The sequence below is a fragment of the Clupea harengus genome, chromosome 7 (assembly GCF_900700415.2).
Source record: "Clupea harengus chromosome 7, Ch_v2.0.2, whole genome shotgun sequence".
NCBI classification, from domain to species: Eukaryota; Metazoa; Chordata; class Actinopteri; order Clupeiformes; family Clupeidae; genus Clupea; species Clupea harengus.
This window is the reverse complement of record NC_045158.1, coordinates 7,022,051-7,093,328: the sequence shown is the minus strand read 5'-3', so window position 1 is coordinate 7,093,328 and position 71,278 is coordinate 7,022,051. Positions and strand designations below refer to the sequence as shown.

The 71,278-nt window shown below is 44.0% G+C and overlaps 4 protein-coding genes across 4 annotated transcripts; 1 reads left to right on the top strand and 3 right to left on the bottom strand.

The window, feature by feature from the left end:
- Window positions 1–23,939: 23,939 nt before the first annotated feature.
- zgc:112294 (transmembrane protein 17A) lies at window positions 23,940–26,982 on the bottom strand. The gene is made up of 4 exons (XM_031569951.1): window positions 26,743–26,982; window positions 26,332–26,435; window positions 26,113–26,226; window positions 23,940–25,421 (listed from the first exon to the last, which is right to left on the bottom strand). Exons 1-4 carry the CDS (start codon window positions 26,867–26,869, stop codon window positions 25,095–25,097), a joined length of 672 nt encoding a protein of 223 aa, XP_031425811.1. The 5' UTR covers window positions 26,870–26,982; the 3' UTR covers window positions 23,940–25,094.
- Window positions 26,983–27,394: 412 nt separating this feature from the next.
- selenoe (selenoprotein e) lies at window positions 27,395–29,910 on the bottom strand. The gene is made up of 4 exons (XM_012815868.3): window positions 29,733–29,910; window positions 29,488–29,564; window positions 28,218–28,296; window positions 27,395–27,705 (listed from the first exon to the last, which is right to left on the bottom strand). The coding sequence occupies exons 1-4, from the start codon at window positions 29,844–29,846 to the stop codon at window positions 27,562–27,564; spliced, it is 414 nt and encodes a 137-aa protein (XP_012671322.1). The 5' UTR covers window positions 29,847–29,910; the 3' UTR covers window positions 27,395–27,561.
- Window positions 29,911–37,105: 7,195 nt separating this feature from the next.
- scarf2 (scavenger receptor class F, member 2) lies at window positions 37,106–55,931 on the bottom strand. Its single transcript, XM_031570314.2, has 11 exons — window positions 54,821–55,931; window positions 51,955–52,013; window positions 51,751–51,852; window positions 50,998–51,517; window positions 50,440–50,658; window positions 50,134–50,262; window positions 48,805–48,908; window positions 46,820–46,934; window positions 46,273–46,397; window positions 42,745–42,897; window positions 37,106–40,917 (listed from the first exon to the last, which is right to left on the bottom strand). The coding sequence occupies exons 1-11, from the start codon at window positions 54,973–54,975 to the stop codon at window positions 39,752–39,754; spliced, it is 2,847 nt and encodes a 948-aa protein (XP_031426174.1). The 5' UTR covers window positions 54,976–55,931; the 3' UTR covers window positions 37,106–39,751.
- A 507-nt stretch (window positions 55,932–56,438) lies between these two features.
- prodhb (proline dehydrogenase (oxidase) 1b) lies at window positions 56,439–67,060 on the top strand. The gene is made up of 14 exons (XM_031571188.2): window positions 56,439–56,941; window positions 57,461–57,669; window positions 59,596–59,630; window positions 59,728–59,877; window positions 60,007–60,071; window positions 60,184–60,300; window positions 60,536–60,610; window positions 60,741–60,746; window positions 61,004–61,096; window positions 61,286–61,432; window positions 63,669–63,844; window positions 64,232–64,330; window positions 64,894–64,982; window positions 65,743–67,060. The coding sequence occupies exons 1-14, from the start codon at window positions 56,594–56,596 to the stop codon at window positions 65,928–65,930; spliced, it is 1,797 nt and encodes a 598-aa protein (XP_031427048.1). The 5' UTR covers window positions 56,439–56,593; the 3' UTR covers window positions 65,931–67,060.
- The last annotated feature ends 4,218 nt before the right edge of the window (window positions 67,061–71,278 follow it).

The window sequence follows — 71,278 nt, the reverse complement described above, 5'->3', positions numbered from 1 at the left end:
GTCCACACACAACTGGCTCCCTTTTCAATAGCGTCTTATTAAAAAGCTATTCCAAATTTAACATGCAATTTGGAAAAAAGTATGCCAAGTGGTTCTGCAACCACTGTTTTAACATTTTGTTCTCCTTCTGTGGGGAACAGCCCTCTCCCTGATCAGCACAGAGCATCACTTGGCTTCCCATACTAATCTGTATTTTAGTTATCAAATGAAGATTGACAACATGCCTTAGAGGTGCTATATAAGGGTTAAATGCTTCCATATTTAAACTCAATAAATATTACCATTCAGCTATGGGTTAGCTCACCACAGAACAAATAGTGACCTACCAATACACTCAAAGGTATCATTACACAGAAGGTTTGTCACTGCGCACATTATAACGACAATATAAAGTCAATACATTGTGTTGTGGCTAGGTGATACACTGACATGATGTAAAGTGATAATGACATGATGTTACAGTTCGCATGTAGCAACTTACCTCTATTGCAGTTGACAAGCTCAACAATAAAAGCAGTGAGGAACACGATATGGATAGGATTGATGTTAAGCATTCTCTTGGTTCTGGATAGATTCGTGTGGCTGATAATATAGGCAGTTTTATTTTTCACTTTGTATTCACTGCAGGTTTTAACGACAGGACATGTGGACAGAGGCAAACCCTTCACCCATGGACATGGAACCAAGAGAACCGTTTTCAGTAACACAGAAATCATCATTGACTTTCAAGCCTATCACTAAACAATACTAGGCTATATCGCTAATGCCTGAATTGTGTCATACTAGGCAAGTTTATATACCATATTTCATTTACATAGGCAATTCAATGTGATTTACATAAATACAATCCCCTCCACAATTATTGTATATTATAAAGATTAGTAAAAAAAAAAAAGGGTTATAAGAAATTATCCTTTTGGTGAGTTAGCCTTATCTCATACAGAAAACCCTCCCTTTAATTTAAGTAAACGTATTCTAAGAAAAAAGTCCCTCATCCAAGAAATAAGGATTTTTTAACAAAATCACATGTGACACAATTATTGGCACCTCTAAAAAGTATTATAAATGTAATGTAACTGAAGCATTGAGGAAGATGGTAAGAGAGGCAAAAAAAAACTAAACAAAAAACAAGGATCATTGTTACAGGGGCACCAAGTCTCCAAACTGACCATCAGATGCCTCCTCCAAGCCAACAGATTCTTTGGAGAGCATGCCAGAAAAAAAGCCTTTCCTGTCATGTCACCACAAATGTAAGCGCTTGGAGTTTTTTAAACACTACTAGGACTGGGACTGGTCAGATTTAAATAAAATTAAGCTTTTTGGCGACAGACCCTCAAGGTGGGTATGGCGTAAAAAGAAGGATGACTATAGTGAAAATAACCTGATCCCCACAGATAATTATGGTATTTGACTCTTACATGCTTAAGAGTCTACTAATTAGTCATAAGAGTACTAATTATCTTCTCTTTGTTGCAAGACACAATAATCTCTGTCTTGTCCTGTTTTTTTTTTATTTTGGCTCATCCAATTATTTATTTGCTCTAAAAATGGATACAGAGAGTCTATTGGGGTGTAGTCACCTGTTGAGAGAGACACATATCTGTCTATCATAACTATATCAATCACTGTTGTTTTATGCATTTTGACCTTAGAATTCTACTTTGAACTGAGAATTCTACTTTAAACTAGACTTCTTTATCAATTGTACCTGTCTGTGAGAGAGAACGCATTGAAAAGAGCTTGCTGCTACTTAAACCATTTTACATTACATTTCAAGGAGTTGTTAACAGTCCTTCAAAGAAATTATGTTACTGAGAAGCACCAATGGCCTGTCCAAGCCTCAGAAGCCCAAGCTGGAACTGATCATCGAGGAGAGCAAAGATGGAGGCCAAACATCACTCTTAAGATCATCAAAACAGAGAAGGAGAGAATGAAAGCAAGAAGCAAGAAGATCTCTGAAGCATCTCTGGAGGCTGCAAGCAGTTCTTTCTCTGGCCTCTCCGGCAGTGGCGATGAACAGGAGAGAAAGAGGAAGGATATGAGCTGGGCGCAGGTGGACCTTGCATACCCCCTGGAGGAGTGTGAGTTCAGAACGCAGATTGAGGAAGGACTGGATGTGGTGGATGGGATGTTCTAGTATTAAGACAGAGAGCTAAACTATAGCTACATTTCAGATTTACCAGTGAGGTATTTATAGAATATGTAAATGTGGAGACACCCACGTATTTCAGTTATGTGCCAGTAAAGTTTTGCTTTGTCATAACAGCTGGTACTATACGTCATCTACAGTTGAACGTTGTTGGGAACCAATTGCTATATTGTGACTAATTCCTGTGAGCTATCTTATGTTTCACAGATTGGTGTGACTCATGCTTAAGACACCCTCATGATTATACGGATGGCCACCAAATTCCTGAGAAGAAATCAGCTAAAGGGGAGGAGGAGGAAAAGAACATGACAAGAAACATGGAGACCTGGGCCAGTGATGCCAGTGATGATGAAGAGCAGAGAAAGAGGAAGGAGATGAGCGGGGCGGAGCAGGTGGACCTTGCATACCCCCTGGAGGAGTGTGAGTTCAGAACGCAGATTGAGGAAGGACTGGATCTAATATGAGTATAGCTAAGTTTCAGATGTACTGGTGATGTGTAAAGTTGTTTATAGAATATGTAAATGAGTAGGAAAGATGCCCATTTGTTTCAGGAATGTGCCAGCAAAATTTTTACATACAGTATACTGTCTACAGTTAAACGTACCAAGTGCTATATTGTGACTAATTCCTGTGAGCTATCTTGTATTTCACAGATTGGTGTGACTCATGCTTAAGACATCCACATGATTATACAGATGGCCACCAAACTCCTGAGAAAAAATCACTTAAAGGGGAGGAAGAGGAGAAGGTGTCCATGGATGACGCCCAGGTCCACTGAAACACATTTTACTTCAGTGAGCGAACAATGAGATCTTCTGCTTCATAGGATCATGTTTTGAAAATGATTGGGTAATCTAAATTGTTTACCAGAATTTGTGATTAGGAGGCTAAATGCAACCTTTACTCATCATAGACACAGTGTACTGATTATATCTGGCTACAGCTGATGTCTTAATTTCCTACATCATGTGAATGTTACAGAGTGGCTGGACTCCAGGCCACCAGGGTGGCTCCACAAGGCCCAGGAGGACATGTGCCTCAGAACAGATTCATATCATATCAAGTCTGATGCATATCGGTGAGTGCAAAATATTCTTTTTTTCTGGTGTTTTGTGAAGACCTAAATAAATAATTGACTTTGAAATGAAACTGAAGAATGTCATGAGATGAATTCATTTGTGATATATCTTTGAGTTTTTGTCTCACAGGATGTAATGCCAGCCCCTCTCTGTTCACAAGATTCATAGACAACAGAGACACTCTGGGAAGTTACCAGTATGCCTATGCGACGGTTTTACCGGCCTTTTGAAAACAGGAAGGGCAGGAGGAGGGCATGGATAGTTAGTGTTAAGATCCCTGCGATCTAAGAGACATTTTTTCCTTGTGCCTCCTGCTTGTGTTGTGTTATGCCACGTGTATGCCCCGTTTGTTTATTTCGTCATGTGCTTGTTGTGTTTGTGTTGTCAGGCCATGTGCGTTCTGTCATTGTCCGGAGACTCTGCCCTCTGCCGCTTCCCGGTTCTTTTTCTCCCTCGCCTGTTCCCAATCATTACCCTGGTTGTTTGCCTGATATGTTTCTCCTGTGTCTTGTTAATTCCCCTTGTTTGTTTCACTTGTGTCTTGTCTCTGTTCCCCCTTCTATTTAAGTTCAGTCTTTCTGTAGTCCCCTGTTGGATTGTTATTGTTTGTCTGTGAGAAGCTATGCCAGTATTCTGCATTTTTCGAGTTCCGTGTACCTGGTATCGTATTAGATTTTCAGATTTTTGATCTTCTGTGTTTTTCCCTTTGGAATTCTGTTTTGCCTTTTTAGATCTTTTGCATGTTCTATTTTTGAAGGAAATAAATCCTCAAGTGTTTGTTGCACATTGGTCTGCGATTGGGTCCTTACTTAGAGAAAGCCTAACAGGACAATCCGACCAGAATGGACCCAGCAGACCCCGGCCAAGTGAGGGCCGCCTTCGAACATCATGGCAGAGTCCTAGGACGACACCAGACTCAGCTGGAAGCCGGCCTCGCGAGCGTCGGAGACCTGACGGCCCAGATACAGGCTTTGCAGCTCAGCCGAGCCTCCGCGGCTACTCCGCCCTCGCCCCAGCCTCCAGCACCAGCCCATGAACCTAAGCTGCTTCCTCCTCAGAAATACGCTGGTGAGCCCGGCACATGCCGCTATTTTCTCTCCCAGTCCCAATCCCAGTATTGTTACTGCTGCTCAACCTAATGAGGTAAAACCCAATCAGTGCCCTACTAACCTTCATTTTGTTCCCAGTTCTGTCCATCCACAAGTCTTACGGTGGGGTCATTCAACCCAGCTGTCCGGCTGTCCGGTCACCCTAGAGCCTTCATTGGCCGACGATTCTGGAGGCTGTCCATGAGGGAGCAGGTCCACAAGTTCGTCCAGGCTTGTCCAGTCTGCGCTCGGAACATCTACCTGACCATCAGCCTGCCTGCTGCAACCCCTGCAGGTCCCAAGAAGACCATAGTCTCACGTATCACTTGATTTTATCACTGGTCTACCCCTATCCAATGGCAACACCACGATCCTCACGGTGATGGATCGGTTTTCTAAGGCTGTCCATTTTATTCCCCTCCCCAAGCTTCCCTCTGCCAAAGATACTGCTAGGCTGATGGTTCAGCACGTTTTTAAATTACATGGTTTACCTGTAGAGGTTGTTTCTGACAGGGGCCCTCAGTTTACATCCAGTTTCTGGAAGGCTTTTTGTAATCTTATTGGTGCATCTGTCTGTTTATCGTCTGGTTTTCACCCACAGTCCAACGGCCAAACCGAGAGGGCGAACCAGCAGGTGGAGACGGTGCCCCGATGCGTGGCGTACCAGAACCCCACCTCCTGGAGCCAACAACTGCCCTGGGTGGAATACGCCATAAATTCCCATATTACATCCTCCACGGGCCGGTCCCCCTTTCGAGTGATCCCTTGGTTATCAACCACCTCTGTTCCCAGACCAGGAGAGGGAGGTGGGCGTTCCTTCTGCTGAGGCATTCATCCGTCGCTGCCGCCGGACTTGGAAACGCACACGCTCGGCACTCCTTCGCTCCTCTGCCAGGATCAAGGTCCAAGCAGATAAACACCGCTCCCCCCCCCCCCCCCCCTTATCGCCAGGGGCAACGGGTGTGGCTCTCCACCCAAGATCTCCCCCTCAAGACTGAGTCCCGTAAGCTCTCTCCCCGCTTCATCGGACCGTTTCCCTTTGCCAGAGTCATCAGTCCCACCGCTATTCGTCTCAACCTCCCTGGCCCCCTTCGCCGCATCCACCCCACCTTCCACGTTTCCCGAATCTAGCCATTTATTTGTAGCCCCTTGCACCCTGCCTCCAACCCCCCTCACCCCCCACCCCCCACCCCCACGTCTCATCGATGGTTCAGAGGCACACATGGTGCGTCGATTGCTGGATGTCCGCCGCCGTGGCAGAGGGCTCCAGTACCTCGCAGACTGGGAGGGCTATGGCATTGAGGAGAGATCCTGGGTCCCGTCTCGCTTCATCCCCTAGGTTAAAGGAGGTAATCCAGAGTAGGTTTGATTCCTTGATTGTCTTATATTAAGTTCTTAATCCATTGGTTGAAGGAGGTAATCCGAGAAAAGAGAAAGTCCTTGCCCTCCGCACAAGGACTTTCACCGCCCAAGAAGACGCCTGGAGGCGTCCGTTAGATCGCAGGGAACAGTACCTCCCCCCTAAGAGATTTTTCCTTGTGCTTGCCTGATATGTTTCTCCTGTGTCTTGTTAATTCCCCTTGTTTGTTTCACCTGTCTTGTCTCTGTTCCCCCTTCTATTTAAGTTCAGTCTTTCTGTAGTCCCCTGTCGGATTGTTATCGTTTGTCTGTGAGAAGCTATGCCAGTATCCTGCATTTTTCGAGTTCCGTGTACCTGATATCGTATTAGATTTTCTGATTTTTGCTCTTCTGTGTTTTTTCCCTTTGGAATTCTGTTTTGCCTTTTTGGATCTTTTGCGTGTTCTATTTTTGAAGGAAATTCTGTAAATCCACAAGTGTTTGTTGCACCTTGGTCTGCGATTGGGTCCTTACTGTGAGAAAGCCTAACAGTTAGCATGTTGTGTATTCACTTAGGTCAATCATTCTTTAGTTAAATCTTACCAACCCCACCTTTCTTGGGGGACAGACTGTCAGCCAGATCTCTCCAGGCATCCCTGTCATTGTAGTGGGTTCCATGTGTAGCCCATTCTCTTATGGTCAGTGCCAAGGTCACGGCGCCAGCTGTTTCATGGCTTTCCTCTCCTTCTATTTCTGTGAGAGTTCCAGGGCAGGGCTTGTTGGTTGGTGTTATCTACAGACTTGTGCAGGGTGTGACCGATCCGCTACCAGCGTCTCCTCATGATACCTTTCATTGGCTAGTGTCTCATCTGTCTTCTACCAGAGGGATGTTGTTGCTCATGGTGTTTGGCAAGTGTTGAGAAATGTGTGTACTTTCTTGGCACTGGTTACTGTGGTCCTCCACATCTCCATGGTGGGGAAGGCAGCCCCGCGCTAAACCCTCCACCTTTAGCAACCGGTCTTGGGACCGGCGATTGCAGTGTTATGTCATCAAATCAATATTTAATTTAATTAATCTGTAATAAATAGCAGTTTTCCAATCCTCACCATGTGTCTGTTTGTCTATGTGTTTGGAGGTTAAGAGTTATGAAGTAGAGTGAGTGGCCAGAGTGCTGTCTGTAGTGCTGAACATACCTGCAGAATGCCAGTTTAATGAATGCACACCCAGGCAGGTACTCCCCTCTGGCAGTCACATTCTCAGACTGATTCTTAGATGGCCAGCAATGCCTACAAAACACTCTCATCTCATCATTAATCACACAAACCACATCAATACTGTGTAAACTAACTAACTAAAGAACTAAACTAAATACATAAACATAAACTAAATGACTACAAACAACCAGGGGATACTTTTAATGAAAACCTCTAACGCAAATTAAGTTGTTGCTACTATGGTATCCTTTGTTCAATTGCCTACCACTATCTACCACACAGAATACGTCACACACACACACACACACACACACACACACACACACACACACACAGCTATGTCTGAAATACCATATTGCTTGCCTTTTTTTTTTTTACTTTATGAACTTAGACCATATTCATGTTAATAAAATGGACACAACAAAGAAAAGCAGGGAGGAAACAGACCAGCAAATGTCCAAGACATGAACCAACTGGAATAAAACAGTTGACATGGGACTTTTCAGTTTATTTGACAGCTGTGATGTGTCCATTGTCCAAAAAATGAGAGCCTATAGCCATAATTGCTTTAAATACATGGGATGATTATCCCAAATCTTTGCAATGTTTCAGCTACTGTTGTTTGAGACCTGGCCCTCTCTGACCTCTCGGAACTTCTTAGTCCACAAACTTTAAATGTAATGTTCACAGTATAGTGTATATCTGTAGCCTATACATGTGTGTTCACATTGACAATAGCATATTGTATTTTGGAAACACATCACAGAGAGCAGTTTACCAGATGTTTTCATTAAATCACTAACACTGAGGCTGTTTTCATGAAACTGGACATTTAGCTTCAAGTGAATTAAAAGTCCTCTCAACTCTGCATTTCCCTCATCTTGTTTAAGACACTCAATTAATGAGGAATTTGATCGACCCACACCTAACATAAATGACAACAGTTTTGTCATGACATCCATCTTCTCCAACAAGAAAACCAACATCAATGAATAAGTTCCTCCAGCATACTGTCTTAGATAATATATACTGCACAAGTACATTACTCCAATCGATAGTGGTGATAAGAATATCAGTCACATATACACAATCCTCCTTTGCAAATAAAGAATAATATTTAATAACATATATTCATTTCAATACTGCATGACACTATAGTAAGTAAGTAAGTAAGTAAGTAAGACTTTATTTATATAGCACATTTCGTACAAGAATTGCAGTTCAAAGTGCTTTACATAAAATCAATAAAAGCAAGCAGCAAGAGCAATACATCGAGTTGAATAATGATAAATATCGTATCAGAACCTGATGCTCCTCAATAGCCTCTTCTTTTTTGAAAATATGGGATTTTTGTACACGCCCAGCATTCAATGGCCTATGCAAGCATATTCAAATGGTAGCAAAAGGTAAGTTTATGACACAGAGCTTAAACTGCACAAAATGCTTCATTTGATTAATGTTAAATTGTAAATTGTCACACATTTGACTTGTAAATCATTCCATGTAAAGTGTGACAATGGCTTCCACTCAACTGTCTCAGATTTGGCTGAAAAAATTCAAAGTTGTTCATACACTTCTTAATAGGTATAGTCCCAAATATTAGCTCTCTACTCCCAATAGTTTTGTCACAAAATGATGTTTTAGGGGTTATGATGCTGCAACAAAGCGTAAAGTAAAATTTTTGCGCAAATTCAAGCACCCGGAATACTATGATATTCCCAAGCCATACCCTTGGGAGTCCATATTCCTCAAGTAATTGTATCATATTTTAAGCCTAGAAAGTTTGAAGGAGCTAGCTTAAATACTTTTCTAGTAATAGCAATTTGAAAATGGCTCTTCAGAAAACGCTGCTCAAAAAGCGTCTTAAGTACAGGCACCCCCTCCCCCCTAAAACATCTTTTTGTGACAAAACTATTGGGAGTAGAGAGCTAATATTTCCTATTAAGAAGTGTATGAACAACCTTGATTTTTTTCAGCCAAATCTGAGACGGTCGAGTGGGAGCCATTGTCCCGTTTGGTGTGGAATGACCCATCTGTGGAGTCGTGTTTGCATTCCACACAATTGCTTTATCAGTAGTTATGGGGCCAGTTCTTGGGTTGTTTGGGTAAACAATGATAGCCTCTCGTGCTGGACTATGGTTAGCCTCTGTGCCAATGCTAGCAGTATTAGCTTCTATTTGTGCTCCTGCGTCGATGGATTCAAGGCTGGAGCTAGCAGCGTTAGCTCCTCTGAGTGCTAATGGGCTGTGAGAAGCCTCCGCACTAGTGCTGGTGGTGTTAGCATACCTTAGTCTTGGGCAATCCTGTGGTACTGTTGTCTGTAGTGGTTGAATAGTGCCCCGAGTGGTCCGGGAGGGTCTTGGGGTGGAATGGGGGACTCCCGGGTGCAGCAGATGAGGACTTGTCGGTGTTGAATTTGAGTAGCTACCATCATGATGCGTAGGGGATCCGGGCCCTTTATGCTCGTTAGCAGCACGGATAGCACTCCTGTGCCTTTTGGCCTTGGGTGTGGAGAGTTGTTTGTCATGGAGAGTTCCCAGTGATGCAAATCTATTTCCGAGCGGGACAGGAGGAGAGGCGATGCGAGAAGAGTTTCTGCCTCGCTTTTTTCGCTTCTTATCCTGGGTGCTAATCCATTTCCCGGTGGAGGTAGAAGCGGCGCTAGGCCTCTTTGGTTTAGTGCCAAGAGCAGGCCATGGCTCATCTGGTCCACTGGCCGGTGGAGAGCAAGGTTTGTCGGCGAGGTTTGTCTTAGCAGCAATCCCGTCCAGAAATTGCTCACCATTGTAGATCTGGTACAGGGAAGAAACCCGAGCCTCCAACTCCGTGATCTTCTTTTTCAAGTTGAGACAGCTAACAGTCTGGAGAGTCTTTGAGTGTCATGGGGCTGAGTGGCTAAGCTAGGCTAGGTTAACTGAAGCTAAGCAAGGCTACGCTCTGATGGGGTGTAGAAAAGAATTTAAGTTCCAGGGAGGCACCGTATGAGCCGTGGAAATAGCTTGAAAGTGGATAGAGCAGTTAGGCAGTATCTAAGTAGCATTAATGTAATATTAATGTGAAAAAAGCAAGCGATAGCAGACAAGAAGCAGGAGCAGCAGTGAGGAGCTGCTTCCAGGAGGAGTGTCTAATCTATAGGTGTGGCTCCTCATGTGCCATGGGTATCTGACATCTCCAGAGATTCAGTATTGCGATGAATAATGTGTGTGTGTTTGCATTTGTATATGTAGTCCTGTATAAGATTGAAAGGAAATGTGAAAGGATAATAAAGCACTAATTTGTATTAAGGGAATGTAAGTGTGTGTTTATGTGTGTGTGTGTGTGTGTGTGTGTGTGTGTGTGTGTGTGTGTGTGTGTGTGACTGTGTCATGTCTAAGGAAGAACTACTGACTCCATCTGACTCATTACTCATATTCAGCTTTAGTTTTTTTTTTCAGATGTTGAGCCCTTATACATACAGCAATCAATTAGTAAATCCCCACAGGAGTCCACATGAAACTATGTTGTAATCATGGGCATAGACACAAACTTTTTTTAATGCAAACAGTGCAGTCTCCTTTGTACGGCGCTTTGGATAAAAGCGTCTGCTAAATGACTCATTTCAAGTGTAAATGTAAATACAAACACAAAAAATATATTTTTGATTTCAGTGTGAAACACACTATACATCTCCTAGAGTCTATGGCCTACTGAATTAGATAGTAGACATTAGTTTGACACAGCTTGTGACGGGGGGGGGGGGGGGGGGGGGGTAATCTTACATGGGAAGCTTCCAACACTGAGCTTCCCTGCTTTGCCAACCATATGCAGTAAACATATGACACTGACTCCATTGGTAAAATGGTGTAGGAGGTAGAAAGTAAATCAAAGCATGCCCAGACGATGGGGGTGGAAAGCACTGTTTGCCATGTCATTCTGATCAGCCCTTGTGACACATGGACCATTTTAGCACAGTGGCAGGTGAGCTATTTCGTGGGAGTGCATAAATTGCGGAAAGGGGCTCAATCATGCTGGGAGACACGCCCTCCTGTTCCACTGCATGTGGAAGGAAATACAGTATGCCATAAGGGTGTTTACGTGAACCACCCTCTCAAGTCATTATATCCAAACTATTCCAACAATACCGACATTATACACACAAGGAGTCTTCATTTACTGTATTATAAAGGCATGAATTATTACTAAATCATCTAAGTTATGCCTGAACATGCTGGAGGCATTGGGATTTCCTGTTGGTAACTGACATGCAACTAATTCATAGTGGCCTGGATAAGTTTACAGTATTAACATAATTTAATTGTTTACTTTGTGAGGAGTTCTCCAAATTAGGATCAGCGGCCTGTTGATAACGGGTCCAGTACCTCAAAGCAATGCACTCGCGTCAGTGGATTCTTTATGAAGATGTTTTTCCGTTACTCAGAGCCTCCTGCTAACATCGCTGTGGATTAACACCGTGAAAAGGCATCAGTCGATCGAGCTGTCTCTGTCAATACAGTTCCTCCTTGGCCCTGTCCCCTGGTGTCAGAGTGTGGTCAATTTGTCTTGTTTCCCTTTCATCTGGCTCCTCGTCATCTGTGATTTGTTCTGGTATCTTCTAGCTATTGTTTGGAGTCTAAATTCATATCAACTAGAAAGTTGTTGCTGGATTTCAGGGAGTACAAAACTGAATCGGGTGTGTGTGTGTGTGTGTGTGTGTGTGTTTTGTGTATGTGTGTGTGTGTGTGATGGTGTGTATGAAAGGATCAGTCATTGAATGAAGCTCTCAGCCTTGTGAGCATAAACCAGACAAACAAACGAACTCTTCATTGGCTGCAGGTCAGGAAGAGACTGATGAAAGCAGCGCTTGTACACACTAATAAATCACAGTGTGTCCCTATCCCACAGGCATACAGAGGAAAGAAAACAAGGAATTCCCCCATCAAGATAAATCAACTTTTTCCCCCAGTAGTCCGGGGGCATAGTGTTAATCAAAAGAGTTGATATGAGTAGCAATCTGTCATGTTTCACACAAAGCTCAGCCACAAAGTCAAAGATGGCTACATTGTAAATTTCCTCCTGGCCTTCTACCGGCAGGAAATACATCTGGCCTGTTGACATCCATAAATATACAAGGCAAGATGGAATGTGACACAAATACATGTACGAAAAACAAACAAACAGGAAACCGGAGACAGAAAAGCAGAGGATGACAACGATCCCTGTGCATTTTGAATTCCTTCTGACAATTGAAAACATACGCATATATACTGTATGTGTACACATACATTTAGACTTGGCTCAAACCATTCTTACCCTCAATGACCTTTTGAAGATGATCTGGTGCTTGTGAAAGTCAAGAGGCTTTTTTGATTATTCATTTGGTAGATGCACGCCTCTGCTGTAATAAAGCATCTTGACATTAATTAAAGTACGGTGTGGAGACTGATGTCAAAGTCATTTTGGTCAAAGTATTGAGTGTTTGAGACATGAGGCAGGGGCGTTTGATTTCAGAGTTGCATTTTTCATGGTTACAGCTCATCCATGATACCAGCACTGCAGACTGACACTAAACGAGAGGCGACGCACCACTCTTCATTGAGATGAGAAAGAATTCTATCTCAGTACATGAGATTAAGAACGCAGTGGCTCATAAATTCTGGAATGTCTCATTTTTAAGCAGCATCGTAATGTTGTCATTTTCCAAATGTCCCTGCCTAGTTGGTCAAGACAGTCTGACATGAGTGGCCCTTCTATACAAGAGCCGGGACCCGTATGCTGCAAATTTGGATCTGGCTTTCCTCCGCACGCTGCATACGAATACCCAACTCTGCAAGTCTGCAACTCTTGGTCGTATAACCAATTACTTGGCCACTGATGGGAATGTTCTGCACCAGCAAGCATTACACCTCTGCATTTCAGTGAGTTAGATAGGATATTAACAGGCATGGCCATTCGCAATAACCACGCCGTGTGTCCTGGGTGATTTAGGAGCTGATCCCTTCTCAATTCCAAGATGAATGAGAGTCTCTTCCATCTGCATTAATGATGGAATCTCCAGAGCCCTCTGAAAATCAGCACCTGGACTTTATTAATCATTCAAGGGGGACCTCTCCAATCAGGAAAAGGCACAACTCCAATTAGTTTTCAAGAGCTCACCCATTGAACATGGACTGTTTGCAATAACTGACTGCGGATATGGCCAGTGCGGTATCCTCCCCACAGAGGCCCGCGTGTTTACTTGGGAATTAATTGAAAGCGCATGTCGGACCGAACAGCCGGTGCATGCGAATAATTTCATGCGTCGAGGGGGATGAATGGTGAGATTCTTCTGGCACCTTGGGCACGCTGTTTGACTCTGTGCAGCTGCCGGTGCTGGTGGTGATGGGGGCGCCGGTGGTTGGTTGGGTGATGACGCGCTCGCACGCACTTTCTCCAAAGTACAAGCGATCCCTCTGGCTTGGCCCAGGGAGGCTAGTGTGGAGAGTAGAGCGGCGGCACAGTTGCATTCTGATGGATTCACACAGTGCGCCCAACAAAGGGAAAGAAAACAAAACGAACGAACGAAAAACAATTACACCAACCTCCGCATCCTGCCCTGTTCCTCTCCTCCTTTCCTTACAAGAGCCCAACGGCAGGTCTCTGACCTTGAGTCTACGACCTCCTTCCAACTGCGCTAACGTCACAGCTTGGTACAGACAGGCCAGCCACCATCCACTGCTCAATCTCCAGCAAAATGCCACTTAATTAGACCCCTGGGACAAGACTGGATTTCTTAGTGATTGGACCCTTTAAAGGTGCAACAAATGAGAAATGTTGAGCCCAGGCTGTCTTCTGGCATCACATTAAGTGTCCCACAAGAGCTAAGTTAATGTGACTCTGAAAACAGAAACAAATTGGAATAGAATGAGAATCTGGATGCAATGACAGATTAAGCACATCCCTCTGCATACTGATGTTATAGGCCTATTCAGATTATGTTGTTTTCTGTATAATAGACAGCTAAGTGGGGTTTGTTAGCACTGTTCAATTTGGACTGCTCTGTTTCATTTAGACAAATAGACTAATATCATGTAATCATGGACAGCTGGAAGTAAGTGCTCATAAATTATTGACACACGCTTTGTCTCATTCATCCTTAATTATGTGCTGTGTCACCCATGTTTATGACACCTTTCAATAGGAATATCTGATGCTCGTCTCGTTGCCACATTTTTAGGCAGTGCACCCAGTCTGGGGGGGTTGCAAGGGAATAAATCACTCGAGAGACGCCTCAAACTTCCACTTTAAATTGAATTAAAACTGCCCGCGCACCAGGAAGCCAGTGGCCTTTTGAGATAGGAACACTAATTGGAATAGGTAGTGATAGTGTCTGAGCCCGAGCTGAGCCTGACCTCTGCGGAGCGCCAGAGAATGTGTTAAAAGCACTGCTATTAAACAACATAACAAATGCAACAAATGCTTTTTCAGGTCAGTGTGTTTCTTGTAGCTCCGTGCTGAAGTGAGACACAAGCCGTGCTAAGGCCAAGGGGTGGATGTCCAGGGACACATCCCATGGAGAGATTAATGTATGTGAGTCACTTAGGATGAAGTCTTCTGAAGTAATGCATGGTAATATTAGGATAGTGAAGCCTTCTGAAGTAATGCATGGGGATATTAGGATAGTGAAGCCTTCTGAAGTAATGCATGGTAATGTTATGATAGTTTCTTTAAGGTAGAAAACATTATGCCATATCAGTCAGTAGCATTTTGTGTCTGCAGGCAAGCAGGGCTAGTGCAGAAAAGCAAACACTGAACTGCTTGCTATGCAGGTATCTCAGACACACACACACGCGCGCACACACACACATACACACACACACACACACACACACACACACACACACACACACACACTTGTACACATCCACACCTCTGCCATGTCTATCTCAAACTTCCACTAAACTTAAATCAAACGACCAAACAATTTGGCTTGGGTGGTTCTCCCTCATAAAAAAAAAACATGTTTTCATTTTTTTCTTAAAAAAGTTCCTTTTAGTGAAGCAATTTATTTTTATCTCCGCCGCCCCTGGGCTGGCTGTACTGCCGCAACAGACTTTAAATTTCACGTCAAGTGTCAGCATGTTTTTCTAAACTAGGTGTCAACTTGAAGGTGGATCATCTGGAAAAGGGAATGCGTTCCCCCTGTGGTGATTCTGCAGGGACTCTCCGTTATCCACCGCCATATTGTAAATGAGTTCAATCTGCTCCTCTTCTGACAGTCTGGAGTGTTTTTAAATATTGTCTCCCACTTCAATGGTGATGTAGGATATAAAGTGTCCAGATATGAGACGGCAATCTGTACAGCACAGTAAACAGATGCACTTATAGGAGGATGGATGGACGGAAAGAGGGATGATAGATGATGGATAAATAAATAGTACAGATATATAAAAATCGTGCAGTGAACGTTGGAGTTGTGCATGAAAAGTTTAAGGGATCACTTTTGATGTTTTGGCAAAAAACAAATGAACTTCTGTCTAGAATGATTCCTTCTTGACTCCTCGGCTAACATCCCCATTATTTTCTCACCAACAGCAGTCACAGAACTTATTTTCAGCCTGTGACCTATTTCCCCCTAATTTGTCAGACATTAGCTGGATTCACGATGCTTTTTTTTCCCGCCGTCTCAAATTCTCCGTCTCAAGGGATGTCAGAGGAGAAAAACTGAAAAAGCTGATGTGTTGATGGGAGGAATTCTCATCTCAAAGATTGCAATGTGTCACACAGACATCCGGACTCTGAGATTAAATCAAATCTCTGCCGATGTTCCGGGAGCTTGACATGTCACCTAAAAAAATTCTATTATTTATGGAACAGACTCTTACTTAGCCACTCCACAAAAACCATGCAGTCATATACATCTGAACATCCGTATTTAGTAGGTTGTTATGCATTACTCCATTAGTATTCATCCAGACACTGTTCTCACAATGGCAGCATATATTAAACCGGTCAAATGCACTTCTTCTCCAGTTGTCAGTAACTATATCCGCTCTGGGCTGCCCTTGGGGTGAAGCTGAATACATAACCTGAGGTGTGGGTCTCTACAGAAATGATACAGGAATGCACAAATAGCTTTAGCTCCCAGATCAAAAGGCCCTTTCTGAGTTCTGTGTCACCGCGGATACGCAGGGCTCTGTGTCCGGCCCAGGGATGACGCTGAGGCAGGCTGATAAGTAATTATCCATGGTGCCCTCTCTCTCTCTCTCCTCTCTTCCTCCCAGCTTTGCATTCATTGACATTCAGTAGATGCCACAGAGCCCAGAGATATATTACAGCTCTTTCTGCGGCAGTGTTCGTCACTACAAAGAACAGGCATTTTGGCTCAAATGAGACATAAATTATGTTGGCTTTCCCTCGGTGTTCCAAGTCATTATCGTCAATTAAAAAAGTATTCCAGTGGCTGCATAGCTATACATTTGGGTACTTTCATTTACAGGGGGAAAACATGCTGTGCTTAAAGTTATGAGTAGTGATTTTACTATTTTCTAACCATTTTTTTTTTAGGCTTCTTTTCTGGATTAGGCTTTGTGCTACATAAGGCTGGAGTTTGATATGAGCTCAGTGTTTGAAACGATACCTCAGGATGAGATTATCTGCACCGTAGATGACTTATTCATGAGATTTATTCTCATGCCCTCATAGCTAATGATATTATCCACATGAACTTGATTTGCTTGCTTGAAAACAGCACACTGCTAAACATAATTCGGATCAACACAGTACCTCAACATGTCCACCTGTATTTGACTGTTGTGGTACAGTATCTAGTGCAACATTGTTGGGCAACACTGTGGACCTCACTGCCAGGGTTTACTGATGGTTCAGCCTAATGTCTTGCAGTGTAGGACTCTTGTCCACAAGGAGACATGTACTGTACATTCAGATTCATTTCACAATGCAAAGTTTAGCTTTCAACATCATGTTCTGCTGGAAAAGTCCATCTGTGCTTTTTAAAACATAAATTGTAACAGTATCACTGTAGCTGTGGCAGACAACAGACTGGCCCATGGGCCATGAAAAAATAGTCCATTATCTACACCGCCAAACTTGTTTTGAGTCCCTGGACTCATTTTTGGTCACATACACTGTGGAGATATGTATATTTGTCCTTTCATGCCTGTAATGAATTTGCAACACTGAGAAAATGAGTTGGAAAAATTGCGTGAAAAAAGACGGGAAGAGAAAACTGTCCATCCAAACGGTGTGAAATACATAATGAAGCCATTCGCTGAGTGATGCCATCACTCACTTTTCCCCTCCACATAGAAATGGCCTATTTGACACACGTCATGCCAGTGAAAGAGAGAAGAAGAACACAGGAGAGTGACAGTGAAAGAGAGAGAAGGCAAAGGAAAGATTGAAAGGGAAGATTGCTGTCTACCCCAAAAGACCTAAAAAAAAAAAAAACACTCCAGGAAGGGCTCCCATTCTCACCCTCCCCTAGTCATTAAACCCAAAGAGTACAGGTGCACCTCCGGAGATCAGTTTGACTGACAGGTGGCTGGTAAATTTGAGTGAACTGTGCCATAGAGCCATTCAGCACCTACAGAGAAACTCTGAGTACTGTAAAGGCAGGCTGGGAGGATGCATTCTAACCTATACATGGCATCTACAAACTTAGTTAACTGGCTGAAGTAAAATACATTAGCTTAACTTCACAGATATCAGTGAAGATGGGCCTTTCATTGAATATCTTTGTCTTCCAAGTGCATGGCAGAGTGCAATGCAAATCGTGAAACAACTGAATTACACCAGTCACTGCGCCAGTGACATGAACTAATGCAGCACAAGAGTAAGTAGGAGTCAACTTGCATTTCCTGTCATTACCAATGATCTGCAATGAGCTGCTCGCAGCCTCTGAGCACAAGAGATTTGTGATGAGGAAGACGAGGATGTCACAACACACCTATCAGTATGGCGCCTGACAGCTGCTCCTTATTAATGCTCAGCTCTTACCACCAGCTTCCCATGAATCACAGGGCGTGATGGCATTAGAACAAGATTGAGTCATATTTAGACAAAAGAGGGGGAGACAAGAAGGAGGAGAGACTTCGAGAAGGAGAGCGCCGGTGCATGCTGGACAACTCCGAGAACATTTGTGTTAGGGGAGAGTGGGCAAGCACAGGGGAACAATGTGTTCGGTGCGATAGGGGCAGCCTGGCCCCTGCCTCTCCAAGCCTATTATTCACCCCTCTCCACCAATGAAAGGCAATTTCATGAGGCAAAGCCTTAAGGGCCGAGCCAACTAATGGGCTCCAAATCTCCAGAGGGAATTTCTTTTCTTTTCTTTCTTTCTTTCTTTCTTTCTTTCTTTCTTCCTTCCCTCGTACACTTTTTTTCTCTCCTCATATCCCCCTCTACCAACTCCTCACAGCTTCCTCAACTCCACAGTCGTACACAGTGTTTTTTTAAATACCGAGGTCCAAGAACTGAGCGTGCTAGGGGCTAGGGGGGATTGGAGGTTAGGGTCCCCCCTGATTGCCCTGACCTGATGTGCTTTTTAAGGAGTTTGAAGGGCAAAAATTGGATAACAACAGCTTTAAAACCATGTCAGTGGGCAGTAGCATAAATGATCTGTCAAGCAGTAATGCAAGAGAATCAGGTTAAATGTTGCAATGAATGATCCACACTACAATCTGAAAATACAGAAAAGGTTGATGATTGAATATTTATGAAACATCTGGAAATGAATGCTCGTGTGGTCTCTCTTAGTCTCCCCTTTGTGTCTCTTGTGCTCTTTCTTTCAGCCTCCAAGGCCAAGTCCCAGTGCTATAATCTCCCATTTGAGAGGAGCCAGTGTCTGAGAAAATAGGACTGACCTACCTGAGAGGATGTCTCATAGAAAGGTAGTCTTGGAGATCCAGTTAGATCATGCTCCTTAGAAATGTGTCCCCTTCCTCACTTAACCCATTTTTTTAAGGTTCTGAGAATATAAATGTTGAATATACCTAATGGATGTACTCAAAAGCTATATTTAATCTCCATTTATTGTCATTGATAGTCTGCTAAGATGTTACAGATGTGTATCTGAACAATTCTGAAAGTTATTCAGGCTATTTGGCCAATGTGGCAGAACACAGAACATTTCATTTTGTGCTTATAGCCTACTGTAGGTCTTTCCATTAGATGTGTCACCTTTGTCTACCAACTTTGTCTAATACTTTTCCCCCACTTTCTAATCTCCTGGGTCAGGTTTCTGTCCTCATCTAGAAAAATACTGCTCTGTAAGGCTGACTTAATTCCTCATTACCTACCATTTCCAGATCTCTCCGGCTGAGCCGAGAACACATAATGGAATGATTCCTGCACTTTAGTCACACAAGATCTGACCACTCTATCTTATCTCCAAACCAATTACGTGTGCCCAGTCCCCCCAGTCTTTCTTTATTCTGTGATTTGCAAATTCAAGGCAAAGTCAGCTTTTCCCAAAAATTTTCGCTACGCTTCTGTGAGAAGGTGAAATTCCAGTCCCCCCCACCCCCACCCCCCGTCTCACCGTGACTCACAAGAGGAGTGTGGCCCTGGTGTGGGGTGGACTCCCCTGCCGCAATGGTTGGGTCCGGGTTCCCCCACGATAGTGGCTGGACCCGGGAGACTTAATTGGTTCAATTAAGCCCAACCGGCTGCCCTATTTTAAACTGTTTGCCGTGTTTTGTGCCGTGTTTTGTGCCGCAAGTTTATGTACTTAACTTCGTGCTTAGTTTCTGGGCCTAGCTTGTGCCCCGAGTGTGCAGGTATTGGGACTAAATGGGCCAAGCAGGTGTCTAGGGTGCCTAGTGACTTGAGTTACTGTGAGTACTATATTTTTATATGAAAATCCACCATCTCCTGCACGTTCTTTCCCATCTTCACCACCATTTTTCACCTTGAGAGCCTTCTAGTACCACAAACTTCTGTTTAGCAGCTGATATTTTAAATAGACTATACCAAGGTTATGATTTTATGTTATTTTCGTAATATCTACCCCCAGTTTAAGGTAAACTTCATGATCTTCAACCTGGGCCCTATTTTTCGATCTTCTTGGGTCCATATTTTTACTAGGGACAAAAAACGATTAAAAGTTAGTTGAGTTTGAACGCTAAAACCGGCAACCGCAAAACAGTTAAACAATGGAATCCTATGGAGGAAGCACATTAAAATAAACCACTTGTTTCTAAATGTGATTATAAGGCTCTGACAATATGGAAAGAATCCCTACGGAGATACACCTGTGTCTGTTTACCTCAATAACTGTAGAGAAACTATAGAAAAGGACTGTACCTTTCTCTTCTTCCGGCCTCTGTTGTAGCACAATGTTAAATGCCTGTTGTCGATTGGCCTACCATGTGGAGAGCGTTTCCCTAATACTTGACTACATGCATTGAGTCCACTGTCTGCATACACACACACATATCAACGATATATTGAATTGTTAGTCATGGCATAGAGTGAGCCAAAATGCAATGTTGCTAAGATAGTAGCAATTTAGCCTGTCCACACATAGTGTGAATGCTAATCTACCTCGAATGCTAAGGATAAATTGCAGTCAACTAATGGCTGTTTATCATACTATCAGCAGGCATATACTTACACCTGACCTTCCCTCTTGCAGGGGCGGACTGGCCATCGGGGATACCGGGGTAATCCCCGGTGGGCCGACGGGGTTGGGATTGTCCAAAATACCGGCCCACTGTTTTCTCCAGCCGGCCCACCCTCTCAGATCGCCGGACGAATTTACAGATTTCCTATTACACAGAACACGTATAGTTTGCTCTAAGAACTTCACTAAAGGATCAGCACTGACTGAGTTTTATACTCCTCCTTGCGATCTGTATTCACACTCATGGTGCCTATTTTTCTGAAAGCTAAAATTCTGAAGTGTCTTCTGAAATGTCTTCTTACGGACTTCGGAAGTTTAACGTAAGAAAAGATCTCCACCTTATTAATGAACGCCTGAAAATGGGTTCTTACACAGCCAAAGTGTTCTCAGCTGTGCGGATTGAGGATGAGGATTCTTAAATTTGGATTTGGATACACGCCCCGCCAGGGCACGCAACCGTAGTGAAGTGTGCAGTCAGCCCTAGCCTGATTGAAAACTCTGGGCCATTTACGACTGTTATTTCGCTTTCTGAAATTCTGGTCTAAATTTAAAACGAATCCCACGTATGAAAACTTTCATGAATGCCCTAAAACATCATTAGTGGAGTTCAAAAGAAAGCTTTACTCATCTAATGTCTTCCGTCAGTCTAACTTTGTTTTGTGTTATTAAATGTCAATCACTCTAGCCTACATTTTATTTAATTTATTTTAATTATTTGTGGCCTTTCCTGTTATTGTATATGTAAAGCACATTGACTTCCATAAATAAATAAAATACAAAAAAAGTTGCCTTGCCTTGCCTACTCAACACTTGCGTCACTCGCTAGCAGACAAAGTTGTTTTTGAGAGTGAGAGCATGTCATCGGCACCAAAACGCAAAGGTAGCAGGGAGAACAAAAAAAAGATGTCTGGAGGAAGGTGCATCAAAATATGCAAAAATCTCTGATTTATTTGGGAAACCACCGACTGTTGACAGTGATAAGAAGGTAAGTTGTTGACTTGGTCAATGTTAGGTAGCTAGCCTAGCTAACATTAGGTAGATAAATGTCCAAAATTGAGACCGTTATGATCTGGTAAAATAAGCAAGCTGGCGCCGTTGTCATCATCGAGATTATCTATTTAACATGTTAGCCGTAGTTACTTGCTTACAATCGATGAGCAAGCTATCCATGGTGGTAGTTGTAAAGAGGGACATCTTATCATTTCTAATAACTTAAGTTAACCAGCTAGCTTGTTATGCTAAAATCACCGTGTTACACACAACACTTACATTATAAACAATGTTAATATGTTATCTAGATTGATGATTCTGCTGCTAGAAGCAGCAGCCAGGGGCCCCAGAGCCAAGATAAGACCCAGGGTACAATGTACACCTAAGTTACACTTTAATATACAAAAATAGTGTATTTCAATTCAGCGCATCTATTTAAAGTATATTTATCTAATACACTTTGAGTGTACTAACCAATAGTGGAAAGTTAAGTACAAAAAAGTATACTTAGTACACTTAAATGTATTGTACTTAAGTGTAGTTTTTTTTTCACCTGGGGCACTAATACTAAATACTACCATAGCTTGCTGATAGTGTTGTGTCAATGGTTTAACATACTTACATAATAATCCCTATTTACCACTCATGTAGGCTGCAGATGACAGTGACTTTGACAGATTCCTTAAGGCTTACGTACAGTATAACCATCTGATACTAGCCCAGAGTTAAGCATATTCATCTAGCAAACTATACCTACATTGGAGTGTTACAATAGCCAGTATAATTTTATTCCATGTGTCAAACAAACATATATGATGTAATTGCTTTGTAATCATCCAAAATAATGTTAAGTGTATGAGTATTTTTCCAAGAAGGCCACTGACTGGTCGATACGTGCGATGCATTGAGTGGGCAGCGCGCCGTGTACTGACTGGACAGCGCGCCGTGTACTGACTGGGCAACGCGCTGTGTACTGACTGGACAGCGCGCCGTGTACTGACTGGGCAACGCGCTGTGTACTCACTGGGCAGCGCGCCGTGTACTGACTGGGCAACGCGCTGTGTACTGACTGGGCAGCGCGCCGTGTACTGACTGGGCCGCGCGCCGTGTATTGAGTGGGCCGGTCTGACAGTAACTCCCGGGCCACTTTTTTCCCCCAGTCCGCCCCTGCCCTCTTGTATGTGTGTGTCGTTACTGGCACTTTTATTTACCCAATTTATCCATAGCCCTAATCTTGACCTTTATAAATCTCTCTATTAAACTGTCCGATAACAATGGGACAGCACTTAATTATTACCTGCCCAATCGTCTGCATGTCTGAGCTACAACTTGTGCTGTGCCTTGCCGAAGTCACTGACAGCTGCCTAGGCAATGCCAATGCGAGACTCCTGAATGACATGTGAATTGCTGGGACATGAAATTATGGGTCGCGACGGCTGTCTGCGCGGACAAGATGTATGTATGCATGAAAACTCATCCGTTTCCATTAATTGCAGTGTTAGAACATATTATCCACAACTCTATGGTTAAAATATTTGGATTTTGTTTTTGCTCATGTCTTGTCATGTAGTTACGTGCCCTGAGTCAATTGGCATGACGCCACTGGCTGGATATATAACTGTTATCTCATTAAAAGTTAAATGAACTAGGCCTACTTACACATCATGTTATTCTGACTTGCATTCAGTTGCGAAATTGTAAATAGTGTTCGAACGTGATATTAAACTTAAAATGTAACTGCACCTTCAATTTTTTTTTAAACTGTAAACTAAATGATATGAACAAACTGTGATGAAACACATCAACGCAGGTCTTAATATTGACAAAATTCCCATTTTTATAAGAAGCGGCATTTCATGTGTTGAAAATGGCTCAACACGCCATCTACTGTTTACAGTCATCCAAGGCCAATGCTGTAGAGACACCTCAGCAGAAAGGATTGAGGTGGAGGAGAGTTGCAAATGTACTTAGCTAGCTAGCTTGCTAGGTTAGCCGACCTATTACATTATTAATTCCATATCTGAAAGAGTGATTAATTGTTATCATATACAATCATAGACAGTAATAATACAGCACACAATTAGGTTTACCTTCCGTTACTGTTTATTAAGAGAAAAGGTTTGTGGTGAGAGGTAAGGCCACACTCCCACTTGTGACACCAGAACTGTTCCATTTGAGCTCCCATGATGAATGGGATTAATTACATATGCTGCTCTGAAATCTCAAGTCTCAGTTCATTGCCCACTCCTAAAAACGATGCAGTGAGTGGAGTTAGGCTCAGAGCTGGAGTTGGGCTCAGACCTGGAGTTAGGCTCAGAGCTGGAGTTGGGCTCAGAGCTGGAGTTGGGCTCAGAGCTGGAGTTGGGCTCAGAGCTGGAGTTAGGCTGAGAGCTGGAGTTAGGCTGAGAGCTGGAGTTAGGCTCAGAGCTGGGGGTGGAGTTAGGCTCAGAGCTGGGGGTGGAGTTAGGCTCAGAGCTGGGGGTGGAGTTAGGCTCAGAGCTGGGGGTGGAGTTAGGCTCAGAGCTGGGGGTGGAGTTAGGCTCAGAGCTGGGGGTGGAGTTAGGCTCTGAGCTGGGGGTGGAGTTAGGCTCAGAGCTGGGGGTGGAGTTACTCTTTAAGGCATACTGTTACGTCCAACTGTTTATTCATCTGTCCGTCTTGCCAAGATGGCATTTCAAAATAAAAGCCTGTTCCTAAGTTTATGAATAGGCCTATGAAGGGTAATTTGAGTGAGTAGAACCTCAGCTAATTAAGGCCAGGAACAGTCAATCATTTTTTCCCCCAGTTTTCTTTAAACATTAGTACAATATTACTCATGATTACTGTTTCGAATATTGACAAGAACTTGTGATTTTGGAATAGAGTACAAAGGTTCAACAAACCAATTTCAATAACATTCTAGTTTGGATGAAATTACCATATCAGTATGGTTGTGAAAGTTCTCAGAAATGTGTGAAATCAGATTTGAGTGTTCTTGTGCCAGATAGATTCATATTTCCGCTGTTTGGCCGTGAGCATATTATGTAAATTGCACTCTGAACAAATGTGAGGTGAAAAGTTTTCATAGATATTACAGTTATCATACATCAATGTTATTACATTTCAGCCAGTTTGATATCTTGGGGAATTCAAATCTTATTTCTTAATTGCAGAGCCATTTTAGCAAGAATTTAGGATGTGGCTACCTATCTACTGTTAGCATTTATGAGTGATTACAACACCAGACCTCGTTTTACTCGTTAGTATTAAAATATGTAGTACAAAAGGGTAGGAAATCGTACTGCAGCTCACAAATCAACAACAAGGGAATACATCTGTCATGTCAAATAAATCCCTGACAAATTGTGGCATAGCAGCAGATACAAAAATATTCAAGGATACAACCCTTTAGTGCCCCCAAGTGGAGAGACAGCATGCTAGCACACTCCTCTCCATCTACTTCTACGAGCCTGATGGACCAAAAGGTTGATTAGCATACCACAGTCATAGTGATGGCATGTCTCTCCCAGGGGAGGCATTAATCTCTTAACGAGGTAATTAATCTTTTAGATGGCATTTTTATCCCCTTATAATCGACCCTGTAAGCCCCATCATCTCATCGTCTGGTTGCCCCCTGACGGCCATTTAGCTTTCGCCGCTCAGTGGGGCAGCATGTCGTCGACCGTGGGCATGGGCAGCACGCTCCTGCCATAGTAGGAGGTGGCAAAGGCGTGGGCCATGTCCATGGGGTGCAGGCTCTCGACCTCGGCGAACTGGCGCAGGTGGAACTGCAGCGTGAGCTTGCGGCTCATGTCGCGCAGCGCCAGGAAGGAGGCCAGCGTCTCGGTCAGCACGAAGAGCAGGTAGATGGCGTGCACGGCCCGCTCCAGAGGGGCGATGAGGATGCCCTCGTCGGTCACGAAGAACAGCAGGATGGGCAGCTGGAAGAAGAAGGTGAGGAGCCAGAAGCCGGCCAGCTCTGGCACCTGATGAAAGAGGGGATGGAGATGAGCAGCGAGAGGAGAGAGGGAGAGAGAGAGGAGAGAGAGAGAGAGAGAGAGGAGGAGATAGAGAGAGAGAGGAGAGAGGAGGAGAGAGGGAGAGAGAGAGAGAGAGAGGAGAGAGAGAGAGAGAGAGAGGAGAGAGGGAAAAAGGGAGAGGAAAGAGGGAGAGAGAAGATAGGGAGAGAGGAGAGAGGGAGAGAGGAGAGAGGGAGAGAGATGAGAGAGGAGCGAGGGAAAGAGGGAGTGAGGAAGAGAGAAGAGGGAGAGAGAGGAGCGAGGGCTCCCCTCAGTGGTCAAAACAACTCAGTAGAAGGAAATGGCACAGATGTGGGCACACATGGGTTCTCACATACACCCTAACGTGCACACACTGCAGCGCGCACACACACACACACACACACACACACACACACACACACACACACACACACACACACACACATAAACACATAAACAAACGTAGGCTCCAAAACACCCAGATATTCAAAGACAGACAAGCACATAGTTTCACATACACACAATTATACATTGACTTTCACAATCAGTATCATCATCATATCATATCAGGATCCCATTTTTAACACATATGCTTAGGGGCTGTGAATATAACCACACAGGCCACTCAGGCTGCTGTATATGTTCTTAACTGTATATATTCATAATTAACACTTACCTTTTCTTCTAGGTTGCCAACATAACCCAGGTAGATTCTCATGATCTCAAAGATTGTCAGAAGAACCACGCCTGTCACGAGAAGGCACTGGTAGTAGGCTGGCAACAGAGAAAACTGTGAAGCAGAAATCAAATTAAATGAGAGTTGAATAAAGGTCAGATCTAACCTAACAGCCATCAATCAATCCCATATCGACCATATTATCAATCACTCACTCACCTTTAACTCCAGCATGACCATCTCTGAGGTCCACCAGAAGGGAAAGAAATACATATTGAAGTACATCAACATCTGCAGAGGTAAATGGGCCACCACCTCATTGTCTGGAAATGAAGTCGTAGAATATACATAGATGAGTTTGGGTGAGGAACTGAATATTACAACATCAATTACAAATTCTATATCAATTAAACACAATATTTTACAGTCTTTTATATTTTGTAATTGGTCAAAGAGGACAGAACTACCTGCTATAATATAGAATGGCTGGCTTTGATTTGACATTGGTAGCTCATTGACAGAGATACACACTTTGTTTAAGTTTGTTATTTGTGACTGTGTGTCTACAATGTGCAGGCACAGTATCTACTGGTGTGCTTAGCAGAGATTATACGGAGGGTGCACTCGTACCTGCTTTGTCACTATTGTCCCTGAAATCGTAGCTATCTCTGGTCCTGTTGTTGGCAAACACTGAGCCACTGAGGTTGGCCAGGCCCAGGCGTATGTTCCTGGGTAAAGGCGTGTAGAAGACCGGCATGCTGACCCTGGCTCAGCCACCATGCCTTGCTTACTGTTGCGTTGTGAGCGGGAGCAGGCAGGTTGTTATTTTCTTGGCTGGAGGACTGACGGGATTAGAGGTGGACAGCTCGGCTAACCAGATTAAATCAGAAGAGGCAGTCTGACAGGGGGGATTAACCAGTGCTCACCGCCTGCCTCTCCATTCCCCCTGCCTCATTTCAGCTCTGATGAGTCAGCATCGAAGTTGTATTACTGTGTGCTTATTTATTTTAGTGAGCTGTATTTGAGTGACCACAATGAGCATCAAGGAGTTAATCATCAGGTTCCCAATTTGGTTTAGAAATATTCAGATTTTAGGAATAGTGTTTGAAAAGGCTATTATACTCTCCAGTATATACTTTCACTTTCCAGTCCTTCATATAACGAGGTTGCCATCCCACCCAATATCCTTGTTTTGCTCTTCTTTTTGTTTAACCTTGGATGTTATTTTTATTGCTTATTTTAGATCACATCCATTTTCAGTATGAATCACATCACACAATCACATTTTGTACACATTTATTTATCACATAAGTGATACCGAGTAATTCAGCAATGTCCAGCTACAGCATGCTTGATTCATCGGTGTCAAGAACTGGCTTGTTGTGAAGCCTTTGGATCTTGAACGTCATTGTTAGCAGTGCAGTGGCAAAGCTTGACCACTAGGTGTCATCATAATTCATCTCGCGGTGCTCTGAGAGGGAAGTTCTGGAATTCTTCAGGAACTTCCTCTCCCTTCTCCGACCTCTTGTAGAAGCCCAGAGAATCCAGCAATTTTTCGATATCAGCTACCTTCATCTCCTTCACTGGAACTGTCTGTGAAAATAGCATTAATATTCAGACAAAAGTGTTAACATTTGGTTATGAATCATTTTGATTAGCTTAGGCCACCCATCAGCCCCGTGAATCCCTGCATCAGAGCAGCTCCAGAGAAATAGAATCCATCATGACCCGCCAGTTTCCGATGTACACGGTAGGCTTGTTTTGAAAACACTGGTCCACAAAACGAAATTATTCACATTGACTACATGAAACGTCTCATAAAGGTTAACTACCAGAGTAGCATACATTTTGTGTTCACAGCAAGGCAGTATAACACAAGAACCTGTGCAAACTAAATCCAATGGGCCTGTAATGAATGTGCAGCTAACCACAGGATTGATTCGTTTCTTACTATCTGCAACTCTGTGCCAGTAAGACAGCTTCAAAATGCAGCGTGTGCCTTTAGCTCATGAAACATTAAAAATGGAGATGCGCTCAGTTAAAAAGAAAAGTGCTGCAGGCATATAGTAGAGATGAAGAAGGGAAATGGAGTAAGACTACCTTACCTTGACAACCTCGTCTTTATCATTGTAGAAAATTAATTTGGGTTTTTTGTCCTCTCCTGAATCGTACTCCAAGTTATGACTAAAGTAGGGAGGTCAAGGTAGATTTGAAAAAAAGGGAAAGAAATTGGCTGGCTTTGGTAGCACACAACAATAGTAGAAAATGCAAGGGTTTGATAAGAAATCTTCGCAATTTTCTGGCACCAGCTGGTGTTCTGGTACGGTACCTCTGTTGCAAAAATGGATGGGCCTTGAAATTCTGATGCAGCTCTTTGTAACTTACTATTTATGATTGCCGCTGCGTGCAGGCAGTCATAGAGTTTGTCAGATAGTGTTTGTCAACATTTACTTTATCTTCTTTTTCTACCTCTCTTCACTATGGTTTGGTTTGCATTTGGACTTCACCAATTCACATGAAACTTGGTATGGTTGTAGCTCCACATGACTGATACAGAATAGAAGGTGTGCATTTCCCTTGGTGCTAGTGCCTCGTGAAATGGGGTAGGATCAAAACATTGTAAATAAATGCCAAGTACAGTTATACAATGAAGCTCGTATTGTTCCTTAAATGTAAATTTCACAAAATACTCAAATTTAGCACAAGAATACATCCGTTATAAAGTCGCACTCATCCTCATATTCACTAGACGCGAAACCACAGAACGTAATCGACAGGTACTGCCTCACACCCTATAAATGTACTGCCACCACACACATTAAAGTTCCTTATATTTTCACTCTGAATAAGATATACATCAAACTTTTTTGTCTATTATTGCCAGAAACATAATCATTCGAGATAACACACTTTTCTTGGAACAGAAAATATCTTGTTATTTCACTTAATTCTTGCTCATTTTTTGCACACTGCAATACGGTATGTCTACTTACATGGATGAAAACACCCTGTGCTAACCTATGGACCATAGTAAAGGCTTGGAAGCAGAAGGGATACATAATATCAGTTAGCAGTAACAGTATGAGGCTCAGATGAAACTTCTCAATAAGACTGACCAGATCAAAATTGCCTATTTTCACCTACAAACAGAATGAATAGATTATGTTTGTTATTAGAGAGCAAGACCAGAGAATTGAAGTTCTGCCCAGATTGAGCGTATTCAAGAGGATCAACATGAGCCTACTCGGCATGGCACATTTTGTAGAAGGCTAAATGCTACCTGCCCCCCTGGCTCCAAGCTCTCAAAATGATATGTGGTAATTACAGGCAACATATGCTCATAACTCTTATCCGGTCGTTTTCTAATAAGGATACTACAAGGCCCAGCGCTCCATGAGGAATTTGTAGAGCTCAGGCATTTTCTTGATGGCTCATCCGACTACACTGGGTGCCTGGGGCGGGGGGGGGGGGGGGGGGGGGGGGGGGGAGAGAAGAGCAGACAAATTGAGAGCAGGTTAGCGTGCTCAGCTAACGGCATTGTGCAGAAGGGGGGAAAAAAAGTGCAATCCCAGGACAACACCCCGGGGTCCCTGTCATATTAGTCTGCGCCGCTGGCTTACCATCAGTTTCCCCCTGGCTATGACATGCTCTTCCCCCGCCGACGTTTCAGAGGAGTTCTCTGCCCCCGTCCCGGTGGAGCACAGGAGGAGTCCAACCAGCAGAGTGGCCCACATGCTGGAGGTTAGCGCTCTGGCTGTGTTACTGTGTCAGCAGCTGCTTTGTGGTTTGAGGCTTTACCTGAGCAGAGGGCAGATATGGAGGGCTGATGTGGGGGGGGGGGGGGGGGGGGGGAGGGTGATTGCACCACGTCGCCCCAAGTGTGGCAGTGCATTTGTCACCCTTCCATTGGCCCACATCTCTGAATACGGAACATGATTTTTTTTTCAAAACCAAATCTGTCAGTGCTGTCAGTTTCAATGTAAATGCAATTGACTGTACACAGGATATTTAATGTAGTGTTACATTTATCAGTTTACAGTTTAAAAAAGTGTAATACCCCCTGATGAAAAACTGTTCTCCTCGCTTCTTTGCCTGGTTCTGTGCAGTCCTTGAAAGTGTCTGTGCCGCATGTTGATTTTCCCACACCCGTGTTGATGAATAACTTGTGCTGACAGCCTTTGTTTTAGCACAAATTTGAATTATGGTCCAACTCCTTGGAGTATATGCTCACAGCTGCATTCTAGCCCCAAACAATAATGGTGACATTAAGACGGATACTGTATCAAAAAGCGCATGAAACGACACCAGCAGGTTTGATCCCTATTAGAAACATCTGATTTCTGAGTAGCACATGTTAACAGTCTTCAGTGCTGTCTCAACTGTCTACTTGCATCATAGCTACGTCAGTTCATTCCTTTGTAGAATGACTTTCGGAGCCTCAGAAGTATGCTGTGTGTACTCAATCAATACCAACATCATGCCCTTATGGCTTTGGGAATGGTCAATACCAGAACTAATAAGCACTGTCAGCCTTTTGAAAAGGTCAAGGATATCCTGCAACATACACAGCAATCACTTTTCTTGTTCTATACTCCGATAAAAGAAATCTCTGAATGTCGTGCATTGTGTCATGTGTGTATCCAGCCCTACTGCAGATAAACAGTGCTCTGACAACCACCACAGTACAACCGGATTGGGTTGCTCCTCTCCTTTGTCATTTCACCAAACATTGACTTGCTTTAAAGTGGTTCCCACTGGGATCCGCAACCTGCATTATGCAGAGTTCGGTTCCGCGGTTAGAGTTGAAATGTTCCTGTAGCGTGTTGGTAATGACCGCAGATTAATGGGAGGTCTGGGCCTAAGAGCGCCCGTTGAATTAGGAGACAGGAGTGTATTTACACTGGGTCACCCTCAGAGGGCGATAATGTCTAAGTCTATATTTATTGGCAGTGCGGCGGCCGAAATGTACTTCCAAATGCTAGCCACAGACAATTATGCTTCCAACAAAAATAAACCATTCCCGATAGGAATGCTGCAGAAAAACCATCCCTTTCTGTATTTTCCAGGCAAAGCCAGAGCCCCGGCGTTCACACTCTGGACGACGTGTGCAAGCGATGATGTGTCAGATGACAAAGAGCTCTCCATTTTAAACAGACCCAGTTACTCTGCAAATCTACAGTCCAAACACAAAGGCTCCGTGCGGTTCGTTCGGAAAATTGGTGCACATGTTTAATACAGCGGGCTCTGTTTTATCTGCATGTACATCTGGAAAAGGAAACCTTGACCCGTTGAAAAGTGGGAAAACATCAAAAAGGAGTGTGTGTGCCTAGCTGCACGTACAGTTTGTTTGTGTGCACATCTATGAGTGGCGGGGTCCAGATAGCCTAATAGCCTATAACATGTGTCCAAGTCAACACTTCCTCTCAGAAAGAAAACGGAAAAGGAGAGAATGAAAGAGGAAGCACAATTAATCCTAAAAATACTAGAACAGTCATATGTGGGTATGACCTCACCCTGGCGGACACATCCTCTTTTCTCCCCCAGACTTCTGGAGCTTATGTTCTTTAAGGGATGCTGAAAAGCTCATAAAGGCCAATATTACTCCAAAACAAACAGGGAGTCGGAGATCTAATGCACGCTGATATACCAACATCTATCCTAGACATCCTCTCCAGAAGACAAACACATTGATCCTGTGCATATCTCACCTGTCGCTTTCATGAGAGCTACTCTACCCAAACAAAGCCACATATCCTTGGACAGAGATCAGACGTCCTGTTTTTATGGCTGTCCTCCCTCCCCCCCCCCCCCCCCCCCTCTCTCTCTCTCTTTCTCACCCTTGCTTCCTCTCTCCTGTGATGGAACCCCTGATCCAGCACCGGCTCCCAGCATGCCATCCACACGCACAATGAAAGAAACGGAAGCACTCTTGTTTTTTCCCCTGCCTTGTTCCACCGGATCTCCAGGCCTCGTCTTCAGTTTCTCAGCCCTCGGCAGTCGGCTCGTAGCATCCTTGGCCACGAAGGTGTCCGATTCACAAACAAGCCCTGCGTGTGTCCGCATCCGCATCCACATCCGCGTCCGCAGGTCTCCAGGAGTCCGCAGCCACGGCCAGTGTCATTACAGGGACAAGGGCCACACTGGTAACCCAATCAGCTCAGAGACAGCGCAGTGTCATGGTCTATCAGGGAATTGAGTTAGCTTGTTGCATCTGTAGCAGGCTGGCCGAGGGTGGCGCTCACAGATTTCACACAGTGGCTGGGGCCGAAGCAGCTTCAACATGGATTTTTTATTTACATCTGTCTTGCTGTTCTTTGTTTTGCACTAGGTCATATAATTAACAGTACTACATTGATACCCCGTTTGGTAAATGTCTATTGACATAACTCATCTATGAGGGAACAAATTCGAAGCAGTCAAAACTGTAGTTTGTAGATATTGAGCTCATGCAGTTTGATATGAGATTATAGCACAGGAACCAATACCCTTTTGAAAACATCCTGTCAACATCTTTTTTAAAAATGTATTTTAGGTAATAAATCTGAAAGATGTTTACAGAAGCAATTAAGACCCCACATCACATAGGCCACATATGACCACAATCATTTTGTGCAACATGGAGCAATAATTGGTCCAGTGTGATTCATTAAAATATTGCTCTCTCAGTGACATAAATGCAGTAGCTCAGACATAGTCCATATGTTTAACTGCTACTTAATTTCCCACACACTTTGTCATAATGCTTCTACGTGACAGAGTAAAGAGTCTCTGAACAAGACATTAACTTTCATTTGATAGTTTCTTTGAGGTTTCAACTACCCAGATTGTATTGTTTCTGATCCCCAAAAAGATTACATCATGAATGTGAGCTGGTTAGGAATATGGTTTTTGGGTATGCTACCATATCAACATACTATTCCTCCATTCCATTAACTGTTAGAAGCACTCCAGTCCAGAAAGTCTAGCATTGAATTTCAGTTCTGTCTCAAGAATTTCTGTGAAACTGTAGACTGAACTTTTTCGCCGGACAAAAAATGCAGAAACTCTATCTTCTCGCTGGAATTCACTAGAGCGCAGCAGCACGGGCCATTTTGCAAAGTTTGCCCCTAGAAGACGGCAACCGGGCCCAGTGTTTACACCTTTGAAGATTGGAGGAAATTGAATCGCCTGTGACATCATGCCGGATGCAGGAGGACTTTAATGCTCAATGTCCAGGCACTGACCACATCACAGCTCCGTAGGGGCGAACAGGCTACCACTGCAGCTCCCCTCTCTAATCTGTCTCTGGCTAATGGGAAACACATGGCCGCCCGTAATGGCGGCAGAGCGAGCGGGGGCCTCTGCCACATGCACACCACAACCGTGCTTGCTTGGCTCCGGCTTGTTGAGGCGGCCATCCGGCTTGCTCCAGAGTCGTAGAGGAGACTACAGCAACTCTCACCTGGAGTCATGAGAAATGGATAGGTTGTACTATTACTACCAAATGAGACTCAGGTCAAGAAGACCAATGACCTAATGGTTCATCTAAAATGGTTACTGTCCACTCATGTGGACAGTTAATGTATGATGCATGATACTGATAAAAATCATGACATTTACGCTATTCTTCATGTTGGTTTTGAAATGTAAAGATGAGCAGAGTCAGTGGCTGGGAACCGTTCTATTCTCCCTTTGAGTGTGGAGAGAGAGAGAGAGAGAGAGAGAGAGAGGTCCTCAGCCTGCCTTTGGAGTATGTGAAAACTGAAACCTGGAGCCAACGCTCTGCTTCCTTCCTCTACACAGAGAGAAAGAGGGAAGAGGGGGGAGGACAGAGTCAGAGAGAAGGAGAGGAAGAGAAGGATGAGAAAAATAGAGAAAAAAAGGGAGGGGGCTGTCGGGGGAAAGGGAGAGAAAACTGGAGGGAGAAAAAGAGAGCGAGAGAGAGTTTGACCTGTTTTCCATTAGACCCAGATCCTCTTTAATAAACTCGCTAAGGAATTATGCTGACAAAGGGGAAAAAAGCACAGCAATTTAGAGGTGCAGACAACAGTCACCCAAACCTGATTATCCGCGTCTAAAGCGTAATAATAAAGATAGGAGATTATTCCATAGTCAAAATATAGAGGGGGCTTGGATACGCTTTCCAGCACTTAACCTATCCAATACAATATCGGGGTTCAAGAAAAAGAAGTTATATAAGCTATTCATTTCTGTTGACTCCCGTTCCATGTTGCACAGCAGAGCTTTTCATGCTTGAGTGTGAAGTAGTCTTGGGTGGTGATGTTGAACTTTAGTACTGTTTAGAATGAGCTTGGCAACTGCATGATATTGGATTGGTCAGTCTTAAATCATGGTATGAATAGCCTAAACGTCGCTTGAAATAATATGATTCTGTAGATCCGTGATTGCATAGCCATTTCCTGGGTTGAAAACTGACCTCAGCATTTTGTGGTTTACTTCAAGGAGAAGAGCCAAATGCTTTTCCAGTAAATGTGGTTTTATGGCAATGGTATGCATAAGCATATTGGGATATTTAGCCAAGATAATATAGGGTAATAGTGCGGAATAACATGCTTTTGACTTGAATGCTACAACATTCGAAGATCCATTAAATAGGCTGAAACAAACCAAAATGACCCATGACTTTGCAGCTATAAAACGGACCAAAAACTCTTCACAACAAAAAAAGCAGGAGAAGCTCAGGCTCAGGCCTAACTGGCCTCCAGCAAGGGTGCTAAAATACTGAGATGTGAGCTTATCCTTTATGTGTCATGTTACTGTAGAATGCAATTTAAAACTATACTTTTTTTCCTTGTGGGAAGCAGTTTAAATGTACTTGCGGGTGGAAGTTTAAGTTCCGACCATAAGATCCTGATTTAGTTTGTGACTCTTAAGGGATCTTCTATAGAAAACTCAAACCTTTGAATCCCCTCCACAGTCCATCGTCTGGAGTTTCACACTGAACACTCTGATAGCACAGCAATCATGAAGTAAACTAAACATACCAGGGCTGCTTTCATGTAATGACTTTATCCAATTGTTGGTATTTGTTGGTAAATAAAGTAACAGCAACAAATAATTATAATTATAATAAACACGAGGTCCTTTTAAGTGAAACTTTATCCATGCTTCTTTCTGCTTTGCATTGCAGAAAATATTTGTCTTTTTTTTCCTTCACTCATAAATTTCTTTTCCTCCACTTTTTTTTCTTCCTCCTGGAGCTGAAATAGCTACCAGATGTGGATGCAATCTGTTCCCGTTGCCATAACAACAAGGGGATCTGAATAGGCCTGTGGCCCTGGGTTTTGTTGGCTGGATTACAGGTCCCAGTCTTAAGATCTGGTTGTTTCTGTAGAACTGGCACTTGATTATGGGCCAAACTTTGAGAATATGTTTGGACTGGCAGTCAACATGTCATTTCATCCCCTCCCCCCAACCCCTACTCAACTGCTGCTCACGATTCTCCCTCCCCCTCTTTCCACAAACAACCCCCTGCCATATCTGGAAGTTATCATGTATAGCCCCGGTGTTTGTCTTTTTAATACCCGCTACAATTCATACAACCCCACTTGATATCACCTACTTTTTTTATTGTGGTGATGTGAGTCCATCTAAGTTGAATGAAATGGAGGAAAATACTAAGCTTTGTCTGAAAACACCCAGGGTCTACTGAAAACAATGTGCATTCCTGGCTAAAGCACATCCATAACTTGTGCAGAGCATACTGTAAGCAGACCCAAAGGACAAAGTTACTCTGTGCAACTCAACAGTGCTCCAGTTGCTACCACCTTAAAAGCAATTCACTGATTTCAGTGCTCCAGAACTATCCGCAGATCATCCCTCATTGTGAAACAGGGCTCTGCACGCAGGTTCTGCAGTGGTCGTTCGGAAGGTCTGCTGGGTCGTCGACCGCTGCGTCCCACATGGTCAGCTCTCGCGGTCCGCAGCCTCATGCAACATTTGTGGTCTTTGTTTAGTCTATGTCAAACCCTGAAAAAAAAAATCTGACCCCCCTCCCCCCTTAAAAAAAAAAAAGAGAAGAAAAAAAAAAAAGACAGCCATGTAAGTGGGGCGCCATGTCAGCAGAGCCAGCCCAAAAGTCTCAGCCCCCGAAAAAAAAACCTCTCCTCCTCTCTGGATTCAATTACAGGTCACATGATCTGCATGCGCCTGCGAGGGCACTGGGCTGCTGTTGCGGCTCCCGCTGCTGCCGCTGCCGTTAGCCCGCTTGCTGGCTGGTGACCGTGCCCCCTTTTCCCCCCTCCGAGTGAGGGAGCACAAATATGTGGCGCATGATGCATTAACTGCAGGGTCCCTGCGCACAGACCCCTGACTGTTCCCCTCATGAAAGGCCGCCTTGTCCCTGAAGTGGAGGCCGGCCGTGGCTCGCTCTTCCTTTGATGATCCTGTGTGTGACCGTGTGCTAAACCTCACTCTAGAGACACGGAGGAGACAAGCAAGAGAACAGGAGAGCTGGAGAGAGAGAGAGAGAGAGAGAGAGAGAGAGAGAGATGGCGCTGGAGGATCCTGGACTGCTCACACTCTGTAATAGGTCCAATCAGCTACATGTTTTGTTTTATTTTCATGAAGTTACTTAGGAACAACACATCTTCAAGAAGGAAACACAATAGTAATTGAAATACAGATACTGTTTTTGTTGGAAGTGTGTTAGAGAGAGAGATAGAGAGAGAGAGATGTTGTTGCAGGAGAGAGAAGAGAGGTGGTTTGAAAGAGGCTGCAGGGAGGGTTACCAAACCAAACCGGAAGCTGTGAAATATCAATTACAGCTCGAAGGAGCTCAGCTGGGAAGGAGGGAGCCACGCAGAGCTGTGCGCTCTGACCATCAGTGTGTAGGTGATCTCATCACATGAATTTCGATCACAGCCCCTGGCGATGACCTGCATGCATCGGTAATCATGACTTAACAACCAGTTCTACCTACACAACAAAAAATTGCAGAAACGGCTTTCCAATGTAACCAACTGCACCATTAACAAGGTGTGAGTAAGTCCAATTGCTAAACATTTAATTTTATTTTCTTGAAGTAACTGAGGAACAACACATTTACAAGAAGGACACACTGTAAAATGGAAAGTAATGATGTTAACATACCCAAGGTTACTGGTAAAACTGAACGGCTTACTTTTGTTGTGCCGGTAAACAGCAGCTGGGCCAGTTGGAAAGATTCTCTTTTCTTGTTTCGAGTAAAACCTCAGTCCTCAAAATCTCATATCGGACTTCCAAACATTTACAATCGAGCATGTTTTCACATAGACATTTGTGCAAAATCATGTATAACTGGTCTTGTCGGAGTGAGTTATTTGAAAAAAGGCAGTTTTAAATAAATGCAGTGGACCATTAGGAAAGTGAGATATGAAATGACCAATCATTTATCTCTGCTTCATGCAGTTCATTGCCCAAGGAACAAGAATCTCCACAGAAAAATGACAAAAATAATCTCACAACCACTAAAACGTCTTGAGTATACTGTAAAATCATATTCAATTTTTGTACCTGATGTTTATATATAAAACGAAGAAACAAAACAAAAAGAAATAAAGAAAAATGAAAGCCAGTTCATTTAACGTTAAAATAACATGAGATAGCAAAAAATCACATAAGCACAGCTTACAGACATAGACAAAATATTATTACAAAATATTTTAACGTAGAAAAATAACCATTATAAAGACTAAATAATTGTACCATTATAGAAAACAGTTGCAACCATAGTAACAACAATTTTTTCCTTTACATCCTTAGCACGTGGTCGTAATATCATACTGCTGTCTGTACACACTGACACTCACTCTTACTATTTCATTCGGACGATGCAAAAGACATTATAAAACACCTAAATACATTGCATCAAAACTCAAAAAGCCTCCAGTTTTCTTCTAGTTTCATTCTAGTATTTGATTCTAGTCCTCAATTTAATAGAAAGGGTATTCCTGGTCTCGGAATAACCCACAAGTGCTTGTTAGGCCCATAACTCTGAACATGATGTGTTGTTCCATAATTACATAGTATGATAGACTGAGGGGAGACAATATGCGCAGGAAACCGCTCCGAGGAGACAGTCATCGTCTAAGCATGCACGTGGCCGGCATTCGAGAGATGGTGCACTCGTACCATTCGGTGTCATCTTTTGCATAGGAAACAGTAACAATATTAACATCAATACCTGGGTTTTGAACAGTTTTGGCAGTTGTACAGACATATTTGACCTTTGATGTTATTATTACCTTATGCCGACACAATGAAAGATACATTTTTGAGAATCAGTGGTTCAAGTGAACAAGCTGAATAACAGGGCATATATAGATGAGTAGAACAAATTAAATCACTGGCTTTGAGCCTGTCCTTCACTATTATTATGAACAAAGTCATACATCTTTACACACGTGTGTGTGTGTGTGTGTGTGTGTGTGTGTGTGTGTGTGTGTCAGTGTGTTTGTAGGGGGTTTACTTGGGAATGCCACCCTTGGTTGAGTAATAGCAACCACAGTTGAAGAAGTCTGGAACCGCCACAGTAATGCTATCTCAACGCCACCAGTCATTTAGATAAGCTCACACAGGACCGTCACACACAGTCAGTCTCAGCTTGAAGAGGAAAGGGCACTTTTGACTAAAACCTTACACCGCTTGAGGGCACATCTTGTGATAATTCTAAGGCACTTTACTCTTAAACTGCAAGGTCAAGAGTTCCAGTGTGGCTCTGTTGATTGCACTGCCTTGGCACAGACCGCCGTACGTGAGAGTTTGACAGAAAGGTTATTTTTCACATCTCCTTATGCAAGGCATCATGTGGTCTGAGGGAGCTTGACAGTGGGATCATGATGGGCTCTGGCTCTCATTTCAGCAGGGCCATACTGAAGCATGATTTATCACAATTAAATTGCAGTGTGCTCTTTGACCTAAAGAAAATGAAATGCCAATCATGGGTGAAGCTACCATTTTAGGGATGACAGAGAGCTAACCTCAAGCCCCACAGGTTGTTCATCTCGCTAAAGACTGTAATTATGGAGCCAAATAAGTTTCAAAGTCCCAGTATTAGCCAAACTTTGTTGTTGTAAATACATATGGTCTATAGATTACAACAAATGGAATTTAACCCTATATATATATATATTGAATATGATCAGGATCTGGATTGGGCAAAGTCAAATGTGTCTGCATTACCAGTACCGTCTTTGAATAGGCTGGTAGCCGATAAACAAAATCTTTAAATACTTTGTTTTGCATAAACCACCTTGAAAGTGCTGGATACTGCAGAACTCCACAAAACATAAGACTTATGCCACTGTCTTTGAACACAGATTAGAACACCCATCAAAAACATACCTTGTATAATAGGAGAGTACAGAATATGCTAAATGAACTGCTTATAGTTTGCATACACTTGAATTTATAACATAAAACCAAGCTTATAACATTACCTCAAAACCCATGTACATATTAATACTATATGGTAAAGCATTCCTCTGTGTACTCTCCACTCTACCTCGAGAGTAATGTTTGCTTCAGGTATGTCCTTGACCTTGAAAAAAAATTCTTGTTTTGTGCTCGTTTACTTGAACACTATAACAGTCATTTGTTACTAATGAGAAAAAAATGGCCTGTGTGGTTCATTGAGCAGCTCCATTGAGACTGAACAGCACTAATTGTTTTTCACTACTTGAGGTGGCATGATAGCTGTCTTTGGAGTGGTTTTGATCTCGGCGTCAGGGGGGTTACCCTCCTTGCCTTTCTTCCTGGGGGGCTTTTTGATGGGGGTCTTCTTGGGTGTTGAGTCCCCTGCCACCTCCACAGTCTTAGAGCCGTTCATGCTCGGCTGTTTGTCCGGGCCCCGGGCCTCCGGGATCTCTGCTGTGTCCGTCACAGGCCCCACCATCTTGTGCAGGCTGCCGGTGGTGGGCAGCAGGGGCTTGGTGGAGCCTTGCTGTGCCCCGCCGACCGTGCGCTTGGCCTTCTGGGGCGGGGTGGGCTTTTCACGCTGCGCCTGCGGAGTGGATAGCCCGTTGGTCTTGACCCCCACCAGGCCATCGTTGCGGTTGATGGACTGGGTCTTCTCCTTCAGCTGGGCGGCCAGCAGGGTGGCGGCCTCTGAGTTCATGTGCGGGTGCATGATTTTTGGGCTCTTGGGCGGCTCCTTGGGGGCCTCCTCCTTGGGAGCCTTCTTCTCCGAGTGGAAGTTGCTGATCTTCTTCAGAGCGTTCTGCACCACTCCGTTGATGTGCTCCCTGTGTTCCTCAGCCGTGCGGCCCTTGTGAGGTTTGCCCTTGCTGGGGGAGTCCCCCCCTCCCTCGGGGACTTTGCCCTCCTGGCTCTTCTTGTCTTTGGTCTTCCCCGACTTCTCCCTGCTCCTCTGCTTCTCACCACACTCTGACGATCCTCTCTTCTTCTCGCTGGGCGGGGTCTCCCCCTTCCCTTTCTCTGGTTGGTTGGTTCCCACTGCACTGTGGATCCAAGAGACCTTGGGTTTGGTGGAGGGATCAGGAGGCCGGGGTTTGGTCCTCTCGGGAGACGGAGGCTTGCCGTTCCCTTTAACCTCCCCTGCGCTGCTGTCCTCGTCCTCCTTAGATTGCTTGGAGAGGCGGGCGATGCAGGCATAGAGGGCCACAGCGGTCGACTCAGAGCCACTGGTGGAGCCCTCGCTGTCTGTGGACTTGAGCAGAGGCTGATCGCTGCCGTCACCGGCGCCTTGCTTGGCCGGAGTGGTCTCTTTGAGGGATGTGTATTCGCCAGCATCATCCTCGCTGGACGCCACTGTGCTTTCTGCTACCGGGGCGGGACTACTCTTCTCATTGCTATCTCCACAGGTCTCTGTGGAACGAGAGGAAAAAATGATCACATGAAGAAACAGGTAACTGCAGAGCCATTAGAGGAGAGATTTCAAATGCAGACTTTTTCACAGTGGTTTTGTCATATCAGCAGGGGTGTTTCGTCTGATACAGCAAGTGGAAATTATAACACTAATCTGTTCAAGTACTGCAGGTCTATTAAATGGGCATTTTCATCAATTAACTCACAGCTATGTCAGACTTTATCAACATGGTGATAACAAAAAAATGGATGCCTCTGAAATTAATGTAATTAATTTGTCATTTGTTCTGCTTAATTAGGATTGATATGTTGGATAATATCAGAGACACATGCAATTAGTTCCAATGACTGGAGCTGAGATAATGCTTCACTGAAGCACGAGTCAATGGTTTCATTTAGAAGACGCAAAACGGCAGAAAGTCATAAGAGAGAGGCATAACTCTGATCCTGAGCACAGAAGCACCACAGGGGTATGTCCCCAGCCCCCTCCTCTACTCCTTCTTTAAACATGACTGTTCCCCCATCCAATACCATTGCCAAATTTGCCAATGACACCACCAACATAGTTGGACTAATCGCAAACAAGCAACAATGAAACAGCGTACTGGGAGGAGGTTTGACACCTGGCTGAGGGGTGTTCCCATGACAGATGATAATAGATTTCAGAAGATCAAGGTGGATTGAGCACTCTGCCCTCTGCATAGGAGGGGAGGAGGTAGAGAGGGTGGAACACTTCAAATTCCTGGTAGTCTACATCACGGCAGATCTCACGTGGTCCGCAAACGTCTCTCCCCAGGGGAAGAGGGCCCAGCAGAGATTATAGCTAAAACAGTCCCACCTCCCACAGCGGATCCTGGTGACCTTCTACCGGGCTACCACTGAGAGCCTCCTGCTCTACTGCTGCACAGTGTGGTACGACTGGGGTAGGTGGCTCAGCAGGCCATTGGGACTACACTACCATCTCTGAAGGACATTTACACTGGCCGACTAAGAGAGAAAGACAGCTGTATCATAAATTATCTAAGCCACCCTGGACATTGTCTGTTCGACCCTCTCCCCTCTGGAAGAAGTTACAGGACCATCAATTGCAATAACAACAAATAAAAACAGCTTCTTGCCAAAGACTGTAACCTCTGTTTTCCCTCCACTGCCAAAGACCCTCCCAACACACATACTTTCACATTCATTAAGCACTAAGCATTTTATGGACCTACTTACTCATAATGCACATACGGCAGTTTTTTACCCCATATGCTGTTACCTCTCACTCTGTCTCCTACCACTACTGTATTGTTTAAGGCCACTTCTATTGTTTTAATCGTTAATCGTTGTACATTTGTTATAATTGTTTTGGTTTTATTACTGTCTCCTTGCGCTGCTCCCTGCTAAAGATTTAGATTCGATTGTTAGTTTAGAGGCCATTAGAACAATCTAATCTAAATCAAAACAGAGAGAGACATAAATGAAGCAAGATGCTAAATGCAAATAAATGGAGAAGGAAAGAAAGAAAGAAAGAAAAGGCAAGGACTTTTCAGAAAACACCCCCCCTATAATTTACTCATGGCTTGGCCCTGTGCCACGTGCTGACTTTACCATCCATGCCATTTCCTGTTTGTATATTCAAGCACACACAGGGCACAGGGTTTGAGGCCATGGCCTATCACAAGCTCGATCTGGCTCTATGATGGTATCCCTTAAAGTAGGTCATGCCATAATTGCTCTGAAACTTCAACCCACCCGTCCTGATAGCCCAGATAACTTGGTCGAATGCTAACAACAACAAAAAAGTGCTATCTCTGCGCACTAAGCCTTCCCATTGGGACTCACCTTCGTGGGGGATGCAGTACACTGGGCCGTCCTCACTGGTCTCAAAGGACGAGAGGGATTCCTGGTCGGACCAGGAGGGGGAGTGCGGCTCGACCTCGGACGGGGGCTCGATGAAGCTGCAGTTGAAGGTGTTCTCTGGATCATGGTGAGCTACTACACGGTTGAACCAAGGGAAAAAAAACAAGGAAAAAAAGAAAGTAAACAAACACAGGGGCAGGGGGTCAGTTAAAGTAAGCCCAAAGAAGACTTGCTACGTTCTTAGTGAAACAATGCCTCTTTCAAACATGACCTTTTTACATGCTGCCGATAACAGTTTAGAATTTTAGTCGCCGAGAGACTGTGAGAGAGACAAGTAGCTGTAGTGGAGTGAAGTCGGCCTGTAATCAAGGTGTCATCATTGGAGTGTGAGCTGGGCTAAGAGCGGCAGCCTGTGCCTCCCAAGAGTCTGCTGAGTGCTCTCTCTCTCTCTCTCTTACTGCCTAATGTAGGTCACAGCTTTTTCGCCCGGGTGAAAGCTCTTTCCTCATGCTTAATGCTAGGGCTTTCTGCTGGCCTACAGAATGGGGACGGCTGTGGGATGCCTGTGGTTGAGGAGCGTCTAAATCCCTGCTGAGATCAGGAGAGGAGAAGAGGCAACTTTTGACTTCAGCGTTATTGCGCGTGACTCCAGCTGTCCCGCTCTCCGCTAGAACGTGCCAAAGGACGCCGCCTCTCTCTGTAACCGAACTGGACATTGCTCTCCTGAGGGCAAATCTACAAAGAAGCAGTCGTGACAAAAAGTGTCCTTGTCTTATGGTGGGTTAAACTCAGTGGGGAAAAGAGAATAATTGTCATTTTATTATTCTTTCATAAGTACAACAAGTCTTCATTAAATGACCAAGTAGCGATACATCTTTGCATGTGTTTTTTTGCAAGACCTTTTGACAACCTAATTGATAGCATTTGAATAACAGTGACCCATCTTCAGCAAACAGCAATGGCGGCATGACAAGAGGCAGAGAACACAGTCAGCGTCTTTGTTCCGTTGGGTATAAGAGCACTAGACAACTGGTGCCCCATAAAGAGGATCCAGACAGGGCGCTGGGAGAGGAGCGCCACTGGGAGCCCAACCCCTCACAGTGGCCTATACACACAGGCACATTTTTGGCCAGCCAAAACTACATAGTCGAATGCCCCCATTCCCACCCCAGCTGCTTGGGACAGCAGGTGGCCCCAAGTCCCCTAGCAGTTTTTATGGTATGCGGGGGCAGGGGGTAGTAGAGAAGGTTTTAAACACCCCAAGGCAGATTGAAGCCTTTCAAAATCACAGTAAGCCTGTCCCTTTGTGCATCTGGAGAACATTTGGATGGGGTCAGCTATTTTGGTGCAGAGGGAAAACTAATTACTCAGGAAAACATTGACTAACTTTCAGACAATGTGAGTCATCTTGTTTCAAATGAGGATGAGATTCATGAGCTTGAGATTGAAAAAGCTATGAGTCATAAAGACAGTGTGTGTGTGTCTGTGTGTGTGTGTGAATGTGCCGCATTGGTATGTGGGGGAGGGGGCATGTTTTCGCCGATTTTGTCTTCTACATGTTTTAGAACTGGTGCCACATTGAACTAAACACAGGTCTGACTCAAGCTGGACACTTCCTGTTTCAAGCTTCTCATTTCTTGCCCCTAAGTAGTAACCCCTTCTCTCTCTGTGGAATGCACAGGTCTTAGGTGTCCCTCAGAGAGTAGAGTTACACAGAAGAGGAGTGCTAGACTTCAGTGCAGCGGGTGGCCAATGAGACGAGCCACGCAGCATGCTCTGAACAGGAAATGGGGGTGTGTGGGGGGCGGTGGGTGTAGAGTTAGAGTGAGGGAGAGAGTGTGTACGAGAGAGAGAGAGAGAGAGGGAGAGAGAGAGAGTGTGTGTGTAAGAGAGAGAGAGAGAGAGGGAGAGAGAGAGTGTGTGTGTAAGAGAGAGAGAGGGAGAGAGAGAGTGTGTGTGTAAGAGAAAGAGAGAGAAAGAGAGACTCTTCCTCTTCAGTCAAAGCTTTTTCAGAAGACGAGATATTGCATGCAGCAAATTTCAGCGGCAATTCCAGTTTCGTTCTGGACCTTTCGTGTAGAAAAATGTGTTCGGGTAGCTCTGTGTCATGAGATCTCGGCTGATTTGTTATCGGGGTCGTGCTGACGTTATGGGATTTCTTGCTTTGTGACATGTGGATGAAAGAGCTTGTTTGTCTGAGACGCTGACTGTTTGACCCCCTTACAAAAATTCGTTTTTTATTGCCCCAACATGGTGCTTATTTGCTTTCTACTCGACAGCTTTTGTAACCTTAAGTATTTTATTAAGGCAACAAACAAGCACTGCAATTCAAATTCTGTCCTGCACTGCCATGCCAAGGACATCTTTTCACCGAAGGGGCCTAAACTTCAGCATAGTGAAAAAACACAAGCCTCCCTATACTTAACCACTCCCTAAATATACACTGCACAAGAACTGCAACATAACGAAAATATTCAGTGAGATGCACAATGGTCTCATTAAAAAAAATCATGTAATTTCTTGGAGGGTGTGGTGCCAATAAAACTAGATCTGGGCTTAAAGAAGCATTAAACAGGCACAGCCCCACTAGGCTTTTTGTCCTGATATAGCGCTGAGGAGCAAAACAGCTGAGGCAAATGTAACTGGCAGTGCTTTAACAGATTCAAATGTGCCACCTGGAACTGAATGTATTCCAGCTACACTATGCTACCCCTGGATTCAAGATCTGAAAGTATGTTAAAATGTGGTGTGCGTATAAGAGCTACATTACCCTCTGCCCCCTCTCAACGTAAGCGAAACGCCTTGTGTCTGACATTTGCTGATTAAACATTCTGAATTTAAACCATTTTTTTTTTCACACCAGCTTTTTGGCATTGCAGATGTATTTTACAGACAGGTTCAAACCAAACACTCAGACAGGCTGCAAATGTGACTCTACCCCCCCCCCCCCCTCCAATACTAAAGAGGGATCTGGCAAGCACGAGCCCTGCAACCACACAGCCTCCTTAGAGAGCAGGAGCACCAGGCTCCAGACACAGTGTAGCCTTTGATAAAGGATCTCCAAGCACTCTACCCCCCGGTCCAGAGGTGGTTTAATAAGGACTGGGAGGGAGCAAAAAAAAAGAAGAAAAACGAGCGAGGGAGGGGGAAAAAAACGACTGTGTTTAAGACTGAAATAATATGAGCACATGGCATTCGTGAGAGCCAAGAATAATAATATGGCCTTCGACCAGTGCGTGCCTTTCCGATGAAACGCCATAGACATTAGGTAGCCGCAGTACACTTTTCAACTGTATCCATGGGCTCAGGGTTATTTCCGAAGGAGCCTACCGTAACGGTGCGACTCTGTCTGCCTGTAATTTATCGTGCGGGGTACACACACTCTGACGTTCTGCTGGTGACAGGTAAACACTGGACTTTGTCACTCGTTGTAAACACCATAAACACAACAGACAGGGTAACTGTGCCGGGGCCCTTTTGGCAGCCGTGTGTGTGTGAGTTTGGACATACCGACGACTTTGGGCAGCTTCTGACGACGTAATGGAATCCGCGGCAGCTTGGTGCTGATTCGGCTGAAGCGACCGCAGAGGAGACGCTTGGCCTTCTTGCTGCTGGTGGAATTATCCTGGTCTGGGCTGGGAAAGAGAGAGATGTGTTGAAGAAGAAGAAAAAAGAAGAAAAAAGGACCAGTTTTAACTTCTGCATCAAGGCTCGGCGTTACGCAATAAGCCACAGAGTGCACTGTTAACCATAGTGCATTATATTACAATGAAACTCAATGCTCTCGTGCTCTCTTTCCTTCCTTCTCTCTCTTTCTCTCTTTCTTTCACACACACACACACACACACACACACACACACACACACACACACACACACACACACACACACACATTTGACTTCAGTCTGGTGAAGAAAAGCACACATAACATAGAGACTAGAGAGAGACACATGTCTCCCTGTCAATCAATCAGAAAATCGATGGAATCATGTTACCACCCTTCACGGCTGGTAAACAACACTTTCCTGGCACTTTTCCCCTGTCGCCTGTCACTCACTTGATGTCACCTTTGTTGTGGCAGAGGCAGCAGCAGCAGAGCAGGCAGAGGAGCAGCACTAGGAGGAAGGCCACCAGCGACCCGGCCGCAATCACTCCCATCCGCTGGTTGGGCTCTGGGAAGAATGAGAGAGAAAAAATAAAGAAGAGAAAAAAAATAACAGAGGGTGTGCCAATCTGCTCCCAAGACTGCCAGTCACACACTGCCAATCTGCTCCACACACAACCGTATGCCAACAAACCCTCTTGGGCTCCGTCACTTGGGTTTTGTGGTACTGTACAAAGTTTTCCTCTCATATATAGTACCTGGAGTTAATGACCCAACATAAAACCTTAGGAGACTTTTAATACCTGTTGTCTTAGTAATAAAGAGTAAGGATTACTGTTGTGCTGTGATGGCACTAAACAACAGGACTGTCTGTATTTGACATTGTCTTTTTTTTCTGAATGAGTTAGCAGGGGGAAATGAAGGGAACAGATCCCCCTAAATAACATGCCTCCGGTTAAATGGCGCATGACTGACCCTCGGCCCCCAATTTAATGGGCAGTGTTTGCTTTTTTCTGTTTGTGAATGTGTTTTTTTTTACTTGTGTGTTTGTGTGTGTTACCATTCATGCTTATGCCTGGATGTACGTTTGGAGACAGATGTGTGTGTGCATGTGTGAGTCTGTGAGAGAGAGAGTGTTGGGGACATGAGTGCGTTCTCTGTGTCCACAGCTGTATGAGGAAAAGGGGGAGAGGTGTGTGGGGGGTGTGTGGAGTGGTTGGGGGATTCAGTGACATCACCACCTCCTGACATGAGCACTGCTGCGCTGAAACCTCTGCTGATCCTGTTCCCCTCAGGATCCCTTTTCCCTTCCTGCAGTCTCTCTCTCCATGCTACCCCCACCACACACGCACACACACACACACACACACACACACACACACACACACACACACACACACACACACACCGGGGCCAGCGCAGGCCCTCGGCCAACAAACACAGCCGTAAAAATAAGACACCGGTCTGGAAACGCCATCAGGCCTCTCTGTGTTAAACCTCGGCTAGAGTCTGCTACAGTGACCTACATACACAAAGACACACCAGACAATGTGTGTCACCAGTTACAACTGTATTTCTCTCCATTCGCAGACTTTGTAAACACTAGACAGAGTTTTTAGTCTTCTGTTTTTTTCTTTTTGGAAAGGGCTGGAAATTGTTTTTTTTAGGTCACAGCGGGGAATTGTATGGTTGGGTGGAGAGAAAGGATCTTCAGTCAGCGTTTTGGGGAGAACTGTTGTAACAACATGCTGCTTGGTGTATCTGGTACCTCAGTTCTTGCCATGTCCTGTTTTCCCATATTCTCTCAGACAAAATTCATTACAAAAACATGGAGGGGAGGATTTCCAACCAATAAGTGTCAAGAGACAATACCGCAAGCCTAGGACTGAAGGACAGTGTAACTGAACCAACATGTTAAATGTGACAATGCATTCTAATAGCCCTTGTGTCGAATTTGTAGCATTTTAATTATGATGTACTGTACATGCTAGTGGTATTGGTTGGAGAGAAGCCATTGGCATGCCTCACTACAGAATATAAGTAATGTATTTATGTCTGTTTATGGTTCCCATAGCAGCTTGACCACTCTGTCTCCGCATGACCATTACGTCTTTCACTTTTAAGCGACAGGCTGTCAAGTAGAGCCAAACAGGAAGTGATGTCAGTAATCGCAAACAGCAAACTGGACTGTTTCGCAGAACTCTCCCATCTTGCTACAGCAGAGGCTTCTGCCTTAATAGTTTTGACCTTCTGCACAGGATAACCAACACTACCTTCCCATTCTCTGACACAATGGAACAAACAGCAAAGAGAGGGAGCCATTAGGGCCGTCACAACAACACTCAAGAATGTTTCAAAGCTATTTCCCATACAGGTTCCACAGCAGTGATGTAATGTATGACCCATTCATCTACAGCCAAAAACGTTGTTTTCCTTACGCAGATTGCAGGCTCCGGACACAGGATCGCAGTTCTTGTCATGGCACGGGCAGGTCTGGGCACAGTTCACTCCATACTGGCCAAAGTCACAGGTGAGGTTACAGCTGAGAAGAGGGGCAAAGGGCAACAAAAGGAGGCTTTTGAATGATGACGTGAATACTGATAGAGTTGTAATGCAGAATAGGAATCTTTAGTAAAAAGGGGAGGAACCAGCCACTCTTGAATCAAAGCTGCACACTGAGCTGACACTCCAGAAGTACTGAATAATACCACGCATATATTAATTTCTTCCACCCTTTGATCTTTGCATGTGGAAAGGTGCACAATGTGAAAACATTATAAAAATATTACTTTGATGAAAAGATAAAAGGCTCAAAAAGTCTGAATCATGAACTTTTTGTATTTTTAAGGGTTTTTAGTTCTCAAACTCATCTTGACAAGAAATGAAACCAGCTGAGACAAAATCATCTACACAATAAATAGTAATGTAACATTCATGCTATTGGACAAATACCAATCACACGTTTGAATGCAGAAAGTGCTTACACTTTATGTTTCAATTAACTAAAAATATGTACAGTTTAAAAAAGAGACTTCTAAACTCAATGTTGTGGCATATTTGTGCTCACTTGTATCTACAGAATGGGCCTTTTACAGCAATGTAAACCAGCTGGTTGAGGCCAATAGTTCCTTAACAGGAGGTAAACAAAAAAGCATACATGTTACTTAATTTACTCTATTTAATCTGTAGGTCTAAATTGGTGTCAATTGGTGTTAGTGCCAGTATGTCCAATCACCAATGTGGTTTTGGGTCTGTCCCTTCCTCATGGTAGTGGCGCACATCAGTCATATTCTCATCAGTAGAGTATGCCTAAGTATCCACACATCAGTCATATTCTCATCAGTAGAGTATGCCTAAGTATCCACACATCAGTCATATCCTCATCAGTAGAGTATGCCTAAGTATCCACACATCAGTCATATCCTCATCAGTAGAGTATGCCTAAGTATCCACACATCAGGGGATTCCCAGGGAAACTACTGATGACTTCTTGCCACCTATTTCATGCAGGGAGACTAGGGATTTTTTGTTCTAGTCTAAGGAAAGCAAGTACACACTAGACTGGTTTTGGGTTGGCCACATTAGGGCTGACTACATTCTTAAACCTCAAAAGCACATTAGGCATGGCTTAAACGGGGTGATTTGGCATTCAAGTGCAAAATACTCTTTCCTGGGATTTTATTAGGTGAAATTTCAGTGACAAAATATGGAGCCCAGACTTAAGAGAGAGTAATGAACAAGCTTAAAAGAGAATAATGGCAACTCACTAAGTCCCATGAAAGCCTGGATCACACAGGCACTCCCCGGTGGCAAAGTGACACTCCCCATTAAAACAGTGGCTGCAGTCGTTCTCACATCTGTCGCCATAGGTGCCATTGGGACAGCGCACCTCACAGCTGCAGGAGAGGAAGGACACAAAGAAAGCTTGTAAACAGGCATTTGTTGTGTCACTGCCTACACACAATTTCTGGTTCTGTCAGTATTTCATTTGACTGGTGGATTTTCATAGCGCTTCTAACTGACCAAAAAAAGCCATTACAGATTGTAACAGTGACAATAACGAGCAGTTGTACCGATCTCCGATCCAGCCGGGATTACAGTGAGAGCATTTGCCATCGATGCGACTGCAGAAATGGCCATCTTTACATGGTGGGCACTCGTCCTTGCAGTTCTCCCCGAAATAGCCAGGGGCGCACATCAGGTCACACTTGGTGCCATTCCAGCCTCGCTCACAGGTGACGCAGCGACCCTCGGTCACTTTGCAGGGCTGCTGCCCTTTGCAGTGGCCACACCTGAGAAAGTGGCCATATTGGTGTAAATGGGAGGAAGTACATTCCTCTGTTTGCAGATGTTTTTCTCCATGGCATGAAAACACAAATAATAACACATGTGTATACATGACATGAATCCATTGGTTCTTGGCAGCTAACAATGGTGATGTGATGTAGGTCTTACAGAATAGTGATAGAGTTTATATTTACCATTCTAGAATCATGAGACATCCTATAAAAATCACTCAATCTGATCTAGACTCAACACTAAAGATAACATTTATAAGAAGTAAAATAACTGTCATGAGTTAAACTGCGTCCTTTGCAAGTATTTTGTGTTTCCCCAGTTCTTGCTCTCACCTGTTCCTGCAGTTCTGTCCGTAGAACCCGGCTGGGCAAGGCTCTCTGCAGAACTTTCCCCGGTAGCCCGGCTTGCAGGTGCACGAGCCGTCGGCCTGGTTGCACTTGCCATGCACGCACTGGCAGTAGCGCTCGCAGTGCTGTCCCCACAGCCGCTCCCGGCACTGGCACCGGCCTGTGAACTGCTCGCACGGACTGCCATTGCACGCACACTGGGTGTTGCAGCTGCGCCCGTACCAGCCCGGTTGGCAGATGCAGCGGCCCGTGGCCTGGTCGCACACCGAGTTGATGGCGCAGTAGCAGCTGTTGGCACACTGTGGCCCCCAGAAGCCCGCATGGCACGTACACTTGCCCGTCTCCTGGTCGCACTTGCCCTTCTGGCAAGCACAGGGCTTCTCGCAGTTGGACCCCCAGCGGTTGGGGTTGCACGTGCATTTGCCCGTCACATCGTCGCACTTCCCGTTAGGGTAACACGTGCACTTCCCTTTGCAGTCTGGACCCCAAAATTGGGTGGGGCACTCTGGCAAAACCAAAATCAACAGATGTTTTTAAGCCAGCTGTCACTCCTAGCATTTCCACAAAGGCAAGCAGTAGGTGCTTTTTGTCATACCTCAGATGGAACACATTTTATCTCTCTTGTGCTTTGATTTCATAGTGTATTGTGTGTGGATATGTGAGTGGTCTTGAATCTAAATAATTCATCAGTGAGGCTGTCTGAGAGAGTGCATGAAAGTTCAGAAAGTGTTTGCTTACTAGTATCACAGCTGGCTCCGAAATATCCATGTCGACAGCGGCACTCGTTGGGCCTGACGCACACCTCGTTCTCTTTACAAGTGAAATTGCCCTCACAAAGAGCTGAGGGGGCAAAAGATGTAACCGAACAAGACTGCGGTCAACACAGTGCAACTTCAAAAGCATCAAGAAATAGCATAGTCAACAAAGGGGGCAGATACGTACGTATGGAGCATTCTTCTCTTAACTGTGCCCATCCACTGCAGCACACAGACTCAGATGACCTGGATAAGAGAATAGATGATCAGTCACAGAAGGGAGTGAGGGGAACAGAGTGCCGCTTGCGATTTTATATCACTCCCATCCCACTCCCCTGTTTGATCTGGGGCGCTTATGTCGGTTTGTGAGGCTTGCAGCGCATATTCGGGACGTCTGCCTGCCACCTGTGACATTTCTTCTAACTTGCATATCACAGATGCTTTACAAACACGTCTCCCAGCGCTGAATCATCGAATACACAAACAACACACACACACACACACACCCACACACAGACACACAAACAATAACACATGTGTCTGCGTTTGGTTTTTCCACCAAACGGGCTCTTTGAAACAGTAACCCATGGAGGTTATGGAACCCAACACATCTATGCGAGGAATGGAATGACTAGCTGCTGGAGGAGAGGCCGTGGTTGGGGCGCGATTAGCTCCCCGCGGGCTTTGTGTTAGTGGGAGACGGAGCGTCGGCAGCACTTTGACAAAACCCAGGCTGCTTGCTTTTTATCTCACGGGTACATTCTCTCTCTATTGAGATACATGGCACACTATAAAGTCCACGTGCTTCCTCCCTCCCCTCTAAAGAATGTGACCTCCGCCGGTCGCCCTCTACACTTCTGTTTCCTCGGGAGCATGACCCCAGCTTTCTGCCAACACCCCCACCCCCTCCAAAACAGTTTGTTTTCCTCTGGTTTCTCCCCCTGTCTCCTCTTACCAGGGGTGTATACAACCACAGCCTCGATTCCTCTGCTTCATTAAAACAGACCACTCCAATGTCATAGGTGCTGGTTCTTTTCATTGCTTATGAGGGCCACTGTGATATGGAGGCCAACATTCAGTTGTTTGGCGTCCAAAGCAGGTAAGGTAAGGTACAGGTAAGGTCCCCTTTTTTGTCAGTATGATGCTCCCTGGAAACCAAACCCACAACAGTAACATTGTAAGCACTTTCTTCTGCTAGTTGACCTGCAGAAGCACACATTTACGTGACATAAAAAACCCTTCATGATGACAAAGCAGGAATAATTCATATACAGTCTTGTGATGACAGTTGTTTTCGATGTTTGAGTTCTCAAACAGATGGCCTTATGTTAGTGAAGAACAACACCGCTGTGGTTGGAGTTAACACCCCTGGGTGTATGTTTTGTGCGCGCGCACATGATCCATGTGTGCTGCATTAACCTACACTGTAATAAAAAAAATCTTCCTAATGAGAACCACCATTTAAAAAGCTGAGGCTGTCAAAATGTTTATGTCTACAAAAGGGCTGAAGAAGGGTGGTCTGAAAATAACTTTTCAATGCCAAGGCCATATAGCTGTGATAAAACAGGGATCACTTCATTGTGGAATGAATAATGCAACCCAAAAAAGAAATAGAGTAGCCATTTAAAATCATTCAACGCTGTATGTGTGACCTTCCGAAACTAAAGAATATTTAGTGACTACAGTTCTGAAAGGGAAATTCTGTGTAACTAAGATAAATGTTTGGTGACTTTCCTGTCACGTCCTACACTGAATGAACTGGGCAAATGGAGAAAAGAAGCCACAAAAATGGAAAATGAAGTCAGGGAGATTTAAAATTGATAGTGAGCTATTTCCTGTCAGGGATTAAGATCATGGTGGGTGGCGCCATGTTTTTTTCCCTCCATCTCCATTCTTGACATGGCTTCAAACTGGGAGTGCTGACACTGTAGCGACAGTTGAGCTGTTGTTAACCCCCCCACCCAACAGTTGGAGGTCTATTTACAAAATTGTTCAGCTTGAGTGTATAAAATTAAATCTAAATTTGATATTATTGGTTCATTAACAAGGTCAACATTCTTCATATTATCCCTTCACAGCACTAGACTCAACTGTTCTTTAGGTTTGTTATCATTACACTGTTGGGCTAAACATGGATAGTGTCCAACGGCACTCAAAATGTCCTGTTTACATAACACAATAGTGTGGCCTCCTAAGTCATGTGATTGAATTACATGGCTTTTATCAAATCTCACAGCATATAAACTGTGCAATACCTGTCAAAGAGTTACGTAATTTCCCCCTGTTTTCACCTTCCACATCAAAGCCAACTCCCTGAGTTTCTTGACCACACTCTTGACCAACTTTCTGGATTTCTTGGCAATGGCTGAGCTACACACACACACACACACACACAAACACACACAAACACACACACACACTCATATTTAGAGAGAGTGAGAGACCTGCCACTGCTTACACTGATGGTCCTCAGTTGTACAGAAATAGGTGCAAACCAATCTCAGCAAAGGACAGAGACAGAGTCTAACAACATCCCTAAAAACCCTTCACTCTACCGCAGAAGCAGAAAACGAAACATTTGTATTTATATTATAAATTGTTGGTCGAAGACCTGTGCCACGACTTCAAGCAGCGGCCTAGAATAATGACGCCCCCTAGAGGATCCTTTTCACGGACTGATGTCCAGATGTGAACATCTGGGTGGCTGCTGAACAGATTGGCAGTATATAAATTAGCTCTTTTTTGCGCCAACGTGCTGTTATACATTTTTTCTTGGGGTCAGTTTCATTAACAAACCAACGCGTTTGAGATAAGAAGTGGTTAACAGATGAAATATTGTAAACACAAAAAAGGCATCGCATAACACTCGGGTACATGTTAGTCAAACCGTTCGTTTTTTGCTTTACATAACAAACAAGAGTAGTTTGTTATGTAGACATAATCTGGGAAGAGTCTAAGAGGTGCGACACAAAGAAAAACTACAGCATCCGTGATTACTTTCCCCAACAGGGTGAACCATTAGTCCATGCATTGCTCTACTTGGTTACACTTACCCTGGCGTTTTGCATACATTCCTACCCTTAGGATTGAGTTCTTGGCTGAAAATCGGAGAAATGAACAAAAACAACACCACGGCAACTGTAAAAATACTTTTCAGTTCCATTGTACAAGAAACAGCATCCTTCCATGCGTCTCTTTTGTCAACCATTCCTTCCAATTAGAAACAAGAAATGTTAACTGATCTTTTTTGCGACCCTCTGTCTTTCTGGGAATAAAATGTACAATCACACACGTCAGAAAAACGTTCATTTGGGTTTTACTTCTCAGAAAGTATTATCCAAGTTCTTCGGAAACAGAAGAAGATATGACGACCGTCTACGCCATGAACGATTAGTGCGAGAGGGTGTAGCAACACCAATCCACAGAGAAGAGGGCGCACAAAAGTTATAAAACCCCAAAGTTTTACTCGTTGCTTCGTTTCCACTTCAGCAAGCGACTCCACCACTGGAATCGTACTCCAATCATTTGTAAAGGCAGCAATGGATAAAGACTTAATCCTTAAAAACTATCCATTAATAGTTTTGCTGGTGTTAAAAAGCTGAAAACTGGCGCCCGTCTTCTTGCAACTTTTTTCAAGATAGGTAGGGATCCAGTAGTTCATTGGAAAATATTGTACATTTGAGCAGACATAGGTATATTATAGACCCTCATTTTCTGAGCGGAAACGGGAGGCGTAAAAATGAATCGTTACGCGTTTGCTTTTTCGTCGCGCTCATTTTCAGGAGTGGCAGAGGGAAATTCCTGATTAGTTACCCTATCCTTGGCCCTGGCTATAGGGAATTAAGTAAGCTTGACTTTCGTGCGCAACAGTTGATTTCTCGGTCTGATGCCACTGAACGAGTGCTACAGGGTGGGTGTGCCATAGAAAAGACGCTTCTTTTTCTTCCCAACCCGAGACTCTCTCATACCCATGCTCCCAAACACTTTCAGCGCGTACAGTCAGGCAGACAGAGATAGTTCAAATCTGTTCTGAAATAAGGAAAATGCAGTTAGAGATCTTCACAGAATGCGTGTTTTTGATAGTGGGCCCAACGTAATTCTAGAATATGACTAATAAACCATATAGGCCTTCAAGGTAAATGTAAATGATTAGGAAGACAACGGCTCCCCCCGCTGTCTCCTTGAGTGAACTTTTAAAACCTCGATGACGATTAACATTGGGTAAAAGGATGGACATAAGGGTGAACAGTAATACATACATATGTTTGCAGCCAACATTGTTAAGAGATACGCTAGGCTCCAAGTAGGCTTCTCATGAAATCCTCATTGTGTGAGTGACGACTGAAGTTCTCTGTAATCTCAACCAAGTTGACTAATGCCTGATGTGACTGAGTTCTCAGGCTATTCGGCCCACCAGTGGCTCTTGTGGGGAAGCTCACCTAGTCTACCCCCCAAAGACTATACCTGGTCTGCATAGAGCTCAACACAAGAAGCCATCTTGGTGGGTATTTGTCTCTTCACACTCGCTATGTTCGTGACAGTAACCAAGATGGTGACAATATGATGATGTGATGTGCCTATGAACTTTGTTTCAAGACAGTATTCCAGCGCGCCCGAATTCGAATAGATGAACTGATGGCATAACGATACGTTATCAAAGTCCAGCGTCATAGAATCTCAGCCAACCCCGCGCTCACGTTGTGTGTATTTAAATAGGCAGGCTTGGTAGGTGAGATATAAACACAGGGCGCCGCTCCTCATGTCAACGAAAGCCCAAGCACCAATAGAAGTCGCGTAAGGCTGCTCTACTAAAAACTTTTAAAGTAATGTCTTACGGCAAAGCAGTGCCTGTTTTCGCGCGAGCAGGTTTAGATGTGAACCTAAGAAATGTATCCGCCTTGTCGACCAGGAGATTAGAGTCCACAGTTGCTTCTACGCGACGCAACCAGAGTGCAGAAGAACGAGCATATATCGACTGCGCAGTGCCCAAAACCGACGTACAAGCAGATCTCATCCAGCAGAACAGAAATCATGTCCCCAACAAAAACAAGATCTCAATTGATTTTGAACAGACCAAAGAAGCCTACAAGAGCAAAGACACCGGTGAATTACTCAGAAGTTTGATAGTGTTCAAACTCTGCTCCTATGACCTCCTGGTTGATAAAAACAAGGAGGTAGGTGTGTGTTTTGGTGTGCTGTGTGTTTTGAAATGCACTTTACAAAAAGCTAATCACAGTTATTTCAGAAAAATGTATTTGGTAACGAGTTAGTCGCTTTAAAAGGAAGATTGAAAAGAGTATGACAAAGCATCCCGGTTTATCGTTAACATTCCTAAAAAGAATATCACTGTATCCGTTATTTATATTTCACATCAGAATAAACAATGAAAAAAACTAATAATTCTAATAGTAACACGTTTTTGTTGTGCGTCATTCTCTCCACTGTGTCATTTGAGGTGTCCAGTTACATCACCCATGGTCTACAAAGAGTTTGGAATTACTGCTGCATTTAGATTTATAGATGGGGAAATACTTAATTTGATATGTGGCTAAATAAAGTCAGCACAGCCTATCCCTGAAGTGCGGGCTCTTCTTGTTTTAAGCTAAATATGATTCAAGTCAAAGCCTCACTAGCCTAAAAAAAATGTCACTGTTAATTCAGATGTAACTACAGTCTCAGTTTTGTGTTTGCAGATTATGGATTTTAGTAAGAAGGTCCTGGGTCAGAAGACATTTGAGCGGGTTATGAAGATGACTTTTTATGGGCAGTTTGTGGCTGGGGAAGACCACCAAGATATCAAGCCCCTGGTTCGGAAGAACCAAGCCTATGGAGTGGGAGCTGTGTTAGACTATAGTGTGGAAGAGGACCTGACCCAGGAAGAGGCTGAAAACAAAGAAATGGAGTAAGCATCCAATTCAAACAACACCTCTAAACATGGAGGCATAGGGGAATGGGATTTTGATTTGTGGCAAAAAAGGAGAAACAGTCACTAGTGACTCCTACAGGTGGTGTTGGTGTCTTATTCACACAACCATATGTGATCAATTGAAAACATTACTTGAAAACATGGATTCCATTTTAATGGAACGCAAGCAGTTTTTTTCTTACCAGACAAATATGCTTCCAGGAAATTCCTCCATACCCAAACTATGTAGCATTGGCTTGTGCAGACCTTTAAGGCATGCACATTTTACCAGAAGAATTTGCCACATTATAAATCTCCCCAGTTTTGAAGTAATCAGAAATAGATCTTAATTTGATCTGTAGTTCAGAATGTAAACAGTGTGGAAGTAGACTATTGGTGGATGCAGTTAAGGTCCACCCAATCTGATTGGTTGACTATACAGCTGTTAAAACAGTTACTTGGTTGGCATTTTGTAATAAGAAGCATAAGCCAGATACGCTTGACTCTGCCTCAAGTGAATGAACAGCAGGATACTCTGTCGTTTTAGACTGCATGATCACATCCTTGTGAGAACTCTACCCCTGTGTTCTCTAAAAGAGCCTTTTTTCCCCTTTGATTCTTTCTGGACCTGTTTTTTGGATAAATGTATGCAAAGAACTTGACGTAAATGGAATTTTAGGAAAGATGCTTTAAATTCACACAATTTAACATAGACAGAGACATCAAAAAGCATATACTGGTAAGTTCACTTTATTGCCAAAACCATTTAGCTGATGGCTGCATTTTATTTTTAATTAAAATGAGGAGAGGAAGAACAGAAAGAAAGATGCACCCCTGAGGGAAAGGTTAAATCAGGACACAGGGAATCAGGCACAGGAAGGTTTCTGGCAGCCATCTTATCTTTAAGGAGTGCCATAACCCCATCTGTGCAGTCAGGCAGAAAAAGTGCCACCCTTCCCGAAGTGACCAACTTGAGTCAATTACTGGAAACCTATTTTTTACCCAGCCAGGGACAGAGAGCGAAAGAGTGGAACCCAATCATCAACAAATAAAAGGCCCCTTTCCCTCTCCACCTTGTGCAATGGAGTGCTGCAGTTTTCACCAGCCATGCATCGTATATTCTCCCCATGGATGTCATAGCAACATTATATAGTCACAGTGTGCTGCTTAAGTGCTGCTTTACACTACTTGCTGTATAATGAGTCCAATACTATAATATGTGCAACTTGGCATTCTGGGAACTAAACAGAAATGTTGTTCATGCTCAGGATGGTTTTGCATTCTGTCCAAGGTGCTCATGGTGCAGGGAAGAAATAATTTTGCACTTGGGAGCAGGCATCATTTGCCTGCATTCTCCCATGACCTCAAGGGTACATGTCTTTCTCTCTTTTTCTTTCTCTCTCTCTCTCTCTAATAATAACCAGCCGGCCAGCAGCGCTGAGCCTCTAGACGTCAAAGCCTTCTCTGACCAGTGAGTGGTTGTGGGAGGTGCCGGTGCGTAGCATTAGTGGAGAGTGTGGGTGACATTGACGCTGGGATGGGGGTGTCGTGTGACAGCACGCTGTGCCTCGTGATCTGATGAAACAGATCCAGGCTGTTACGTGGAATCCTGCCCTTTCAATAGGTCACATCATACACCTCAGAGAGTATCGAACATGGTGTTTTTGTACCAATCATATTATGTCATAACCTTCGAAGGAGAACACCCGTTTTAGAATGAGGCTATTTATAGAACTGTCTGCTCAAGCCGCATCTGTTATCTGAGTAGCCTATTGAATGACTGTTTTCAACTTTAACCAAAAAAAAGACTTTAATGAAAAACATTATGCAAGCCCTGTTAGCCGTCTGAGGAAATATAAACAATAACAATGTAAATAGAGGAGAACTGATTTAATCTCCGGTTTGTTTGCCTTTCCCTTGAAGGTCATGTGTGTCTGCTGCAGAGAGAGAAAGCCCAGGTAAAAATTGGCACCTTGAATGTCATTTGGTCATTGTTGTTATTTGGTTGTTGTTTGTGTTAACGGATGTCATTACTCTTGCATTTGGGCAATGAAGGGGAGAACCATCGTGAGAAAAAATACAAGGCCCACCGTAAGTTTGGAGACCGTAGGGGAGGTGTGACCAGTGCCCGCACCTACTTCTACGCAGATGAAGCCAAATGTGACCAACACATGGAGACTTTCCTCAAGTGCATCAGAGCTTCAGGTAAACAGTGAGCATATATGCATGTAGCCTTGTAGGGAGGGCGGTGTTCTTAATAATCATTTTTTAGAAAGAAAGAATACAGGTTCAGAGTGTTAGCCTTTGATATTCTTTCTGTCTTTCCTGTGAAAGGAGGGAGTTCTGAAGATGGTTTTTCTGCCATCAAGATGACAGCTCTGGGACGACCACAGTTCTTGGTGAGATTGATGTGGCTTATACTGCAGTGATTGGGGCTCATTTATAAAATGTATTTATGCATGATCCATGCATACAATCCATCACTCATTCCTCCCGTATGCATCGATGCAGCTTCAGTTCTCAGAGGTCCTAGTGAAATGGAGGCACTTCTTCAATTTTCTAGCTGCCAAACAGGGAATGGAAGGCATGGATGTGCTGGAACAAAAACTGGATCTGGAGAAGTTACAGGTATAATATGATCCACATAGCACTTGATTTTACGAGGTTCTGACGTGGAATATACTACACTATACAAAGTACCTGTAAGCACTGCAGTTATAGGTCTGGACTTTAGAGATCAAAATGTGTCATGAATGGAGTGCATCTAATAATTTGTGTTCTTATGATATTTTCCAGATTTATTCATCAGCCAGTGAAGTCAGTATTGAATCTTAATATAATTATTGCATGATTTATATTACAGGCACATTTGGAGAAGCTTGGTGCTAAGGGGGACTTTCAGAGCTGGTTTACAGGAGAGAAAATAGGCTCGTCTGGGTAAAACACCTTTGATCTTTGACCTTTGAATGTCTACATATCCCAACATATTTATATCTCAAATGTTATTGTTTTTTTCTAAAAGCACCATGTTCGAGTTGAATCGGTGCAACACTTATGAATGAACAAACCTTGAGGTGGGAAAGTGGGTTTGAATATTTCAGTTGGCTTCATTGGGGCTCTATTGATTGTCATTATCTAAATAGTTCCATGAGTATTACACATTTTAGTGACGTATGTAATTCAATTGATAAGATTGGCTATTAATTTTGTCGCCAAAGTGTGTGTGCTAAAATTGGATGTTAACAAACAGCACAACAGCTCGCGGAGGGGGGGGGGGGGCTCAGCTCAGCTTATCTGTTGCTGCAGCATGTGTTTCTGCTTGTTTGCCCAGACAGGTCAGCTGGAACCTCTTCTGAACAAGTTCACGGAGGAAGAGGAGGAACAGATGAAGAGGATGCTGCAGAGACTGGACGTCTTAGCCAAGGTAGGGTGACAAGCGAAGCCAGGGTCACACCGTGACTTTTCTAAGCACTCAGCTGTGCAGCAGTCAGCTGTGACCCCGGAGCGGATCAAAGGGAGCCAAAGCGAAAGACCTTTGATGTGTCCGCCTGTGTGGGCCGTCCATTGATGAAGTCCAGTGAGGGTTGAAAAGGATGCGTTTTCTCTGTTGCAGCACGCTGTGGAGAATAGGGTGAGGCTGATGGTGGATGCAGAACAAACGTACTTCCAACCAGCCATCAGCAGGCTGACCCTAGAGATGCAGAGGATCTTCAATAGAGAGAACCCAGTCATCTTCAACACTTACCAGTGCTACTTGAAGGTCAGCGGTGTGTCTCTTCTTCGGCTCGTGCGTGTGTGTTAACACTGATGAATGGGCTGACCACTGGAGGCCACAGCATTTCAAAGACATCAGATAACTGTTTACAAATGTACTGCATACGTTCAGAGAATGAAAATGACTGTTGTCATTTATATACTGTATCTCTGCCAGGTCCATTTTTGCACCACATGTCAACTTTTTGCTGTGTTTTATGACACTTCGGAGCAGAACTGCTAATTTGTGTACACAGTAATGAGTGTAGCACACATTTCAAAAACCTGTTAATTGCACCGGGACCAGTTCTGCTTTTTATTTTGGTATCAGTCAGTCATCGCCACTATACCACCCTTGACTGTGAGCAGGTCATGACATTATGGTTTGGGAGCTCTCTGGTAATTTTATGTGTTGCCTCTTGTGATTGTGGTCTTGCATGAAACACATTTAATGATTCTGTTTTTATTATGGGATTCAAGCTAAATACCTGCTCTACATAGACACTACACAGACACTACACAGACACTACACAGACACTACACAGACAATACACAGACACTACATAGACACTACAAAGGCGTTCTTCCTCTTAATCTGGATAACTATAGCTCACATGTAGTGCAGATGTTGCCTGACAAGCACTGGTGGAGAGACTTTGACTGACAATAGCATACATCACAGCTTGTAGCTCAGACGACAGAGAAGCTTAAAAAGACATTTGATAGAATACCTAAGATAAGTTCTTACATTTATATTTCAATTACAAGACAGTCATGGCCTGATGCTCTCAGTAATTGCATTTTGGTAACGTAGGACATTTAAATGCTTGCGATTAGTTTTCTGGAATTTAAGCTTCACAGAAGCAAGTCATACACCGCAGCCAAGCCTCAGGTGTCATTTTCTGCTTGAGCTGTCACTGCAACACATTAGTGACACACAGGCAGGCTGTGTTGGAAGACGTCATGCCCTGAGCCTATGGTACATAAGCATTAGGCAATCTCGCCAACTTAAATCTTTCTCAAGGAAATTACCTGTTTCTTTTTTCTTACGTGTGTCGCATTCTACATCGTGCTCTTAGTGGTTGAAAAAAACATCTGGGAGAGAGGTGAAATGATGACTCACTAATGGCAATAACTCTCTGCGCCTTAAAATGATGAATGATGGGGTGAAGATGAATTTATTAGTGTTGTAAATTATGTGCAAGCCATATGGAAACAGAATCAGGGTTTTGAGGTTGAAGAACTATGTTTTTAAAAATGAATAACTCATAAAGTGGCTAGCCCAGCAGTAAAATATCAGAATCAGGTTTTTGAGGTTAAGAACTAGCCTGTTTTTTAGAATGAATAACTCATAAAGTGTCTAGCCCAGTTGTAAAATGTGTTGCTCATGCCTGAGGCATATTTTGTTTCCTCATATTTCTATGTTGTTATTTGAGACAATGTTTTGACAATTACATGCTTAACTATATGATGTACATCAGTACTGACAACAACCAGTACTCAGCAATGTAACTGCAGGAAGCGGAAACTGATACAAGAGATTATTATATATATATACACACATATACATGCACACACACACACACACACACACACACACACACACACACACACACACACACACACACACACACACACACACACACACACACACACACACACACACACACACACAAAACACGTGAAGCACGTGTATTTCACTGGGTTGTCCATTTAAAAAAGTCTGTTTTGGAAATATATGTGGATCATCTTTAAACAAGTCTGTCGATCCCTCTGACAGCCAAGCTTTAACCTCACATTTATTATCTAACAGGGAAGCCATTTTTAATGACCAAGTCCAGTCTAACAGTTTCACTAAGAGGTCGGACCACATTTGATAATGAGTGTATTCATTCCAATCTCATATTTGGAGCAGTGTAAAAAAAATGCATTTCTCCATAATGATGTTCCCTGAAGCAATTAAAACTCTGACCCTGGTGTTGCCACCACTATGATTGACTTGTCCACAGTTAAGGCGTGACGATCTCACTTATTTATTTGACAAAACAGCAAAGTCCCAACAGACAAACAGCCACAGCTTAGGCTCTTTTTTTCTCTCCCTCCCTCTCTCCTTCTCTCTCTCTCTCTCTCTCTCTCTCTCACCCCACCCCCCCACCCTCTCTCTCTCCCTCTCTCCCTCCCTCTCTCTCTCTCTCTCTCTCTCTCTCTCTCTCTCTCTCTCTCTCTCTCTCTCTCCTTCTCAGGAAGCCTTTGATAATGTGTCTATGGATGTGGAGCTGTCGAGACGTGAAGGCTGGTACTTTGGTGCCAAGCTGGTGCGCGGGGCTTACATGTACCAGGAGAGAAGCAGGGCAGCCGAGATTGGCTATGAAGATCCCATCAACCCAGACTACGCGTCCACCAACCAGATGTACCACAAGTGAGACACACGCCACCATCCTTAATGTTTACCAATGGACAGCAATTTTCTGCCATCACACATTCCATTTATTTTTTTTACATGATTGCAAGGATAGGATTGTATAAAAAATATACAGCCTTGACAAGACATTTCTAAGATCAAAATCAATTTTCCTGTTTCTGGACCAGCTGAAACCAGGCAGCACAAAGCTGAAAGACAAAACCAGCAGAATAGTGCCATTTCTTTTTACAGCATAAAGTCTATGATATATTCAGACAAGAAATGGTGGCCTAAGAACACATCGGATGCACACAATGGCTTTGAATCTGCTTTTGAAGCATCAGTTTTTAGTTGGTAAATAGACTGATTTGAATGACTACCTGCTGTCTTAAAACCCCCTTACAGGTGTCTGGACTATGTGCTGGAGGAGATTGGGAACAACAGAACGGCTAACATCATGGTGGCCTCTCACAATTTGGACACGGTCAAGTTCACCCTCAGGAGGTACATCTAGCCTTCAACTGCTGACAGTGAGACAGATGCATGCGCAGGATGTGGACTTTGCACTCAACACACGTTTGGTGATAGTAGGGGGCTGGGTGGGTGGCTGGCTTGGGAGCTGAAAGGGATTCTTCAGAGGTGGAAATTTCAAAGGGGTTCTGGGAATGAATGCTTCATCAGGATATTTGCAGAGCCCTTTCAAGACTCTTACAACACAGAACGGTTCCAGATTGCCCCCATTCTCTTAGAGCATACCAACAATCACAAATGAATGCATTCATATGCACACTGATGGGTGACTTTTGATTTCATACTTGAATGTGTCAGACACTGCAGCCACCTGAAAAGCCTAATATCACAAAGCGAATGAGTCATCTGAGAGAATCTCATTAATGTTATGTCTCAGATAGCTACCTGCCTCAGATTGATTCTTTTCAAGATGGCATTGAGAATGTGTCAGCGTCTCAGCCCCTCGCTATCCATTTATGCAGCATGCGCACCTGTTAAACACTACACCTCTAATGGCATCTCTGTGAGTCTGTCGTTCATGTGTGCTTGTCAAACAGGATGAACGATTTGGACCTCGCTCCGACGGACAGGAAGGTGTACTTCGGCCAACTCCTGGGGATGTGCGATCAGATCAGCTTCCCACTGGGTAAGCTGGTAAACCAAAAGAGAAAAAAAGAGCACAGAACAGCACAGAGGCAACCATTTTCTCTTCTCTTCTCTTCTCTTCTCTACTCTCTCTGCCGTTTAGTGTCAGTGCGCTGTACCCATCTGAGGTTGGCTCTGTGCATGTGTGTGAGTTTGCGAGTGTGTGAGAGATCAATGCACAGCGCGGTGCGGCGCATACTGATTCAGTGGCTGCGCGGCAGCAGGCTCAGCAGGAGTTCTCCAGCCGCTCCCGTGGGCTGACTGACACCTAAATCACCATTATCTCGGCACAGGTGTCTTTGTTGTCGCCGAACACAAACGTCTCACATGGTGCTTTTCAGGAAAAAAAACTAAAAACAGAAAAGAAAGAAAAAGTGACTCTTTCTCTGTCTCTCTGTCTTTCTCTTAAGAGTTGACTTTCTTCTTTTCCTTTTCTGCCTTCTTTCTCTCTTCTCATTCCCCCTGAGCTGTATGAAAAATATTTCACAGCTAATGGGTTGGTCCCCTCGCAGGCTGTTGAAGGTCATTTTTCCCGTCCTCTTCATATCCTCTCTTTCTCTCCTTCTCTTCCTCTGTGCATCAGCCTCTCTATCTCTCCTGCTCTATCTCTCTCTCTCTCTCTCTCTCTAGGTCTGGCAGGTAAATGAGGTGATCCCATTACTCTTACATCTTTTTCCCAGCGATAAGTGTACCAACCACCCACCACTCAATATCTTTCTCTCTCACACACACTCATTCCCTCTCTCTCTTCATCTCTCCAGGCCAGGCAGGTTTTCCTGTGTATAAGTACGTGCCGTACGGGCCGGTGAACGAGGTGATCCCGTATCTGGTGCGACGGGCGCAGGAGAACCGCGGCTTCATGAAGGGGGCGCAGTCGGAGCGGGAGCTCCTCTGGAAAGAGGTGCTGAGGCGGATGACCAGCGGAGAAGTGTTCTACACGCCAGCCTGAGGAGGATGAAACACACACACACAAACACACACACACACACTTTCTCAGCGTGCTAGCTGTCTGCCTTGTCACTCTGTCCCCCTTCTACCGTTCTCTGGTAACAGCCTCTGCATCACCCTCTTTTCCAGGCGCTCTTGCTGTTCCTTTCTTTCTATTTTAACACTCTTTTCTCTTCATCCTATCTTTTCTGTTTTTCAGTGCCTCCTTTGTATGGCTGTATTTCTGTCGTTCTCTGAACCTCCTCCTTTCTGTGTTTTTCTCTTTTCTTTTCTCCCTCTCCATCTTCCTCCTCGTCTCACTCAAGGTCTCTATACTGTAGGTGTTCCCACTCTCTCTCTCTCTCTCAAAGCACTTTTCTATGTCTTGAGCTTTGCTTTTTTTTTTGGCCCTTTTTGGTCCCCACTTTCTCCATCTCCTGCTCTTATCTTTTCCTACTGGGCTTGCTCTTTCTCTCGTCCACATATTTCACTTCCCCACTCTTTTCTCTTTTTCACCCTCTTTTCCCCCACGCCATGAAGCATTCCCACAATGCCGATAGGCAGCCACAGCTGATATATCACACAGGCATCTTTACTACTCCAAAAGGGCTCCCTAAAATGTCAGGCGGCCAAACTCTGCTGGTCTTTTTTATGGGCCAGTTCATCATCAAGTAGGATAACAACAATAAAAAATAAGCATGATTTAAATGGCAGTAAACAAGTGCATCAATATCACTTTCTGTTTATAATAGTTTGGATTCGAGGATAACAATGCTTTGTTGTGTGAGTTATATCTTGTAGTTATGTATTAGACATTTATTCATAATATATATATGGCCCATAGTGAGCTGCACTCAGTCTGTAAAGATCCCCTGAGACCACTGTGCCATGTCGCACTGAAGGAAATATGAGCAATGTAATATGGATGCAATTGGTCATATCGCACAGCATAACAAGCTCACATGTGGGCACAGCATGTGCGTATACAGCATATCATCACTTTAGCAGAGACAATGAAAAGAGAGATTTTGTAAATAATTTATGATGTGAATGTTAATATTATGTAAAAAAAATTCTAAACAGAGATTAGTTGACTGGGGATGGATTTGCACCGATCCATTTTTTGAATGCTAAATAAAGTGTTCTTAATAATTCATTGTGTTTTCATTTTGTGAAGATGTTGTGGAAAATTGCTTCTGTTATTTCTCTCTTGGTGTGGCTCTTCGCTGATTTCATCATGGTAGCTGTAGAGTTGTTTTGCTTGAATGTGGAAATGCGAACACTTTAATTAAAAGGGATATTTGATGATATTTGGGTACATCAAAGTTCACTTTATCCAGTTTACAAATTTCTCAAAGCAGAAGAGTTCAAATTCTTGTCTATTTTCTGTCAAATTTGCTATTTTAAATGTTAAATGAAACAACAACTGTTGTGCCTCTACTGCCCGATCGTCAAACTACCAATACATCCAATGATTTCTATCGGTGCTTCCATGGCTTGATACATCATCAAAGCCATAAGCAATTCTTAGTCGTATGAATGATTATATGACTCCTTTTATTCTGCTTAAAGGACAGACCAAGCATTCAGTAGTTAGTGGAAGTGAAATGAACTTATTTAACCACACAAAGGGATATACAGTATGAGAGCTCAGTGGGAGGGGGGGTTGGGGGGTGGTGTTCTTTGTGGCATGATGGACTGGGAGTGTTTGCTTTGCTGGCCTAATGCTCTGTATTTACGATTTAATGGAAGGCAGACATCCAATTAATGCCTTCTCTCTGCCTCCCTCCGTCCCTCCTCGGCTTTCCACGCTGCAGCAGCCTGTGTGGAGAAATGCTGACTGCTCACACAGAGTCTCAGTAGCACCGCAGAGGACTGGAGGGAGGTGAGCGGGGGATGCAGGGGATGCATACTTACTTAGAAAAAAGGCTCTGATTCTTTGATGGCATACTTATGTAAGTCTCATTAGTAACTACTGCCAGGCGTGGGAGTCAAGGGAAGCTGATGTATCGCCATGACGCATCTTACGTTCAAAACGCTTATCAAAATAAACAGTTACGCACATTCGGCATAATATGCCCATTTCTGATTGGTATAAGCGATCGTTGGGCTTTCACGCAAGTGCCACTCCTGACTATTACATCACCACAGTGTAATCCCAATTTAACCTATTATAGGGGTGGGGGCATATTGACTCCGGCGATGTGGCACACTCAGTAGCTTATACGCAGTTCCCTGGCATTAACTGTCAGAAGCTCTAGCTGTGTTATGGTCATTTGGTGCATTGATAGGGGCTCGGGGGAGGCCTGTGGGTGTGAGAGGCCGTCCGGCTGGGCCCACTCATCAGGCCCTGTCACCGCAGCATTGGCACGAGTGCCACACGCTCTAAGCTACAAGTGAACAAATGGAAGGCAAAAAGCAACAGATGCTGCATGCAGTAAATAATCTCATTGCTCTGCTCAGGGCTCGATTAGAAGCAAAACAACAAACAGCAACAACAACAAAAGCAAAAAAACAGTGACAAAAAAAAAAGCTTCAAAGCCAGCCTTCGTTGGCTATGAAACAAAATGTCATGTCACTGATGTCGTTCCCAGAGTTTTATAGTAATGGATGAATGACAGATTTCCATGTGGACATAAGGTGTGTGTGTGTGTCTCTCTCTCTGTGTGTGTGTGTGTGTTTGTGTGTTTGTGTGTGTTTGTGTGTGTGTTTGTGTGTGTGGGTGCATGTGTGTGTGTGTGTGTGTGTGCGTGGGTGTATGTGTGTATGTGTGTGTGTGTGTGTGTGTGTGTGTGCATGCATGTGTGTGTGTGTGTGTGGGTGTATGTGTGCATGTGTGTCTCTCTGTGTGCGTGTGTGTGGGTGTGGGTGTATGTGTGTGTGTGTGCGTGGGTGTATGTGTGCGTGTGTGCGTGGGTGGGTGTGTGTGTGTGTGTGTGTGTGTGTGTGTGCGTGGGTGTACACTCATGTCTCCGTGCGTGTCGGTGAGGTTGTGGGAAGGTGGTGCAGTTTGTGACGAGATGAAGGTGACAGAAGTGGTGAGAGGTGCAGTAGGGGACATCACACACGCACCTCAGACTCGCTCCGAAATTAATTACCTTTTCTCTTGAATGCTTCAGCGGTGGGGCTTGGCCTTTTTTTCCTCCCATTTAATTTGATTTTCATTTGGTGGAAAGAGAAGCCATCCTGATAGGAATACCAACAGAATGCCTTAGGAAACGAGGGATGTCTCTTTCTCTCTCATTCTCTCTCTCTTACGCACAAAGTCATTTGAAATTGACAGGCATTCTTCGCACCCCTCAAAAACCTCTTCGCCTTCCTTCTCTATCTATCTCTCTCCTCAACCCCCCACCCCTCCATTCAATCGGCGCACATGTATAATACATCATTAGACTGCTTTCATCTATATACTTTGAAAAGGTGTCCCATTTCTCTTTGAATGTGATAGGTCCATTCAGAAGACCTACGCCGATTTCTGATGAAAGAGGGAGAGGAAAAGGTAGGAGAATGGTCATGGGGAGAAACTTAAGGAGTGGGGGCGGGTATGGGGGTTCTGGCTAATGAAGAAAATCCTTCTGCTTTCTGACAGAATGTGGAGTATCCTGCCCGTAAGACTTCCTCTAGGGGAAAAAAAAGAAAGAGAGAAAGAAAGAAAGAAAGAAAGAAAGAAAGAAAGAAAGAAAAAAAAACATCAACCCTTCAAATATGTTTTGAAGTCTTGATTTCATTCAGCCGGTAATCAGTGAGTCGTGACAAATTAATTAGATAGAGGTCATGTTTTGTTCCTTGTGCTTAGACTGCAGGGTAGGGAGACTGAGGGAGAAAATTACACCTGAAACAATGACACAGCCAGCACCAAGAACCTGCTGAGAGGGCGTCTGAAACTTACTGTGACAGACGGAAATGATAAAGCATAATTAGGAAATGAAGAAAAAGGGGGCTGTTTTGTTGAAATGCAAGTGCAAAAATTCTGATGATGTGATGAATCTCAATGGAAGTCTGTGAGAGGCTTTTGAGCTGCTGCTGTAAAAGATTTATTGCAGATGTTGCAGGGGAACATCTGAATTGGCCTGGTGTGCAAGACAGGGCTGACACTTGCCTCGGTATTGCTGTGGAAGGATTGGGGTCATTCTTGCTTCAAAACTGACAAGACATTTTCTTTGACTCCGGGGTTACCACAAAAACCTAGAAGTGAATCTCGGAAATAATTGCGTGGAAGCAAACATGCCAATGACAGCCCCCACGTTTCGGAGGAAGTGATGAGTCACGCAAGGATCTACAGCCTTGTGCATTTGACCTCAGGCTTAATGAGAACGTGCCATGCCACCCCATATTACTTCTGCCCTTGTTATTTTTAAAACATCTCCATTGATTTCTCCTTCTCTTTTATCAACTTCAGATCTTTTTCCAAAGGTGGGTATGCATGTGTGAGTGTGTGTGTGTACCTTCCTGAACAACAGAATTTGCTCTGCTTCTACTCCCACTCCTAAACAGAAACAGTGATTCATTCGGTAGAGCCCACACATTTTTTTTTCATATGCCTGAGCAAATATAGAGGTAGAAACATTGGGGGATTCCAGAAGTGCTTCCGCTAGCTGCCGGTAGGGGGCAATGGCGCTTTTCCTGACCTGCGAGCCCACGCCAATGAGCTTTTCCCACAGCACGAGCGCGAGCACACATACACTCACACAAACACACACAAGCTCACATCCAGCCTGGATGTTTGTCCCGAATGGCGCTTTAGGCAAGAAAAATAGAGAATATTAACATGTAGAGCAGTATCACTGATTCGAGCACATTGGAAAGCAATATTACATTTCTGGCTTGCTAAGGGTTGTCAGGGAGTTGCTTCATCATCTTGAGAGGGAAAAAGGACACGCTTTTCTTTAAGGTTCCTGTCTTCCTTTCGACGGCACTATTTGCTCATTGTTCTCATCCCACGGTAATTCTAATAATCCGTCGAGCAAACCTAATGTGAGTGGATGTAATATCCTACTGTGGTTACATTCTAGGTCAGTATACCGGGGAGCTTCAGGTTGAGACCATTCCGCCCACACGATGTGCTCAGCTCCTCTCGCTGTCTCTTGCTTTCCATAATGCTTTTCTCAGAAGCACTGTCATAGCGCGGCTACCGCAGGCCCCTCCATTTCCTCTCATTTCCGGTATTGTAAACTGCTTAATCCCCGTCTTGCTATATAGAATATTATAATTATCAACTGTATTTATAAACATATACTTAAGGGGGAAAGCCGTATAACATATACAATCATTTCTCTGCAGTTGTAGGATTTTGCCTGATGACACACAAAGAGCTCAGACTGTGGGTGGGCTTTAGGGTTTTATCTTCTTAAGTCAGTGGATAGTTTTGGT

Bases quoted from the DNA above. Each gene is read 5' to 3' on its own strand.
- prodhb (XM_031571188.2), top strand. From the start codon at position 56,594: ATGTCTTACGGCAAAGCAGTGCCTGTTTTCGCGCGAGCAGGTTTAGAT. The intron at 59,631-59,727 runs GTAAAAATTGGC...TGGGCAATGAAG, and splicing joins TGCAGAGAGAGAAAGCCCAG to GGGAGAACCATCGTGAGAAA. The intron at 64,983-65,742 runs GTAAGCTGGTAA...TCATCTCTCCAG, and splicing joins TCAGATCAGCTTCCCACTGG to GCCAGGCAGGTTTTCCTGTG.
- zgc:112294 (XM_031569951.1), bottom strand. From the start codon at position 26,869: ATGCCGGTCTTCTACACGCCTTTACCCAGGAACATACGCCTGGGCCTG. The intron at 26,436-26,742 runs GTACGAGTGCAC...CTTCATTTCCAG, and splicing joins GGACAATAGTGACAAAGCAG to ACAATGAGGTGGTGGCCCAT. The intron at 26,227-26,331 runs GTGAGTGAGTGA...TCTGCTTCACAG, and splicing joins TGGTCATGCTGGAGTTAAAG to TTTTCTCTGTTGCCAGCCTA.
- scarf2 (XM_031570314.2), bottom strand. From the start codon at position 54,975: ATGGTTGACAAAAGAGACGCATGGAAGGATGCTGTTTCTTGTACAATG. The intron at 51,518-51,750 runs GTAAGCAAACAC...TGGTTTTGCCAG, and splicing joins CGGAGCCAGCTGTGATACTA to AGTGCCCCACCCAATTTTGG. The intron at 50,263-50,439 runs GTACAACTGCTC...CCTCTCCTGCAG, and splicing joins CCCGGCTGGATCGGAGATCG to CTGTGAGGTGCGCTGTCCCA.